Source organism: Gymnoscopelus microlampas, assembly GCF_963454915.1.
Source record: "Gymnoscopelus microlampas genome assembly, chromosome: 7".
Classification (NCBI taxonomy): Eukaryota; Metazoa; Chordata; class Actinopteri; order Myctophiformes; family Myctophidae; genus Gymnoscopelus; species Gymnoscopelus microlampas.
The window spans coordinates 14,940,100-15,008,970 of NC_139944.1; the positions used below are offsets into that span (position 1 = coordinate 14,940,100).

Consider the following 68,871-nt stretch of genomic DNA (forward strand, 5'->3'; position numbering starts at 1 on the left):
CTGCAAATCATGAACGCACCGTCCAATTGCGCTCAAACTTTGCACGCACATTCACACTATGTTGAGGAACAAATGCCACCCTTTTAACATTGGCCTGTTATAGCGCCACCAACAGGTCTAATTCAGCAAAACACATGTTTTTGACAAAATGCCTCAAATCATGAATGCAGTCAGTGTCCGATTGTCGTGCAAGGCCTAAGAAGAAATGGCACCCTTTTCACGTTGGCCTATTATAGCGCCACCAGGAGGCCACAGTAGCCTACCTGACCTGGCGGAGACCTGTGCTCCGAGGAGCACTTTTTCTAGTTCCGTTTCTTCTTCTGCCACTTTTGGCAGTTCTGGCTGAACCGTGCAGTCGCTTTTTATGAAACTCGGCCATATGATAGATGGTCATGAAAAACGATCAAGAAATAATTCTCACAATCTTTCGTCAAAAGGTGGCGCTATAGCACTCAATTGAAAAATGCCAACTTTGAACAGGTACAACTCATGCCCTGTTTCACCTACAGCCATGAAACTTCGATGCACACATGCGTCTCCTCATGCTGAACAACTTTCATACTCTGACTTTTGACCTCTGACCTTTAGATCTCCCACCATTTTGAATTATATGAAAAACAGTTAAAACCTATCTCCTCCTGGGATTTTTGAGTAATCTGCACGAAACTTTTTACACATGAACTTTGGACCTATGCCAAAAAAACGTTTGCAAAATATTTTCCATAAGTGAAAAAATGAAGCTTTAATGAGCCAATGAATATTGCAGTTTTATGACAATTATTCATCTGCCCCTAACACATACATGCAGACTTACCATTCTTTGAAACTTTGCAGAAATGTAAAGGGCCATTCCAAATATCACTGAAACCAATCTTACTCCAATTGGTCAAACGGGGGCGCTATAGCAATTTTTGGAAAATGCAAACTTTAAACAGGCAAAAGTCATGCCTCGTTTGGCCGACAGCCATTAGACCTGCTTACACATGTGCCTTGACTAATGAGGAACACATCTATCACGTTGACCAGTAAGCACCGCCCTTAGATTGTCCGCAATCTTGAGCAGTTTGAAAAACACTTAAAACCAGGATTTTTCAGCTATTTGCGTGAAACTGTATCATCTGTGTGATCTCCTTTCACAGGTTCTTGTCTGTTGGTGGCTTCTCGCTTAAATGTGTGCCCCACAACCTGAAGGTCACCAGTTCAAGCCTCACTTGGTGCAGACTTCATCTAAGTTGCATTTCACACAACATGACTATCAATGAATACATCTGCAATTGTTAAAGATAACATGAAATACTTAATTGAGTGTTTTTTACGTACAGCTGATCTACAATCTCACAACTTTTCAGATAGCAATGAGAGTATGTTTTTTCAATGTATAACATACTTCATTGTGAAAATAGCCGATGTACAATCTGACAACTTTTAATGGTTTGTGAGCTTGTAGATCGGCTACTTTCACTAGTTTTGCTTCTGAGGAGATGTACAATTTCTTCATTGGTAAATGGTTTGTGAACGAGTGATCATAGTGTTAGTGAAACAGGGGCTTGGGTCATGACAGAAGGCAAGCGTTTATGATCTTCAACAGACAAAATCAGCCTGGACAAAGCTGTAGCACTATAGGTAGTGCTAGGTAGTGCTCACCTCTGATCAAAGTTAGGAGCCCTTGCATGAACCTAGTTGTGACACTAAGGCTGCAACAACTAATCGATTAATCGATTATTAATCGATTATCAAATTAGTTGCCAACTATTTTGATAATCGATTAATCGATAATCGATTAATCGATAATGGAATATAATTAATATAATAATTAATTCAATGTAAAATTGGCTATTTTATCCAAAATGTAAAAATAAATAAATTAGAAAATGTAAAGTAAAGTATACATGATTAGAATATGCTTAAACATTCGACAATTAAGGTCTAATATTACAAAACTACAAATTGATAATAAACCTATATATCCTGTCGTTTTGGGGCATAAACAAAAAGTTGAAGGATAACATTAAATCTGATAATGATGTACCATGCATGTTCACATCAAGTATACTTTACATTACTTAAGACCGTTAAGTGCCCACCTATCCTGTATCCCCCTTTTTTTAAATGAAACATTTGCATTTGTATAGTACTGTACTGCTACCTGTACTGTTACCCTTTAGCCTAAAATATGTTGTTTTTTAATCAAATCAAGCAGTCAGAAGAAGAGAAAAGCTACCATAAGGTGGCTTTTATTTATTTTAATATGTATTTATATATATTTTATGGGTAGTAGCCTAATCAGCAGCTGAGCAAAATTGTATAACATGTACTTTTAAATTAATTATTCATCTGTATTGTCTTTATTGTTAGATAGAATATGCCTAAAACAACCTAAAATTATAAGGTAATTGCTTAATAAGTGCGATAATCCGATTAATCGATTAATCGTTTAAATAATCGCCCGATTCATCGATTATGGAATTAATCGTTAGTTGCAGCCTTATGTGACACTGCATTCTTTAAATCCTGTCATGCCCTTTATCCTTATCTAATCACTCATCATGTATGTACAGTATGATGGTTTTGACTCTGACCTTTCTTTTTCCATTGTTCCACATATCTTACATCACAACTATGCAAGGTCTAAGACTTCCTCATCATGATAGAAGATTTCTCATGAAGATATCACCATAGTGGAAAGAAACCACAACTATCGAAGCTACGATTGGTATGGTAGAACTGGTAGAACTTGATCTGCACCTGACCTCAAGTAACACTGTCCTTCGATAATAACCATATGACCCGCACCCAAATGGCCCTTTGCTCATGTAATGTGTGATGGAAGCACTAACTGTACTGATAAGAACCAATTATTGAAATCCCAAATACGGAATAGACCACATTTAATACCTGTCTTAGCCTCCTGGCAGTCTTAAGGTTTTCTTCAGAACAGGTAACCTCTTTAACCCTGGCATCCCCATTTTGGGCATGTGATCATAGGCTAAGTAGATAAATAATAAATAATTAGAAACATTTCTGAAATGAAAATACCAGATCTACAATCTCTCAACATGTCATGATGTATTGTGTTGTGAGCATGTAGATTGTCTTTTAAAACAATGGCTTATATTTCTTTATTATTCAGTGGTTAATGCAGATATACTATCATTGTAAAATGTCTAGCACATTGGCATAGACCATGGGTTTTCAGCTGGTGGTCTGTGGACCACTGGTGGTCCGTGAAGGTATTGCATGTGGTCCCTGACCATGCATTTAGCAATGTAGGAAAGTGAAGATTTGTATTATATTTTATTTTATCGACCACTAGTTGAGAAACAGTATGATGTATGATGACGCATAAATGTTGTCAGTTACTTGGAAGTCAGATTTCAAGAACTTCCACAGAAATGGGAGTTAGAATTTCAAGGGAAACTGTAGGCCTACCGGTTTACCTGGTTGAGTCAATCTCAGTTAAATAATGACTGTTAAGGGCTTTAATTTAATTCACCTCGAATTAACAAATTAAATGAAGGCCTTAACAGTCATTATTTAATTTCAAGCTTTTTCCCCCACACCACGCCCATATCCCCCTCCCAACACAACAGTGGTCCCCAGGTTGATTCTCAGTCAGGGTGGTGGTCCCTGGTTCATAATCAGTTGAAAACCCATGGCATAGACAATAGGGCACATTATGAGTTCATTATGTATTTCTGGTAAAAAAAAAAAAAAAAAAAAATATTGATCACTTATTTTGTATGTCTGTGGCAAAAATAGTATATCGATGAAAATGTCCATCACAAGCTTGCATGGTGATGACCCCTGACCCTAACATATTGCTGGCTTACTAACAACATACATGCATGCACACAGATCAACGTGTTTGTGCGCTGAACACGTGTGTGCTGCTATAATAATAAATACAATATCGAAACCAAATAATATTAGTTTTAATTAAGAACGTGTACCATTAAAGCCAGGATTTTGTTCTTAATCGGGGTTGATAGCAAGAGTAAAATTACAACTCGCGGACCGTGAGTCCGGGAGGAAAATGTGATCCTCTGTTCTATTCCCATAGCTTGGTCAGTGGCCACCAAGGCTACATAAATCACTGCAGTTCAGTCACTTATACTTTGAAGGGGAAAGAAATCTACTGCTGGTAGCGACAGAGTAACCAAAAAAGTGTGCTCCTCGGAGCGCAGATCCCCACCAGGCCGGGTTGCCTAGCCTTTCATCACATGACTCCGATCCAGAGATACTATGTACCAATTTGTGTGACTTTTCAATGCTTTCAATTGCTTCTTTCTTTCTTCTCTCTGCAATCGTTGGCCCCGTATTATCGCTGCTTGCAGCTATATTTATTATTATTATTATTATTATTTTGAGTTGATGTTTTGTGAGTGGAATAAAAGTACAGAATGAACCGTTTTTCTGTGTTTTACAGATATTTGTCTAAACTCGGGACACAAAAACTTGAAACTGTGGCAGTCCCAGTCAAACCAGGACGTCCGGTCACTCTAGATAGAAGCACGCAATAGTTTAACCACTTAAAACCCTATACTTAGTTGACCGGAACACCCCAGGCGAGGCTGGCCAGAACTCTAGGGTTCATGGGGTTAAAAGGATATTTTACTTTCAAAATAAATGTGGGTCATTTTATCGTCTACTCAGGCTTTTGGGAGCACCCCGGACAGTTTTTAAGTTGCTTGATTCAGTATTTACTGATATTTGATATTAATTTTATCAGACACGCCCCTTTCCTAGACAAACCCATTGTAACTTCAAACTCCATTTTAACCATGTTAGATTAATCGGAAACACCCGTCCTTGGTTCTGGTGACTGATATTGTCTTTCTAATACGTGAGGAGACAAGTGTTGTTTCGATTACTTTTTTCATATATCTTTTATAATTTTTTAATACAATTAAATACAATACATTTTTTTTTTAAATAAATGAAAAAAAGTAATACAACGTATTAGACGGGCAGGATGAGTAACCAGAACCAAGGACTGGTGTTTTTGATGAATCTAACATGTTACAAATGGAGTTTGAAGTCATACTGGGGGTGTATAGGAAGGGGGCGTGTCTGATCAAATGAATATCTTAATACTGAATCAAGCAACTTAAAAACTGTCTCGGGGGCTCAAAAAAGCCTGAGTAGATGATAAAATGACCCAAAATGTTTTTGAAAGTGAAATATCCCTTTAAGTCATGTCTTCACCACAGAACCTGTGTGCCTACATTGAAGGTGCTTTGAGTGACAGATTCATTTCCTCTGAGAAAAGAGAAAGCATGACCGGTTTAACACTGCAGCATAGATTTCTATCATGAATCACATTCTAATGACATGGGTTGGGCAGGTATTTATACTGCTGCATGACAGCAACACTACCAGACACAGACACAGGCACAGACACAGACAGCACACTTTTCAATAACTTCTACTGAAGAGGAAACTACAAGTAGGCTTTGTGATGGTTTCAGTAACTAGAAATAGTATTCTTTGCACACTTGTATGGCGTATTTTAACCACATTGAGTATTTGCTACAAATGTAAATCTAATCTAACCACAATAATCAGTCCCCAGCTGACAGTGAGTGAAGTGACAATGTAAGGACTTTTAAACCTTTTTAATACCAAATAAAATAAATGAAAAAGACCATAACTGCATCAAAAGTCATCAACAAACTATACTGTAAAACTGGTCAAACATTGGCCAAATTGTCAAATAATATAAAAAGGAGCCACATTTTTTGAAAATAGCCGATCTACAAGCTGATTATTATTATTATTATTATTATTATTATTATTATTATTATTATTATTATTATTATTATTATTATTATTATTATTATTACGGGGCCAGGCTTCCAGCATGGACCCGTATTGTTATTCTGATTATTGTCTCCGCCAGGCCGAAAGGCATGGCGAGAGAGTATGTTTTACCCCCTGTCCGTCCGTCCGTGTGTCCGTGTGTCCGTCCGTGTGTCCGTCCGTCATTCGATCTGTCTGTGTACAGCTAATCTCCGGCACCGTTGGCTTGCTCGCAGCCAAACTGTGCACACACAGTCCCTGGATACCAGAGCAGAACCTCTGCCCCAAATTTTTCACAGGGGCCTGTTATAGCGCCACCAGGAGGCCGATTTGTGCAAAACACATTTTTTGACAGTACTCCTACAGATTTTGTCCAAAAATCCCACAAATCGGTACACAGTATCTCTACAGTCATTAAACGAAACGGGTCTTTCAGATTTCTCATATTCCATCCTGATTGGCTAAAAATGTCTTCCAAAGTTTGCAGGAGTGCTCCGTTTTGAACCAAATGCCTCAAATCATGAACACAGCATGCACTTTCCGAGAAATTTTGCAAGCACATTCCCATTAGGCCGAGGAAGAACTACCATTTGAACATTTTTAAATCAGCCACATGGTGGCGCTATAACAGGCCGATTCGTGTTTTTACCTATAATTGCACCGATCTGTGTAAAACTTTGTATGCACACTCCCTATAGGTCAAGGAAAAACCTTTGCCCTGCATTTTTCACATCTGCCTTTTATAGCGCCACCAGGAGGCCGACTTGTGTAAAACACATTTTTTCATACTACTCCTTCCAATTGTATCCAAATTTCACGCAAATCGGTACACATGATCTCTATAGTCATGTGATCACGACGGATGTGTTTGATTTTTCATACTCCATACTGATTGGCTAAGATTGACATCTAAAGTTTGCATTATTGGCTTGTTTTGAACAAAATTCTGCAAATCATGAACGCACCGTCCAATTGCGCTCAAACTTTGCACGCACATTCACACTATGTTGAGGAACAAATGCCACCCTTTTAACATTGGCCTGTTATAGCGCCACCAACAGGTCTAATTCAGCAAAACACATGTTTTTGACAAAATGCCTCAAATCATGAATGCAGTCAGTGTCCGATTGTCGTGCAAGGCCTAAGAAGAAATGGCACCCTTTTCACGTTGGCCTATTATAGCGCCACCAGGAGGCCACAGTAGCCTACCTGACCTGGCGGAGACCTGTGCTCCGAGGAGCACTTTTTCTAGTTCCGTTTCTTCTTCTGCCACTTTTGGCAGTTCTGGCTGAACCGTGCAGTCGCTTTTTATGAAACTCGGCCATATGATAGATGGTCATGAAAAACGATCAAGAAATAATTCTCACAATCTTTCGTCAAAAGGTGGCGCTATAGCACTCAATTGAAAAATGCCAACTTTGAACAGGTACAACTCATGCCCTGTTTCACCTACAGCCATGAAACTTCGATGCACACATGCGTCTCCTCATGCTGAACAACTTTCATACTCTGACTTTTGACCTCTGACCTTTAGATCTCCCACCATTTTGAATTATATGAAAAACAGTTAAAACCTATCTCCTCCTGGGATTTTTGAGTAATCTGCACGAAACTTTTTACACATGAACTTTGGACCTATGCCAAAAAAACGTTTGCAAAATATTTTCCATAAGTGAAAAAATGAAGCTTTAATGAGCCAATGAATATTGCAGTTTTATGACAATTATTCATCTGCCCCTAACACATACATGCAGACTTACCATTCTTTGAAACTTTGCAGAAATGTAAAGGGCCATTCCAAATATCACTGAAACCAATCTTACTCCAATTGGTCAAACGGGGGCGCTATAGCAATTTTTGGAAAATGCAAACTTTAAACAGGCAAAAGTCATGCCTCGTTTGGCCGACAGCCATTAGACCTGCTTACACATGTGCCTTGACTAATGAGGAACACATCTATCACGTTGACCAGTAAGCACCGCCCTTAGATTGTCCGCAATCTTGAGCAGTTTGAAAAACACTTAAAACCAGGATTTTTCAGCTATTTGCGTGAAACTGTATCATCTGTGTGATCTCCTTTCACAGGTTCTTGTCTGTTGGTGGCTTCTCGCTTAAATGTGTGCCCCACAACCTGAAGGTCACCAGTTCAAGCCTCACTTGGTGCAGACTTCATCTAAGTTGCATTTCACACAACATGACTATCAATGAATACATCTGCAATTGTTAAAGATAACATGAAATACTTAATTGAGTGTTTTTTACGTACAGCTGATCTACAATCTCACAACTTTTCAGATAGCAATGAGAGTATGTTTTTTCAATGTATAACATACTTCATTGTGAAAATAGCCGATGTACAATCTGACAACTTTTAATGGTTTGTGAGCTTGTAGATCGGCTACTTTCACTAGTTTTGCTTCTGAGGAGATGTACAATTTCTTCATTGGTAAATGGTTTGTGAACGAGTGATCATAGTGTTAGTGAAACAGGGGCTTGGGTCATGACAGAAGGCAAGCGTTTATGATCTTCAACAGACAAAATCAGCCTGGACAAAGCTGTAGCACTATAGGTAGTGCTAGGTAGTGCTCACCTCTGATCAAAGTTAGGAGCCCTTGCATGAACCTAGTTGTGACACTAAGGCTGCAACAACTAATCGATTAATCGATTATTAATCGATTATCAAATTAGTTGCCAACTATTTTGATAATCGATTAATCGATAATCGATTAATCGATAATGGAATATAATTAATATAATAATTAATTCAATGTAAAATTGGCTATTTTATCCAAAATGTAAAAATAAATAAATTAGAAAATGTAAAGTAAAGTATACATGATTAGAATATGCTTAAACATTCGACAATTAAGGTCTAATTTTACAAAACTACAAATTGATAATAAACCTATATATCCTGTCGTTTTGGGGCATAAACAAAAAGTTGAAGGATAACATTAAATCTGATAATGATGTACCATGCATGTTCACATCAAGTATACTTTACATTACTTAAGACCGTTAAGTGCCCACCTATCCTGTATCCCCCTTTTTTTAAATGAAACATTTGCATTTGTATAGTACTGTACTGCTACCTGTACTGTTACCCTTTAGCCTAAAATATGTTGTTTTTTAATCAAATCAAGCAGTCAGAAGAAGAGAAAAGCTACCATAAGGTGGCTTTTATTTATTTTAATATGTATTTATATGTATTTTATGGGTAGTAGCCTAATCAGCAGCTGAGCAAAATTGTATAACATGTACTTTTAAATTAATTATTCATCTGTATTGTCTTTATTGTTAGATAGAATATGCCTAAAACAACCTAAAATTATAAGGTAATTGCTTAATAAGTGCGATAATCCGATTAATCGATTAATCGTTTAAATAATCGCCCGATTCATCGATTATGGAATTAATCGTTAGTTGCAGCCTTATGTGACACTGCATTCTTTAAATCCTGTCATGCCCTTTATCCTTATCTAATCACTCATCATGTATGTACAGTATGATGGTTTTGACTCTGACCTTTCTTTTTCCATTGTTCCACATATCTTACATCACAACTATGCAAGGTCTAAGACTTCCTCATCATGATAGAAGATTTCTCATGAAGATATCACCATAGTGGAAAGAAACCACAACTATCGAAGCTACGATTGGTATGGTAGAACTGGTAGAACTTGATCTGCACCTGACCTCAAGTAACACTGTCCTTCGATAATAACCATATGACCCGCACCCAAATGGCCCTTTGCTCATGTAATGTGTGATGGAAGCACTAACTGTACTGATAAGAACCAATTATTGAAATCCCAAATACGGAATAGACCACATTTAATACCTGTCTTAGCCTCCTGGCAGTCTTAAGGTTTTCTTCAGAACAGGTAACCTCTTTAACCCTGGCATCCCCATTTTGGGCATGTGATCATAGGCTAAGTAGATAAATAATAAATAATTAGAAACATTTCTGAAATGAAAATACCAGATCTACAATCTCTCAACATGTCATGATGTATTGTGTTGTGAGCATGTAGATTATCTTTTAAAACAATGGCTTATATTTCTTTATTATTCAGTGGTTAATGCAGATATACTATCATTGTAAAATGTCTAGCACATTGGCATAGACCATGGGTTTTCAGCTGGTGGTCTGTGGACCACTGGTGGTCCGTGAAGGTATTGCATGTGGTCCCTGACCATGCATTTAGCAATGTAGAAAAGTGAAGATTTGTATTATATTTTATTTTATCGACCACTAGTTGAGAAACAGTATGATGTATGATGACGCATAAATGTTGTCAGTTACTTGGAAGTCAGATTTCAAGAACTTCCACAGAAATGGGAGTTAGAATTTCAAGGGAAACTGTAGGCCTACCGGTTTACCTGGTTGAGTCAATCTCAGTTAAATAATGACTGTTAAGGGCTTTAATTTAATTCACCTCGAATTAACAAATTAAATGAAGGCCTTAACAGTCATTATTTAATTTCAAGCTTTTTCCCCCACACCACGCCCATATCCCCCTCCCAACACAACAGTGGTCCCCAGGTTGATTCTCAGTCAGGGTGGTGGTCCCTGGTTCATAATCAGTTGAAAACCCATGGCATAGACAATAGGGCACATTATGAGTTCATTATGTATTTCTGGTAAAAAAAAAAAAAAAAAAAAAATATTGATCACTTATTTTGTATGTCTGTGGCAAAAATAGTATATCGATGAAAATGTCCATCACAAGCTTGCATGGTGATGACCCCTGACCCTAACATATTGCTGGCTTACTAACAACATACATGCATGCACACAGATCAACGTGTTTGTGCGCTGAACACGTGTGTGCTGCTATAATAATAAATACAATATCGAAACCAAATAATATTAGTTTTAATTAAGAACGTGTACCATTAAAGCCAGGATTTTGTTCTTAATCGGGGTTGATAGCAAGAGTAAAATTACAACTCGCGGACCGTGAGTCCGGGAGGAAAATGTGATCCTCTGTTCTATTCCCATAGCTTGGTCAGTGGCCACCAAGGCTACATAAATCACTGCAGTTCAGTCACTTATACTTTGAAGGGGAAAGAAATCTACTGCTGGTAGCGACAGAGTAACCAAAAAAGTGTGCTCCTCGGAGCGCAGATCCCCACCAGGCCGGGTTGCCTAGCCTTTCATCACATGACTCCGATCCAGAGATACTATGTACCAATTTGTGTGACTTTTCAATGCTTTCAATTGCTTCTTTCTTTCTTCTCTCTGCAATCGTTGGCCCCGTATTATCGCTGCTTGCAGCTATATTTATTATTATTATTATTATTATTTTGAGTTGATGTTTTGTGAGTGGAATAAAAGTACAGAATGAACCGTTTTTCTGTGTTTTACAGATATTTGTCTAAACTCGGGACACAAAAACTTGAAACTGTGGCAGTCCCAGTCAAACCAGGACGTCCGGTCACTCTAGATAGAAGCACGCAATAGTTTAACCACTTAAAACCCTATACTTAGTTGACCGGAACACCCCAGGCGAGGCTGGCCAGAACTCTAGGGTTCATGGGGTTAAAAGGATATTTTACTTTCAAAATAAATGTGGGTCATTTTATCGTCTACTCAGGCTTTTGGGAGCACCCCGGACAGTTTTTAAGTTGCTTGATTCAGTATTTACTGATATTTGATATTCATTTTATCAGACACGCCCCTTTCCTAGACAAACCCATTGTAACTTCAAACTCCATTTTAACCATGTTAGATTAATCGGAAACACCCGTCCTTGGTTCTGGTGACTGATATTGTCTTTCTAATACGTGAGGAGACAAGTGTTGTTTCGATTACTTTTTTCATATATCTTTTATAATTTTTTAATACAATTAAATACAATACATTTTTTTTTTAAATAAATGAAAAAAAGTAATACAACGTATTAGACGGGCAGGATGAGTAACCAGAACCAAGGACTGGTGTTTTTGATGAATCTAACATGTTACAAATGGAGTTTGAAGTCATACTGGGGGTGTATAGGAAGGGGGCGTGTCTGATCAAATGAATATCTTAATACTGAATCAAGCAACTTAAAAACTGTCTCGGGGGCTCAAAAAAGCCTGAGTAGATGATAAAATGACCCAAAATGTTTTTGAAAGTGAAATATCCCTTTAAGTCATGTCTTCACCACAGAACCTGTGTGCCTACATTGAAGGTGCTTTGAGTGACAGATTCATTTCCTCTGAGAAAAGAGAAAGCATGACCGGTTTAACACTGCAGCATAGATTTCTATCATGAATCACATTCTAATGACATGGGTTGGGCAGGTATTTATACTGCTGCATGACAGCAACACTACCAGACACAGACACAGGCACAGACACAGACACACACTGCTGCTCCCTGTGACTACCTCTGTAAGACAACACAAACATGGCAAACGTTAATCTGAGTAAGTAAACAAAACTGTATTTTATTATTATTAATTGGTTATTTGATTTGATTAAAGCTGCAATCCAGAACTCATTTGAATTAATAAACCGTTATTTTATCTGTATGCTGTTATTTTGGTGCCATTTGTTTTTAAATCCTGTAGCGTAATGTGCATTATAAATAAAATGTATTATTATTATTATTATTATTATTATTATTATTATTATTATTATTATTACCCTTATTATTATTAGTATGTTAATACAGTATAACGTTGTTGTCGGGTGGAAACCTCATGTCCAAAACAGTTAATTTTCAGGATTCAGATTTCTTTTATTTTGCAGATCTAGATGCTCAAAACCCGCCACATCACGACGCATTTTGAGCTTATTGATCGGCTATTTTTTGCTACTTTTGACACTGTAGTGTAGTTAGTATGACGAAGTAGGGCATCGATTTACAGAAAAAAAAACATTTAAAAAGTTTCAATTTGGAGATGAGAGGTTTCTGGCCGACAACAACGATAAGATGTGCAGTGGTTGGAGGTGGTCTCCATTCTCTTCCATTGAGACCCTGTAGACCCTGGTGTAGGGTAGGACACTCTACTGGTTGACAAGTAGCCTTGTCTGAAGCACATGAACCCAGAGGTCTCCTCCTGCCAGGATGATAGATTTTTGGTCTCTCATCAGTGATGCTATGCTCATTTGAGAAGTGGTTGCACTCTCTATTTTAATGAAGTGACGCGCACGTCGCTTAACACCTACAGTACAGGTCACACAATGGACAATTGATATGCATATAGGCTAATTCCTATGTTAATGTACCTGGCGTGAGTCGGGAGCCTTTGTAAACTTTGATGAAGTGTGAATTTAAAGTAGTTTTAAATCTATGCGTGTGCCTGCACGTCCCCCTGGCCAAATAAGTGGTTGCACGGCGTGCAACCGCGTCCACTGAGCATTGCACCCCTGTCTCTCATGCAGGAGAGACCTGGGTTTGAATCCCAGGCGTTGCAGTTGCAATTCATTCTCTTTGTCAGGAGAGGACATTACGGATTGCAGCTTTAACTTGATTGATATTTACAGCATTTGTGGCGCTTTAGATGCTGGCCGATGAAGAGACAATGGGAGAGACGGACACAGTCGGTGAATAGATAGATAGATAGATAGATAGATAGATGGATAGATACCTGTAGATAGATAGGACGTCTTGTTTGTCCAAAGGGCAAGTCAAAATCCTTGCAGAATTGACTCTGTAACATGTTTTCTCATGCTTATCACTCTGTAAATGTTTATTTTTACGGCGTGGCTGCATAAGTCTAGCCCAGTGTTTTTTAAACTTCTTGTGCCCAAAGCACACCAGAGGGCAAGTCAAAACCTCAAGGCACACTGCATTCATATCTGTGTGTGTGTGTGTGTGTGTGTGTGTGTGTGTGTGTGTGTGTGTGTGTGTGTGTGTGTGTGTGTGTGTGTGTGTGTGCCTGTGTGTGCGTGTGTGTGCGTGTGTGTGTGCGTGTGTGCGTGTGTGTACAGTGTGTGTGTGCATGCGTGCGTGCGTGTGCGCGCGTGTGTGTGTGTTACCTTTAATGTCCCAATAAGTACAGCTAAATTAACATTGTGAGGACCATTTTCCTGGTCCTGTGTGAGTCCGGAGCTTATCAGTGTCAAACTTTTTATATGTCAAACTGCCAGTAGGCCAAGGAAGACGCTCATTAACACACTATTATAACTCTTGAACCGTAGGTCATACAATGTTCAAGAAGGTGGACTTCCACTGTGAGACCAATAACTCCTCCCACAACACCAGTGACATCACAGTTGACCAGCTGATCGTGAGGAGGGGCCAGTCATTCGTCTTGACCGTTGACCTGCTGCGACCTTATAACCCTGACACCGACCAGCTCTGCTTTACTGTTGACACAGGTACCATATGACCTGCCACGCCTTGTGAACTTGTAGATCTTCTCTGTTTGGCGAAGAGGTTTGGTGTAGAGGGGAAAAAGGAGGGGGCCTAGTATAGATCAACTGATTAAATACCTTGTGAGAATTAAATCAAACGTTTAGACTGGACTTTGTTTGATGTGGTTCTTCACAGTATAATATGGTATTAAAGAGCATATATCTGTGGTCATAGTGGAGACATAATTAACAATATATGCCAAAAAAAAAAATATTCCTGTCAAACAAAGACATAATGTGTGACTACATCAGCAGATCCGTATGAATAACCATCAGGTACTAACCACATTCCACCAATGAGATCATGAAGTTTTCCTGTGATCCTATAGTTTACTGAGGCACTACACTATCTCTCTGCATTTGATGTATGCTGTGTGTTGTTTACCTTGCCTATTGTAAGTCGCTCTGGATAAGAGTGTCTGCTAAAAGCCTCAATAAGCTCTATGCACAGCAGCCGTATTAGAAAAAAATTGGACCTCTTCCATACTTCCTTCACAGGTGTAACCAATGATACCAATGAAGGCTCTGTTCCATTTATTGTAGCACGGTGGTTCTCAAACATTTTAATTTGAAGGACCCCCATGACTGTACAAATGGAACCAAATGGACCTGTTACACATCTGTAAGGGCCATTTGGTACCCGCTCAAGGAACCATGTGGATCCCTCGACCCCAATTGGAGACCCACTGGTAGCTCGCATACAATATCACTGCGTTGATATGAGTCTGGTGCCTCTATGAGGACGTTTTTTTTCCAAGGGGGCGGGATTAAAACAATGGCTCTGGACGCAATTGGTTAGACCTACAACCAACTACCAATCACAGTCTCCCATATTTGAACACTGGGCCCTGATTGGTCACCCCAGACTCCTGGAGCAGGAAATGGATTCACAATGGAGCGGTGCCAGACCCAAACCGCCGAGGGCAAATCTTTTTTTGCACTGGCAGATTTGTCTGGTCTCAGGCTAACCCACTGGTGTAGCAGAGTGTTTCCATTGAGCCAACATGCACAATATCAGCACCCTGACTCTTTTTGACCAGAATGGAACAAAGCCTTCATTAGAATCATTGGTAACGCCTACAAAGGAAGTAAGGAAGAGGCCCGATTTCTTTCCGATATGCTGCTATGCAGAGCCTATTGTAAATTGTCAACTTGTATTGTGAATTGTAGGTCCCAGGGCCTCAGAGGAGCTCGGTACACGGGCTAAGTTCGGTATCCGAGGCCTTGAGGGATTCTCCGCCAGTAAGGCGATATGGAAGGCGGTGCTTAACAAGGGTTCCGCCCTTCAGCAAGGCCATGTGATCTTGGATGTGACCCCCCCTGCTGACGCTCCCATAGGGGGGTACGACCTGTCTGCAACCAGCGAGGGATTACTGTTTTTAGCCAAACCGGAAGTCATCCTGGGAAAGCTGGTGGTGCTCTTTAACCCCTGGTGTAAAGGTACGAATGGAGGGGGGAGGGAGACACAACTTCAACACCTTTGAACAAATCCATAATCATCTAATTAAAGATCATGAAGGGGCGCTCGGGTGGTGCGGTGGTAAAGTGCCTGCCCACCACTGCTGAGGTTGTGTTCAAATCCACTGTAGTGCAGTGACAACTGCTGTTGTCAGGAATCATTGGCACAACTACTAAAAATAATCAAGAAGGTTTTATATAACTTATACATTATTGTTTCTCTAAACTCCTTCCTCATTCCTAATCCTTCCTTCCTAATGAATACATTTCAATACATATAAATTCCTGAAAAGTGGTCGAAGATGGATGGCTGGATGGATGTGAAAAAGCCATGCTATTCATAATGTGTACAAGCCCCCTTCACTGGGTGATTTGTGTGTAGATTACTGGGTGTTCGTTGTGCGTTGTGTTATATGTAAGCTTTTTCATTGCAGCATTCCATTGCCATGAAACTTTGCAGCCCAAATGTTTCAAATCGGCCTCATGGTGGCACTATAACAGCCTGCTTCACGTTTTGGCCTATATACAGTAGTAACTCTTGAACTGTAGGTCATACAATCTAAATATTTTTTTCCCCTGGATTCTTTGATCAAGGCCCTGGCCATTTGTGCTTTTCCGCCATTTCACGTATTCTTCAAATTACACCTTTTGCTACCACTCCTACGAATTTTGTCCAAATGTCACACAAATCGGTACATTATCTCTGTCATGTGATCAGTCAAATGTTGCAGATTGCGTTCAAATTGGCGATGATCAAAATTTTGCGGTTCCTGGGTAGTCAACCTGGCCTAGTGGGGAAGTCGCACACTTTTCATGTTTTGTGTGTTTTGTGTTTAGATTGACTGGAAGTTTATTGTGTTGTGTGTAGATGATTCAGTGTATCTTCCTGAGGCGGCTGAGAGACAGGAATATGTGATGAACGAACAAGGAATCATCTACAGAGGAACAGACAGATACATTTCTGCTATGGCCTGGGATTATGGACAGGTAAACATTACATTAGATTACACCAGTGACAGGTATGCATTACAATGGACAGACAGACAGACAGACAGACAGACAGACAGACAGACAGACAGACAGACAGACAGACAGACAGATATATATTAAGTGTTGATAAAATGTCATATATCCTTGTTGTCTTTAATTGATAATTAATTCAATAAACAAACTATCGCCCAACATTAGGCGTTTAATTTCCCCTGGTCATAATCTAGATTTATTTCAGAATCTCATGTGACTAAAAAACATCTTTATTAAACTCAATATTTTGATGTGTCTCTCGCCGTCCAGTTTGAAGAAGACATGGTGGACATTTGTCTGAAGTTGTTGGACGTCAACCCTAAGTTCGAGAGAGACTCAGCCGATGACCCCGTCTATGTCAGCAGAGTGGTCAGTGCTATGGTAAGGCAAAGGCAAAGGCAAAGCTTATTTGTATAGTAGCCAATACTAGCCTGTAGAACAGTGGCTCTCAACATTTTCTGGTCCAGGGCCCACTTGAAAATCTCGAAAATGTTCGCGGCCCACCAATCTGACCACATGGAGTTAATTAATCGACTGATTAATTTTACTCCACTAAGGTAATTAAAATCAACCCCACCGTAACCAGCTGCAACATTAAAATGATAAACACATTAATGCTTTACTAATTCCAATAATATGATTCCGAAATAGGTCATTCTACAAAATTAGTACTTTCATTTTTGATAACGCAAGTATATTTTGAAGCCAATACCTTTGTACTCAAGTAAAATTTTTAATACAGTACTTTTACTCGTAACAGAGTATTTCTACTTGTGTTAGTTACTTTTACTTAAGTAAAACGTCCGAGTACGTCTTCTACCATTGTGTATTATTTGTGCAGATCAACTCTGTAGATGACAGAGGCGTGCTGGCCGGCTCTTGGGGTGATTATTCCGGCGGCGTCTCGCCCACTCATTGGAGCGGAAGTGTCGAAATCCTGCGAATATGGCACAAATATAACTGTCACGCGGTGAAGTACGGGCAGTGCTGGGTGTTCGCCGGGGTCATGTGTACAGGTAAGGAACCCAACTTAATGTGAGCTCCAGTGCTACTGTTCTGGCTGTCATTCAAATGTTCACTCCATTGGTAAAATACATTGTTTCTCAACATCTGGTCCGGGGACCACAAGGATCCAAATGGACGCATATACGGGTCTGTAACTCGCGTGTCTTCACATTTTTTAGTTCACAGTGAGAGAGAGCTTGTAGATCGGCTATTTTGGCACACAGCTAAGTATATATCACGCATTATGATGCCATCAAGGCCTGCCAAAATACATTTTAGTCGACTAAATCAACTGTAGATTTAGTCGAATAAACTATAAAATAATAAAATATTTCGTCAACTTAAAATGGACTAAAACTAAAATATTTCAGATGACTAAAATATGACTAAATGGGATTTTATTCAAAAGACTATGACTAAAACTAGTTGAGGTCAGCTTTTTTTCCACGAGACGCAGGGTGCAGGACTATGATTTGACACAGCTGAAGCAGATGTAGATCGCCTGCCGCTTGTCTCTGTATGTATGAGCAGCGCAGTGCGATCCTGCTGATCCAAGCGAGAATGCTGGCATTGTGTGTCGCTCTCTGTCTGTAAAGCGCTCCTTTTGTGTGCTGCAGAGCTGTATGACCTATTAACATTTTTTTAGGCTAAAGACTAGGGTTGGGATCCTTGTTTAGGATTTTAACGATTCCAGTTCCTTAAAGTCGTTCACCCAAAAAATTACTTATTTTCTATCAATTACACACCCCATGAAGCCTTGAATTCATGTAGATTTTTTTGTTTTTGTCGCATTCGTAAGTCAATAATTTGATGACTGGCAGTCAGAGTCTCCAGTAGGAGACTTGCGGAGTCTCCTACTGGAGACATTAGCATCTTTACGCCGGCCATCACATTATTGGCTTAGGAATGCGACACAAACAAAAATACCTCCATGAATTCAAGGCTTCATGGGGTGTGTGTGTATTGATAGAAAGTAAGTCATTTTTGGGTGAACTACTCCTTTAACGATTCCCTCTTAACGGTCCAATTCCTTAAAGGGACACTTCACCCCAAAAAAACTCATTCCTAAGACAATAATTTGATGACCGGCAGCGGTTCCGGTAGGAGACCGGTAGGAGACCGGTAGGAGACACAACGACTCGTTGTGTCTCCTACCGGAACCGCTGCCTACCGGTCCGCTGGTCATCAATTTTTTTGGGGTGAAGTGTCCCTTTAACGGTTCCCTTTAACAATTCCTATAGTTTTTAATCTATATCATTTATAAGTTTTGATAAACACAAATTCAATCATACATACAATACATACTTATTATTGTAGTAGTTCTCAAACGTGAGGTCCAGGGACCCTCTGGCTTACTTGAGAGGGTTCCAAATGGACCCTTACAAAAATAATTGATCTACGAAGCTCACAACGTGTCACGATGACATGACATGGGCCATGGCTCAGCGCTTGTTCAGTACTATATAAGTTATTCTTTAGGGCTGCGGCTATCGATTATTTTATTAGTCGATTACTTCTTCGATTAATCAAATAATCGTCAATTGAATAGTTTTTGTGACATGCACTGTCCATCGTCCACCCATAAGGCAATTTAATATGATTAAATTGTGGGTGTGTTTGTTTTCCAGTGATGAGGTGCTTGGGAATTCCATGTCGTGTTGTCAGCAACTTCCAGTCCGCTCACGACACGGACGGCAGCCTGACCATCGACGTGTTCCACTCAGACTACGGAGTCCGGCCCAGAGATTCCAAGGACAGTGTTTGGTGAGTGAAACTCAGTTAGTTCAAACTCTCCTCGCACGACGGTGGCGCTTGCCGTCAAGAACTGATCTACAACTAAAGACACACTGAAAGCAGCAGACACACTTGACCTACTTTTGTCGACCATGCAGACTTACCCTGGTCATTTGTTCTCATGTTTTGGTTACTGTTTTTAGCGGCGCTAGCCGCTCTATACCTAAAGGTATAGAGCGGATATTAGCCCTCTATACCTGGCTTTTGCGTCAACGTTCTGATTGGTCAGGCTCGCCAAGGTTCTGATTGGTCAGGTCCGTCAACGTTCTGATTGGTCAGGCCCGCCAAGGTTCTGATTGGTCAGGTCCGTCAACGTTCTGATTGGTCAGGCCCGTCGAGGTTCTGATTGGTCAGGTCCGTCAACGTTCTGATTGGTCAGGCCCGCCAAGGTTCTGATTGGTCAGGTCCGTCAACGTTCTGATTGGTCAGGCCCGTCGAGGTTCTGATTGGTCAGGTCCGTCAACGTTCTGATTGGTCAGGTCCGTCAACGTTCTGATTGGTCAGAACCTCGTAACATATCTTTCTGGTACCAGATGTATACACACGGACACAAAGTTTTTTTTTTAGGTACCCACTCTATCAGCTATGACAGATCAGTTTTTGCCACTTACCTTGGAATGCATTTGGTGATTCGCTTCCAATGGCACTATTTAGTGCCACTGGAAGCCTTGAAATAAATTTACAGAGATTTAATATTGTTTCTCTAGTATTTCTCTGTGTGTACGTATGTCCGTGTCTATGTCCAGGTGTATGTCCATCCTTATGTTCGTCCTCTGTATTCTTATTAACTGGGGTATAAACTAATATTGATATTATATATTAGATATTAATATTGAAACACATATCTATGACAAAATGTATCAAAGGCGCCGCTACCTTCACACAGGTGTGATTTTTTTGTTAAATGGTTAAAATGTAATTCAGATAGCATGTTATTTAGACAGATGCTAGGTTCATTGTTTACCTGGTATCCTATAGTTTCAATGTAGCCTACATATTATTTTGACAATATATTGTTTAGTCTGATGCTATGTTCCTGGCTTACCTGTGATCCTAGTTTACTGAGGCAACTACACTGTCACACTGCATTTGATGTATCTCTTTACTTTGCTTATGGTATATCGCTCTGGATAAGGGCGTCTGCTAAATGCCTGAATTGTATACGAGCATCATAAAATGCACCCATTGTTTACAACGGATGCAGACACTGAAGGCATCAAGAGAATGTGTCAAAACCCGTTGACGACACGTCTTTCAGAGCTCGGTTCTATTTTGGAGCATCGATGTATGACATAAACCAGAGAGAGAGAGAGGAGTGTGGACTATGCGTGCACGCAAACATGCTGCGAGTCTACACTGTGCTCTGTTGTTCCATTCACTCCTCTCTATGCTATACGTTGACGCTCCGAAATAGAACCAAGCTCTGAAAGACAACAGGTTTTGACACATCCTCTTGATGCGTACATGCAAGCAGCGTGCATGTACTGTATGTGCTTGCGTGTGCTTGGACGTACTTAATATAGTTACATAGACAAGAGAGTGCTACTGTTTATTCTGACAGCTGCCAGTGCTACAGGGAGGGCATGGAGCCTCAATGCAAAAGGCAAAGCAACACAGCCGATTATATTTATTTAGTGTGGCCGTTTACTCTTCCAATGGGAATATTTGACACATGTCAGGGACACTCTGGTCAATGAAGCTTTCAGTGTGTCAGAGACGTAACAGCGTGTCGCGACTTGAGACAGAAGAAAGGAAGGAGACTTATTGTACTGTAATGTCCTCTCATACACCCCGTCTCTTTTTCTCTCCACTGTCAAGTCCTGAGGTCCCATTACCTGAGGAGTAATCATTAATGAAAAGAAAAAGTTGGCAATAATTAGAAAAAAGGGGTTTCACCCATGCCAATTGTATAACAATTTCCCTGTGGTCAGATGGTCCAGGTATAAAGTATCCGTCCACCACCGTGAAGTCTAGACGTTTGAATCCACTGCAGTATCCGACACTTGGCTTGGCCAAGAGTCTATACGAACACACAACTGGCCATGTTCGCGGGATGGAAGTCAGGCGGGTAGAGCAACCTTTGTTGCTGTACTTATTCCTACGGGCTGAGGCGGTGCCCGTCAGCAAGGAATGTTGAATGGAAGGAGTAGGACGGAGGTGTTATGTCTTCTCGGTGGAGAGGACATAACACGTATCACTTTAAATCCAAGAAACCATCCCACCTGGGAATGAGCTAAACATCTCAACCACTAGCCTAAGAGGGAGTCCCAACTCCCACCTTGGCCAGGGGAGATATATCAGGCTTTCCTTTTTGGTCTTCAGGCAGATGTGAGCCACTCTGTCACACTCATCTTTGTGCAGCAGCCATCACTCAATGTACTTTTTCATCTTGAGGAGACATCCGTGTTTCTCTGCAGAGGTTCCAGGAGAACATGAGCATTTTTCTGTTCGCTCTCGGCGCTGTACAGGTTGTTCTCCTGGATGTAGCGAACCACAGTGTCCGGCAGCAGGTACCTGACGCTCTGTCCCCGCCGCAGCGCCCGCCGCACGTGAGTGGCTGAAATCTCGTTTGCCAGCCATTCACGGACCACGTGGATGTTCTTACGATGCCTCCATAGAGCGTCCGATTGGTGGATGACCTTCTCGGCGTCTGTCCCATAGCGGCTGATGCAGACCACGCCGTAGAGGCCTACGATTTCAGCCACGTCCTCCTCCTTCCATAGATTTGGAATCCCAAAGGAGTCCAGTACGTCGGCCCCACACAGCAGCATCAGCCGAGGGCTTTGTCTCATTGTGTGACGAGGTGGTGGATCCTTAGGAGAATGCTCCTTCTTTGCACTCTTTCTCCTTCTTTGCAGCTCTTTGTTCTGCCCGACTGCTACCGGTTCCCCGCAGTGATGACGTGCTACTTTAACCGTCTCCGTCCACTCAGGCTGTAAGCTCTCCCAGGGATCTACTGTGATCCAGTCAGAGCTATCTCTGGCCAGTTGGGCCATCTGCACACGGTGGTGGGCTTCGATCAGGCCCTTCTTCTTATAGCCGTCACCCACTGGAGAGATGATGCCTTTCACCACCTTGTACTGGCCGCTGTCTTCCAGGTAGTCTCTGGCAAGTTCAAACATCCTCAGGTGCATGTTGGTTACAGGGTTGAAAGAGCCACATGACAGCAGCACCACTTCGGTTAGACGCTGGGACTCCATTGTCCTTGGACCGGTTCTCTGCTCTAATAGTTCCTCTTGATATTTATTTACGTACTTGGTGCGTGCCTCTCGTAGGCAATTAAAATGCGTCTTGAGATATGTCTCTCGACAGTGTGAGGCAGACTAACTTAAAATCGTGCCACGCTTCTAACTTTGATCTTCCCCGACGCTCACGTCATCACTTTGACACCAGTCTTGTTTATGGAGTTGCCCAAATATGGACTTCCATGACATGAGACTGGCATCCAAGCACTGATCAGAACATCAACATGGGGTAACCATGGCAACCTCAACAAAAATGTAAAAGAAAAGGACAGACACATGCACGCACACACATGCACATCCGGTAACGGTGGCAACCTAATGTCAACAAACATTTAAGCGCCAATTGGATGGATTTACCACATATTAGTTTTACCTTTGCAAACACCTATTTTACCCTAGCAATGACCTGCTTTACCCATAGCAACCACCTATTATACCCTAGCAATCACCTGTTTCCCCTTAGAAACCACCTATTCCACATAGTAATTTGAACAAATATTTTAATCACTAGAGTGAGCACCTACGTCGCACCCTTTTGTGCCCATACATGGAGATTTCTGTATCTGTCTGTCTACCTGTGTCCCTCCTGCCCATATATGGAGACCCCTGATGTCATCATTATGTCCATATATTTGCATGCCCATATATGGGCATATCAGTCGGATCGGCGGTTCTGGACAACCGCTTATCCAATTCAACGGCGGGCACCACACTCCCTTGAGTCCTTGCCAATGTGTGCGCCAAGTTTGAAGTCGGTCAGTCCCATATATGCAGATGACCATATATGGGCATAGCGGTCTGATCTGTGGCTATGGACAACCGGATCTCCATACAGTATATGCCTATATGGGTGTATCAGGTTTGCTTATGGTTATGTCTGAGTAATAGTCACGTGCCTATACATATATGGGTGTATCAGGTGTGCTTATGGTTATGTCTGAGTCATAGTGACATGCCTACAGTATATATGGGTTTGTTTGTCATGGTTTTGTCTGAGTCATAGTGACGTGGCCGTGGCGTGGTCCTGCTTATATGGGCGTATTGGGTTTGTTTAGGGTTATACAGCAAGTCAATGTGCAGGAGTGATGTCATAGTACTGATGTCATAGATGGCTGATGTCATAGACTGGTCATATGGAAGCCATGTGTCGTTATTAGACCCTGTCTTGTTGTTTGGGTCACAAATAACCTTAAAAGTTTGCACAATCACAGAAGGACATTGGATGCAAATATATATATGTTTTAAGCACTTAAACCTCAGCATCCATATTGTGGGGATAGCTTTCTTGAAAATAGCTGATCGACAAGCTTATCAACCTGTTATTTTCAGAGAAAGCTTTCCCCAGAAAACAGAAAATCACTAGTATAGAGCCCTGAGGGACTCCGCTCAACCATATGGGGTTTAAGTGGCTAATTACAAAGTGAAAAACGTGACACAAGGAGCGGATGTTTCACAACACAAGTGTTGATGATGGTCTGAGGACTGAAACGTCCTTGTTCTGTCAGTGTGTGAGCCTTTTCTGTTATTTGTGGACTTTAATGCCGGCCTCTTGCACCTGGCTTTAACTTTGGTAAGTCTTGACCTTTCTACCTGTTGTTTGTGTCATGCAGGAATTTCCATGTGTGGGTGGAGGCCTGGATGAGACGGCCAGACCTGAAGGAGGATGGAAGCTATGATGGCTGGCAGGTTGTGGACCCAACCCCACAGGAGAGGAGCAAAGGTACTTGTCTCTGCAAGCAACCCGATCGCCAGAGGAAACGTTCTCATTGAACGTTTTTCAACGTTTCTCAAAATCCGTGCATAGACTACTGGAAAACCACAAATTCCGTGCATAGCCGCCTCGCATCTCCCCCATTGTGACTAGACCATTTCGGAGCCGCGCAGTCTCAAGGGAATTGTCGCCATGTGAAGGACCACCGAGCGAGCTAAAGCGAGCGCGTTGCCGTCCTGAACATTGCGACATTCCCTTGAGCCTACTCAGCGGCGTTTGAGTTACGTACCGATAGGCACAGAATCGTAAATTTTGTTGTGGGGACTGCTCTACTTCCTGGTTTTTCCGGGTTGCGACTGGTTACGCCCACCGTGGGACTCCCCGTACATATGCACGGAATTTGGGGGTTTCTAGGCGACTATGCACGGAATGACATGCACAAATCCGTGCAATGTATACTAATTCTCTGGCGATCAGGCTGCTGCAAGCAGTAGTTATCAACCTCATTACGAACGACCCCCAGTTTGACATGCATTGGGCCAGTGATTCTCAAACGTTTTAATGTCACAGATGTGAAAATATTTTGTCCCAGGGACCCCAATATAAGATTTGGGTTGTTAAAATGTCTCCAAATTTGTCCAAAACCAAAAAGAGCTTTTGAAATGAATAAATAGCTGATGTATATATTGTTAAAGTGGTTAGACTGATTTTGATGCTACTGTATGTTAACTAATTTAGCTGGGGACCCCCCCAAGAACCCCACTTTGAGAACCACTGTATCAGGCCACAGAGCCCACATTTGATACCATGTTTTTATCTCTGGGACCCCCAATATACATCTTCATTGTTGATTTAACTCAGAGAGTGCACAAATGGAACCGTAAGGACGCGTAAGGGTCCACTTTGTTTCATGTGTGCACTCTCAAAAGTTATGGGGGTCTGTGGACTAATGGCATACCAAACTGGAGGTCCTTGAAAAACAAAAAAAGAACCAGTGGAATGTACTAACATTTTGTTCTCCTCTCCTGCAGGTGTGTTCCGCTGTGGTCCGGCTCCAGTAGCAGCGATCCGTGCCGGACACACCGACCAGAAATACGATGTTCCGTTTGTCTTTGCTGAGGTCAACGCTGACTGCATTGACTGGCTGGTTAGTACCTGCTGGACACGAAAGGAACTGTGTTCAGGGAATTAGTTATATCAGTGGTTCTCAAAGTGGGGCCTTGAGGGGGTTCCAGGGGGTCCCCAGCTAAATTCGAAAATACAACATCAAAATCAGTTTAAAGGGATTGTTCACCCAAAAACATACATTTTTTCTATTGATTGGTCACCCCATGGAGACTTGAATTCATGAATATGAAAATTATATCCATGAATTCAAGTCTCCGTGGGGTGACTAATCGATAAAACAAAGTCATTTTGGGGGTGAACTATCCCTTTAACCACTTGGACCCTGTATACATCAGCTACTGTACTTGAGCCGAAAATAGCCGATCTACAAGCTGGGAGCTTATAGACCTGCTATTTTCAAAGCATCTGGAAAAAGTTTTAAACTTTTTAACAACATAGATTTTGTATGGGGATCCCTGGCACAAAATATTTTCAGATGGGGTCTGTGGCCAAATACATATTATTTTGGTCCTTGACATGGAAAAAAAATCACACCCAGTGTGAAGAGAGTGGTGACTTTGAAAGTGTAACTGGTTGCATCCTTGTGTTGCAATCAGTATGTTGTCACGCAATCAGTATGTTGTCATGTGACACGTGACAACATATTGTCACGTGTCACGTGAAGCTTGACCAATCAGCCGTGCTCAAACATACGGACGGACATGCGGACGGACGGACATACGGACGGACGGACATACGGACACACGGACAAAGTCAAATGTAGGAGTGGTTGGCACCACTCAAAAAGGAGGAACAAAACAGCATAAAACATTTTCTTAACCACTTCTTTGTATGACAAATATCAAAAGTAGCCAATCTACAAGTTCACAACATGACACGTTTTGAGCTTGACGTCCCCCAATCCAAATATGGACGTCTTCCATCTACATCTACAACACAGCGAGAACTGTATAAAAGGAACGAGACATAGCCCTCGTGGCCCACTAGATTAAGCTCCGAGTCAGATCGCTGTCTATGGAATCACATACACAGCAACAGTCTGATCCTGAATCCCTGGAACTCTGCACTCCTTTGGTTTCACCCAAGCATCGATAATACTCTTATATAAGTGATTTCTGCAACACCTATTGAACCAGCACCAATCACCGCAAGCCTGTATGACTGTATTTCCATGCACAGCGAAACAGGAGGGTATACTGATCCAAACAAACTTGAACCATTTACTGCTGACTCTCACTGACTTTAAAAAGGAACCAGGATTTGGGCACTTTAATCTCTCAGGCCCTTCAAGAAGGGCTTTATTAGCTGAATGGTTAAACGATTAGCAGGCTGGTAGCTATTATGGTGATGAAGTCGTCGGTTGAGGATGATGATGATGCTGGCTGGGGACTGGGCGTTGTCCCCGAGAAGATGAAGAATAACGCCAAGTGGGTTGACATCACCAGTGATTTCATGGGGGCGTGTAAGGAACTGAACCTTGGCGAGTTGCTTCATGACAAACTGTTTGGCCTGTTCGAGGCTATGTCGGCCGTCGAGATGATGAATCCGAAGATGGATGCCGGAATGATAGGTAACCAGGTCAACCGGAAGGTGATTCTGAGCTTTGAAGAGGCTATCAAGGCCGGTGCCGTTAGGGTGAGGGACCTGGGCCCGCCTCAATTGATCGGCATCATGGACACATGTTTCTGCTGCTTGATCACGTGGCTGGAGGGCCACTCTCTGGCCCAGACCGTATTCACCTGTATGTATGTGCACAAACCAGACTTAATAGAGGACCCGGCTCTCAAAGCTTTCACCCTGGGAATCCTCAAAGTTTGCGCCATCGTTCAAGGGAAAGTCATGAAGGCTGCCGTGTTTGAAGATGAAGACTTCCAGGCCGTGACCTATGGTTTCAAGATGGCTGATAATGTTACTGACCCACGGGTTACAGGCATGCTGAAAGACGTGGAGGATGACTTCCAGAGGCGGGTTAAGAGCAAACGCTGTCGACGGGGCGAGCAGCAGCAGCAGCGAGATGCCGAACTCGAGCTGGAGCACCAGCAGTGTTTGTCACTTTTCAACAGAATTAAGTTCACACGCCTGTTATTGACCGCACTTATCGCCTTTTCAAAGAAAGAGACCAGTAGCAGCTCGGTGGGCGAGGCCCAGTATCTGATGGCTCAAGCAGCTGATCTCCTGCCAGCGATCCACGCCAGTATCCAACATGGTACCCAATCACAGAATGATACTAAAGGAGATCAACCCATCATGATGGGCTTTGAGCCCCTGGTCAATCAGAGACTGCTGCCCCCCACCTCCCCCCGCTACGTCAAGATCATCAAGAGAGAGGAAATGGTGGCCTACTTCAGCAAGCTCATAGAGCGTATCAAGAGTGTCTGTGACGTCGTCAATGCCACCAACCTGCACGGCATACTGGACTTCTTCTGTGAGTTCAGTGAGCGGTCTCCCTGTGTGCTCTCCCGATCTCTGCTTCAGACAACGTTCCTGGCGGATAATAAGAAAGTGTTTGGGACTCACCTGATGCAGAATATGATCAAGGATGCTCTCAGACAATTTGTCAGCCCGCCTGTCCTCTCCTCCAAGTGCTGTCTCTTCAACAACCACCAGGCCAGGGGCTACATAGACTCATTCGTCACACACTGCTCCGTGCCGTTCTGTAGCCTCATACAGATCCACGGCCACAACCGAGCTAGGCAGAGAGACAAACTAGGACTCATCCTGGAAGAGTTTGCCGCGCTGCAGGACGAGGGGGAGAAGTTGGACACTGCGCTGCACGGCCTGCTGACCAAGCTGGAGCCTCAGAGACAACACCTGGCCTGCCTTGGCACCTGGATCCTCTACCACAACCTGAGGATCATGATCCAGTACCTGCTGAGCGGCTTTGAGCTGGAGCTTTACGGTGTGCACGAGTACCACTACATCTACTGGTATCTGTCAGAGATCCTCTACGGCTGGCTGATGTCCACCCTGAGCAGAGCCCACCGCTCTCAGACGGCAGAGGAGAAGATCGCGGAGGAGCAGCAGAAAGGACGCAGCAGCAACAAGAAAACCAAGAAGAAGAAGGAGGCGCGCCCGCTCAGTAAGGAGATCGCCATGTGTCAAGCCTACCAGAACATGTGCACTGGCATGTACAAGACCATGGTGGCGTTGGACATGGACGGGAAGGCGCGTAAGCCGCAGTTTGAGCTGGACAGCGAGGAGGTTTGCTATGAGCATCGCTTCGCCCCCTTCAACAGTGTGGTCACTCCCCTGCCCGTACGCTACGTCCAGTTCAAGGAGATGTCTGATCTGAAGAAGTGCGATCCTCCGCCAGGCTCGGCTGACCTGTACCTCGCAGCCAGCAAGCACTTTCAGCAGGCCAAGCTCGTCCTAGAGAACGTGGCCGGTCCAGACGCCGAGGTGAGCCGCATCCTGAAGGTGGCCAAGCCCAACGTCGTGGTGACGAAGCTGCTGGCCGGAGGACACAAGAAAGAGACCATGGTGCTCCCACAGTTTGACTTCTCTGCTCACAAATACTTCCCTGTGGTCACGATTACATGATTCAGACTACTGGCAAAAGAACATTCAGGATGAAACATATCAGTGGTGGACAGCCACAAATTACATTTAAATCTTTTTTTTTAACTTATATTTGTTTTTTGGAATCTTATGACTTTCACTCCATTACATCAAAGACAAATACTTTACCCAAATACGGTGTCTATGGTGTGAACCTACTAACAGCAATATGTAGTTCTGCTGTTTTTGCCGAATGTTTGCCCCAGAATAGGGGTTCATGTGCAGTGGTTCTCAAGTGGTTCTCAACCTGTGGGTCGGGACCCCCATTTGATTTTGGGGGGGCCCCAGATGACAGTGAAGTGACAATTTAAGGACTTTTAAGACCTTTTTAATAGAAAGAAAGAAAGAAAGAAAGAAAGAAAGAGCAATACTGCATCAAAAGTAACCAACAAACTATAAAAACTGGTCAAACATTGGCCAAATTGTGAAATTATATGAGAAAGAGGCAACAATATTTATCCGTGGAACCTAAATGTAATTAATGCCTCAACTACTAAGTGCTTGTCAGGGTGGGGGGTCCCCAGTTGAAGTATGATTATTTTGGGGGGTCACGGCCTGAAAAGGTTGAGAACCACCGCTAGGGTTCATGTGGTTAAGCGTTTTGTTTTTGTATTTATATTATTATTATTATTACACTTATTATCATTATATTATCATTATTATTTTTTATTATTATTACAATTATGTGTTTTTGTGTACTGCTAGGTTATGGCCGATGGTTCAAAGAAGAACATCTTTTCTGACACTAAGAGAGTTGGTCAAAACATCTCCACCAAGTCTGTGGGCTCCAACAAGAGGATGAATATCACAGACAGCTACAAACACAGAGAGGGTGAATATATGTGCACGCACTTTTACTTTTACTTTCACATTTCTAGGAAAGGACCCCCGGGACCCTGAACTTACTAAATTAATCAATTAAACCGTAACCACTTCTTTCAATTGTATAACTATATGTAGTTATATTGTATTAACATACTCCATACAGACTGGACAAAATTACTTTTAATTCATTAAAAAAAGTTACATAGTGCAGCTTTAACTATTATAAGCCTGCTTCCTCCTAAGCAGGGGAGTCATTTGGGGTCTCAGGGGATGGCAATTGCCACCCAACATACATGCCAACATACATTTAACCTAAAATGTATGTTATTTCATGCATATATTTTCCCCTACTCTGAACCTTTCTTGCACCTCAACCATGCTCGTACAGATATGCGCTTTCTTGTCTGCAACCATATATAACCACTTTCAACGTGGCATCCCTATTTTGGACATGTCATTATAGGCGAACATTTTCAAATATTTTCTCTTTCCCCCAAAAAGAATAGCGAAAATAGTGGATCTACAAACTCACAACGCGTTGAAATGTGACGCGTTGTTGTGAGCTTGTAGATCCACTATTTTCACAATTTTGAAAATAAGGCTTAAAGTGGTAACTCACAAAAATACAGACTACCACTCATTTTTAATTAAAGCATGCAACATGAAGATACAAAGATACATCTAACTTTTGTAGCTGCAACAAAAACTACAACAGCTAATCTACAAATATGCTGTGTGGCTTTGTAGCTTTCTTTTGTATCTGCCAGTGTGAACGCAGCCTTGCCATCCCCTATTTTCTTTTCTGAAATGACACTTCTGCTCCTAACAGGTACCAACAAGGAGAGAAGTGTCTTTAAACACGCCCTCACCAGAGATTACTCCATAGAAGGGCGGCCCAGAAAACCAACCGAGGAACCCGGAGATGAGGGAACATATGGAACAAATGATGTCCATGCTCCCCAGGTCATTTCAATGAACATCGAGGAGGTACTTACTTGTTCTTGAGGACAATGGATGTAAGATGGCTGTACACGCTCACAATGTGCCTTGTGTGAGCTTGTAGATCAGCTATATTTGGGGGGGGGGGGGGGGGGGGGAATGAAAAAGATTGTAAAAATGGGCCATACTTTTACTTTGGCACTCTATAAGTATATTTTGATGCCAATACTTCTGTTCTTTTACGCAAGTAACATTTTGAATACAGGCCTTTTACTTACGGTACTATTGGTACTTGGTTAGAAAACTTGGTTAGAAAAGAAAATCTGAATACTTCTTATGACATTGGTTTTGTATCATTCTAGGTGTCCAAGCCCATCAACGGTCAGGACATCAGTTTGAAGCTGCAGATGAGCATTACTGACCAGGCAGCCAGGCGTTTCTCTGTTAACATCAGTACCCAGGTCATGAGGTACACCGGCGTAGCTTCTGCTAACGTCTACACCCAGCGTAACGATGTCACTCTACTGCCTGGACAAGGTAAACTAGTCTGTCCCCACGGTCAGTTCACTAACAAACAGCTGAGTAGAGAGGTAACACAGGTCGGAGCCCAGTCCACACCCATGATTTGCAATCACTATCCTGCAACCATTCCTTGCGGCCCCTTGACTTTCTCCTCTCATCTGATTGGCTGAGGCTGCTGCTGCATGCAGTGTGGGTAGTTTGGGTTCGTAAAATGTAATTGGACAGGCTACACAAGCGGTCACAGCTCCAAATAAAAACCAATGGGCCTGTGTAATGTTCATAGGGGTGCAAAAGATTGTATTGATTTTATATAATTTTGTAAATCTTGCTACTTATCTGTGATACTGCAAAATATGGCTTAAGTGGTTAGTCATACTATTCAATTCAGTCTATTTCGATTATTTAAAAAAATATTTTCAGATTGTTTCAAGTTCATTTGTCAATATGATCAATTATTCGATGGAATCAAAAAAGTAATTGATAAGTAATCACTAAGACAATAATTTCTTGTTGCAGGCCTAAATGCTAATGTTGCCGGCAGGCTGAAACAGAAAGCAACATTTTTCATTTCAAGGATTCCCATTTTGAATGGTAGTGATACCATTTTGTATCTCTGGGATCCTAATCTGCACTGCAGTCCAAGGTGTGCACGCACATCCAAACATATATTTAGACGGGTGATGGATCACACGGGAGAGAGGAAAAAGATCTGCACATCGTCTTAATGCTCCCAAAATAATTTATTAATAAAGTGCCAAAACAAACAACGTTTCGGTCGCTCATTGTTAATCTAACTTGAGTACTTGAGTGCTCGGGTAGCTCAGTCGGTAGAGCACTCGCCTTTCAACCACAAGGTCATGGGTTCGATGGGCACTGCCAACTCAGCGTGTGAGTAGCACACCTTGGGTGTGGCAAGTCGTGCGGTAAGTACAGGGAGCTTTCTTTCTTTTTTCCCCCCTCTTTTATTTATTCAGGGAAGCCCATTGAGAGCAAGCTCTCTTTTTCAAGGACGCCCTGATAACAGCATATACTGTAAAACACATACATAATGAAAAACAATAACAAACATTTGAATCACATTACAATGTCAGATGCAAATAAATAGTGTTACATGAAACAGGTACAAAAAGGTGAAAAGGGGATAGACTCCGTGCTCTGGCTGATACCGTCACTTTTATACACTGTCAGAGTTATAGACTCGTATCTCTCCATTTGGACCCCTGGTGGTCTCCGGACCCAACGTTGACAAACAGTGAGCTATAAATAGTGTGCTATTGCTCAGTGTTTCAGCTGGGGTAAAAACGAAATTACAAGGACCTATGTAATTTGACAGTTGTTGTGACAGACAGATCATGTGTGGTCTTGAGTGAGAGCCCTGCAATTATCTGTTCTTAAGCACACCTGAAATAATTTCGTTTTTCTGACACGCTGTGCTGCTCCATTGAGCTAAACGGATTACTGGGGATTTAAATGGACATATCAGCTTTCCCAGATCTGAGCTGGTTCTTAAACTTGTATGTCCAGTTTCTGTCTCAATTGAGTGTTAACTGAAAGTTTTTCAAACTGCTGCAATATGGCCTGCACTATCTACTTTCTGTATTGTGAATTCTCTGTCTCTGTCTCTGCAGACATGTCTGTCCCCATCCTGGTTCCAGCCTCAGCGTACAGAGGACACATGCTGAACAGTGACAGTGTGAAGGTGTCAGTCATTGCCACAGACAAAGAACAGCCAGATGCCATCTACCTGACAGAGGCAGACATCACACTGGAAAGCCCTCCTATCTCTATTAATGTTAGTACTACATTAGTTACTACTACTAAAACTGCCACTAATCAGTGGTGGACAAAGTATATACTCAAGTAAAGTAAATACTCAAGTATTCACAAGTACAAATTATGAAGTACATTTTCAGAAATTGTGAAAGTAGCAGATCTGTGAGCTTGCTATTTTCACTCTTATTTGAGATAGGACTTAAGTGATAATTCATGTCACTACCTTTTTTTGTAAGTTTCTGTCCCAAATGTCCCTTCCTAGAACTGTAGTGAAGTCAAAAGTGCAATATTATTTTTGAGTTAAAGTCATCAGCTTGTAAAAAACAAAAACAAAAACATGTACAGTAAAAGTAGAGTAATCAAGTGAATGTAGGCTATTTAGTCCACCTCTGCCACTAATACCACTACTACTACTACTACTACTACTATTACTACTACTATACCACTACTAGGGCCGTCTGTGACCTCCCCTGCTGCTCCGGGTTGAGGTCCCTAATTCCTATATCAGTGTCTCTAAAAACAATTCATGTCAAGGACCCTCCAATTAATGTGTATTTGGTATTATTAACACATTTTGCTGGGTACCCACCGGAACCCCCTCAAGGACCCCACTTTGAGAACCACTGTCCTACATCATACAAGAGTGCCGCACAAAAGTAGTGAAAATAGCCGATCTACAATCGCTAAAACGCGCCATATTGCGTTGTATCGGCTATTTTCATTATTTTAAAATGTTTTTAAAATAATAATAAAGAAGGAAGGGTTTTGGACGTACAAGGTTTCCACCACAGCGACGAGATGTTGCACTACTAGACACTACTGTACCTACATTACCATCTCTTTGTTTTGTCTTTGCAGCAGTGGTGGGCGGGGCACAAGGCCTGTTTTTTTTTTTTAATATTCATAGATCCATGTTGATGTGCTTCCAGTTTTATTCTACTGTTTTTGTGGGAAAGAGAGTTGTTTGGCATGTTGCTGCATGTTTGTGGCTACGGGGTGGGTCTAGGGCAGTGTTTATCAACCTTTTTTGTGCCAAGGCACACCTGGCGTAGCCAAAAGATCCCAGGGCACTCCTAGATATACGGTATATATATATATATATATACACACACACACACACACACACACACACACACACACACACACACACACACACACACACAAATACAGATTATTGGGCAGGTATGAAGAAACCTTGTCCATTACAAATACATAAATCTTTGGCCTACAAATATATACACTTGGGTCACTTCAAGTTCTTCTTTGGTAAGTATATTTGGTACCCAATATACTTCTAATATCTGATAATAATATCTAATAATCTGATCCTGATAGCGTTATTGCGGACGCATGCGCTGTTGCCCACTACAGACGAAAACCAAAACTCTCGCCCCAAAACAGTCACCCCCGGGGAAATCCGGTGATATTCACCTGGTATTCCTAAACGTAACCTCATTAAACTATGCCAAAACCTAACCTTATTCCTAAACGTAACCTCAGTAAAACTAATAATATGGCTAACCGTAAACTTATTTCTAACCTTATCCTCAGTAAAACGAATACAGGAATACAAGAACCGCTGGTCCGCGAAAAGAAATGGGGGCGAGCGTGTTTGCACACCCTAGACTCTAGGGTGTGCAATCAGGACATATTGTAACACGCAGTGACTTGGAACTTACAAGCACCAAACACACACACGCACGCACGCACGCACGCACGCACGCACGCACGCACGCACGCACACACACACTACCACACACACACACACACACACACACACACACACACACACACACACACACACACACACACAGACACACACACAAACCATCAGGTGAGAAATCAAAGTTCACAAGGTTTAATCCAGTAAGGCAGGGGTCTTCAACAGGGGATCCGGGACCCCTAGGGGGTCCTCAGACTTACTACAGGGGAGCCGCCAAATCTTTGTGTGATAGGATATTTTTTTTAATTTACATTAACCACTTGTGTGTGTGTGTGTGTGTGTGTGTGTGTGTGTGTGTGTGTGTGTGTGTGTGTGTGTGTGTGTGTGTGTGTGTGTGTGTGTGTGTGTGTGTGTGTGTGTGTGTGTGTGTGTGTGTGTGGTAGGTTCCAGAGCAGGGCCAGCAGTACAGAGAGGTGCCAGTGGAGGTTGTGTTTAAAAATCCAATCGATGAGGTGTTGAGGAACTGCTCTCTGACTGTCACTGGCAGTGGACTGCTCAAATATGCCATTAAGGCCAGGTCAGTGTGTGTGTGTGTGTGTGTGTGTGTGTGTGTGTGTGTGTGTGTGTGTGTGTGTGTGTGTGTGTGTGTGTGTGTGTGTGTGTGTGTGTGTGTGTGTGTGTGTGCGCGTGTGTGTGCGCGTGTGCGTGTGTGTGCATATAGCACTTTTGACAATAACTATAAACTGAAAACCAACCATATGGGTTAACTGTCAGCGTTCTATCCACTGATATGTTGATTCAATTCGATTTAATTCAATTTAAAGACATGCATTTGTATGGTTAATAGGAGGCTTGCATAGTAATATGATAAGATAAACAATACAACACTGTACACCACAAAGCCATACATGCAATACACTATATTATGCAATATCATAATACACTACAATAAAACGCAATGTTTAACACTTGCTTCCAATGTGTGTGTGCGCGCACGTGTGGGCGCGCGTGCGTGCGTGCGTGTGGCTGCGTGCATATCCCCATACAGTATGTTTATGAAAATATATGTGTTGTTGTGTATGTGCAGATTAGCAGAGTTGGGTCCAGGTCGCCAGGTGCACTTCAAGTTCTTCATCCTTCCTTACAAGTCAGGAGTGAAGACGCTGCTAGTGGACATTGACTGTTCCAGCTTCAGAGACATCAAGGGCAGCTGCTCCGTCCTCATCCTACCAGCCACACACCCGTGGATGTGATCTGCACCGTCCACCTTCTACCACTCACACCCCTGAGGATGCACCGTCCATCTTCTTCCACTCACACCCCTGAGGATGTGATCTGCACCCTCCACCTTCAACCACTCACATCCCTGAGGATGCACCGTCCACATTCTACCACTCACACCCCTGAGGATGCACCGTCCACATTCTACCACTCACGTCACACTCCTGACAATGTAATCTATCCTGCTTCAATCTGGGACAGCGTGGGATCCACAATGTTTATCTCTGGGTCAGCAATCTAAGAACGTTCTTATTGTTATGCATGATTGGGTGTGGTATGGTCTAAATGACTAAAATAATGGAATCCTTTTTTTTATATTGCATAATTATCCAAAGGAATCACCTGATTCACTTCATTAACTTTATCACCAGTGAAAAAAGAAATAACCTTAAGACGTGTGATGTCAAATATAGCCTATATACTCACCCCCCTGAGAAGTCCTGGTTGGTTGTATGTCTGAACTGCAATGGTGTGTCATAGTATTACAAGCTTCTTATAACCCATAATTTTCTAGCTTTGTGTAAGTCCAGCATTTATTTGAGCCAAATACACAGATGCAAACCTGCTGTTACAAGTTTGAGATCAACTCACAGGTGGTGCTATACTGCCATCTTGTGAACCAACCCAGTGGTCTGTGATGCTAGTTCAGATGTTGCGTTTGGGTTTTATTAAAGATGAAAGATTGGATCAGATTCGTCCTTGTAGTGAAGGAGTGTAAAACCCTACTCTCCTTCAACTGCCCTAAAAGAGTACCTTCAGGTGGCTGCAATTCGAAATTGGCCCCTGTAAAAGTCACAACCTAATCCCACCCGCCCCCTTCGAAACTTTTTACTGTACATATTTTTTGTTTCCTTATTTTGTATTTCTAAACTGTTTATATGATGTTCTTCATAGTAGTGTATATCTGTCTGTCATTCAATGTCACTATGAATTGAGTACAAAAGGACCCTAATTGAAACAAGCCAATGGCTTTCTTTGGCTTTTTAATCCTAGTTGACCTTGTATTTTAGAACTAGAACTTAGAACTGTAGAACTGTGAACTGTACTTTCATGTGCTTTTTTCGACAAACTTCTAAATAAAGTATTCAATCAATCAATCAATCAATCAATCAATCAATCAATCAATCAAAACTCTCTTGTGTCAATCATATATCTAGACGCTTATAAAGGCGTCATGGCTGATTCATTTATAGCTTTTAACCTCTATGGGGGCCTCTCACGGGTCACAAAGGTCAGAGAGAGAGAAGGATGAGGCTGGCTGGGCACTGTGTCAGGCACCCCCGAACTGGTGGCGAGCAAACTACAAAAGACACAGCTATAGGAGGGGAAAGAGGCGCACCACCTACGTAGTCACACTGCAGACAGCGAAGTTAACAACACCGCAAAGCTCAAGACCCTGATGCTAGACTAGGGTGTGGAAGGCAGCGATTCAGGAGCTGAGTTTGTGTTGCCTATTCTGCACTCTTGCATGATCGCATCACACCATAGCATTTAACTGTAATTATAACGTGTAAAAAATAATTAAATAGGGGGAAACTACATCAAGAATCAATTGCCTTCTTTGCTCTCCTTTTTCAAAAATAGAAACCCAACTGCTCTGCTCAGTCATGAAGCAAAAGCGAAATAGAACACCCTGTATGCAGTCTGTCACTACTCAGCTGTCAGCTACACCCTGCTACACCTGAACACACTACAACGGGAAATGGATTAATTTGGCCTTCAAAATTAGAGTATATCTATAATAATAATAATAAATACAGGACCTGCAGATAAACCGATACATAACTTAAACGGTCTTACTGGTGTCATCACAAACATATTTTGCATCAATCCCAATTAAATGTCTATCTAATATGCTCACATGTCATTTGCATCTTGTTAAAGACCATTTCTGATAAAGGACGAGAACTCAAAATGGTCTTTTTCGAAGGGTTTCATTTACAGAATTACTTTGTTTGCAGAAGTGTTCCTAATATTCCAATGCATTAATCACTTTGGCCCAGAAAATAGCAGATCTACAAGCTCACAAAGTGCCACATTGCGAAGCAAGGTTGTAGATTGACTATTTTTTAACAAACAAAAAGAAAGTTCACCTATAATGACAAGCAAAGTAAAGCGACGCCACTTTGAAAGTGGTTGATGTGCTGAATTTCCTATAGGACGCATAACATGGGTCTTCAACAGCTAGGGTCCGGGACCCCTAGGGGGTCTTAACAGTTACTACAGGGGGACCGCCAAATATTTGTGTGATAATTTCTTTTTTTTACACAGCACTGCAAAGTGTTGTCAGTAGTATATTTATTTTCAACAAAGAGGTTTGGTGTAGAGGGAAAAAGAGGGAAAAGAACAAGTACAGTCAAAGGTCAAGATTACTAAGTATTGAGGGTTTAAGTGCTGAAATGTCTGAAAATACACATGAATCCATGATAATTTTAACAACCTGCTCAGGGACTACAGATGAAAACGAGCTCTTTTCTAACTCTGGCTCATTTACATTGATGTGAAAACTGAAATGTTGATTAATGTGCATTGTCCCAGGTAAATAAATTACGATAAAATAAAATCCATCATATCAATAGAAAACCTAAAACCTAAAACATTAATTTTAACAACACTGGTGATAGTGCTGCTGTATATATGACGCCATATATGAAATCTATGAAAAACAATATGTAGTGGGGGTCACTGCTTCATCTCTCTCTCAGCTAAGGGGTCCTTGGCTTGGCCTGAAAAACGTTTTTGACATTAACCATGATTTTATTTTCTTGATAGTCAGCATGCCATATCAACATTAAGGTTAATTATGACTTAAGTTTAAAGGGGACTTAATTTATTTTACAAAATATTTATTTGATATATAATATAAAATACCCAAAATTCTCTCTCTCACACAATGCCAGTGTGCCAGCAGTGCTGGCACCCGTGCCTATAAGGTTGCCTACGGCATTGGTTCTCAAAGTGGGGTCCGGGGACCCCCAGGTGTCCTTGGTGGGGTACCATAAAAATTAATTAATATAGCATCACAATAATTTAAACCAATTTAACCATATTTTGTACTTTGGCTATTCAACAATAGCAGATATACAAGCTCATAGTGCTATGAGCTTGTAGATCTGCTATTTAAAAAAATGTCCTTGTCACAAAATGTTTTTGAGATGGGGGTCCGCAGCCGCCAAATACATATGATTTTGGGGGTCCTTGACATTTTTTACAGTTTGAGAACCACTGGCCTACGGAGCTGGTTGAATTAAAATGTGCGCTTTATTTTGAAGCACACTACCGGAAGTGGCATTTCCGTCGGCGTTCAACTTGACACCCGCCACCACTCATCATCAGAGAAGAGAACTTACTAGAGCGAACTAGAACTAGTACCCTGCAGAGACAGAGCAGATCGTCCATGTGCTTTTCCAGTATGGTGACACATGAACAGAGGACACGGCAGCACTGATGACAGGACGACAACGACCCGTAGATTGGAATAACTTCGCAGCTCTCGCGCAAGGTTTGGGTTTAAACCTCGAAGAGGCGATACACGTCCCCACAGCCGGTAAGAGCCGCTGGCGCACAGTCACAATGTTGCACCAAACCCGGTGACCCGTGGGAATGTGCTACCCCCATCGGCGTCTTCTTCTCGCGCTGTGTTAGCCGTAGCCCTGACAGACTGTCATGGATGAACTTCAACCTGGTGTTTGCACTTTCTCCCTTTTTGATCCGTACATGCACATAAATGTTCAGATGTCAAATGTAAAGTGCTTACCCCATGGCCACGAATGTTACAATTATGTACGGCATCTCAGAAATACCCATGTCCTCCGTATTGTTCAATTAAAAGCATTTTAATCCGATTGTTGGCCATTTTCTCATAGGGTTATAATGCAACTGAGTGCAATACACCTCCCAACCGATATGGTCGCGTTGTTGAAATCATATGCAGAAAATTCTGAGAAAATGGCCACCGATCGGATTAAAATGCTTTTTATCAAACAACACGGAAGATACGGGGTTTTTGAGGGAAAGTACATAATTGTAACATCCGAGGCCATGGGGTAAGCACTTAATATTTGAAATCCGAACGTTTTTGTAGCCGTAAATGGAGAAAGTGCAAACACCAGGTTGAGTTTCATCCATGACGGTTGTGACAGACTACCATCATGTGATCCATGGCTAGCATATTATGTGCGTGACAGAGACTCAAAAATAAGATGATAAACTTGAAACGCCTACTCAAGGTGATCAGATCTGCCACCCTTGTGTTTCTTTGCGCAGTCATTTGCTCTAATCGTTTAACGGCAACAGCATTCATTAGGTCACCTCTTTCGGCATACCGTCAGTTTGCTAGCTTGGTTGCTAGCTGTATATAGCTCGTTCGGCTAACCCACCAACAAAGGCAGCAAACTTTCCGGTCATAAATATATAAGTAAAAATAAACCCAAACATAAACGGGTATTAACCACCTTAACCCTGGCGTCCCTATTTTGTGCATGTCAATATAGGCGAATATTTATGACGTTTCTTTGAAAATAGCAAATCTACAAGCTCATAAACGCGTGGTGATGCGACGCGGTCTGGGCTTGTAGATTTTGCTGCATTAGAGAAAGAAAATTGGAAAATGATTTAATAAATAAGTACATTCATTTAAAATAGGGCTTAAGTGGTTAAAACAATTATCTAGAGCTGGTGGTTCTAGAGTGGTTCTAGCCTTAAGTTAACTGGATGGGTTCACATCTGATTAGTGGAATATGGTTCATTTCATATGAAATGCTGGTCATCATGGTTGTTTTTTCTGGGCTGGTGTTAACTGTTAAGGTTATGTAAGTCCTGCCAGGACTGTCTGATGGATGGAAGGCCTTTATCCTGAAAACAAGTATGACTGTGGTGTCATCATGGATGGTGACTTTAGTACAGATACCAGTGGTGGAAAAAGTACTCACATTTTTTACTCAGTTTTCAAATAATTAAGGTGGAGTAAAGGTACAATATTTGCCTTTTAGATGTAGTGGCGTAAAAGTACTGAAAATTGGAAATACTCCAGTAAAGTAAAAATACCTCAAAATTGTATTAAGTACAGTACTTGAGTAAATGTACTTACAGTAGTTACTTAACACCACTGACAATACAGTACATACTTGACACAGTGATCCATGAATGTGTACTGTGTAGAGAGAGGACAGTGGAACAGATGTATCAAGCCATAAATATACATGCAGTAGTACTGTATTGTGTTCACAGGCATATACAGTTATAACTGATCTACTGAAGAAGACTTCAACATCAATTATCCCTTTAAAAAACATATTGATTTGTGGTGTTGTTAATTATGTTTTTAGAATGGAGGTTAGTTTTGCAAGGGCATAAAATATAATGGCAACAGAGAAAACTCACCTGCCAAAACATGTCCAAAATGCTTTGTTGGTTACAGAACATTAAAATGTTGAAAAGTTGAAGCTGAGCTGTTTCAAAAGAGTGGTGTGTTGTTGTAGTAATAAAAGGTCCTTAAATACAGATCATTTACAGTCTTAATGTGGTCATAACTGAACAAAATCCTCTGTCTCTCTGTTTTTCTTTGTTTTAAAACGGGCTCATCCATCTAAAATGCTCTTTGTGTGGTCTCTAAAGGTCCTCAGTGTAGTCCTCTCCTTACGGAATCAACAATCAACAAAGGTTTATTTGTCTCTCAGTCATTCAGGTACAGTATAAGCAGTGAAGTGTTGGTGTGGCATGCTCTGCAAGACTGCTAGCAATCTTAATATCTGTCCTGTACCTCTTGCCGTTTACGTTTCTGACTAATAGCAATCAACCAATCAATCAAATAACAAAACCTCCCGGCTTAGGGCGAGGACATAAAACGTACAGATTGCAGCTTTAACATCACTGTCAACGAAGGACTGCCCTTATGAGTGAAAAGCTATGCTAAATATTGATCACATAACCAGTGCAAAGAGATATAGTGAAGAAGAGGGGGGAAATGGAGGGACCTACCTGCAGTAGTACAGACCCCTGGGGGACCCCAGTTAACAACGGATAATATAGGGTTAAGTCGTTACCTTAAAGTGTTGATTAAATGCTATTTTCTGATTTTTCTCTGTGTATAAAAAAGGCTCTGGGTGTGCCATAAACAAATTATCGGCCGGCATTTGTTGTTTGCTCTTGTTTTTTCCAACCTTTGCTTGGCTGCATGGATGCATAGCTGCAATGAAGAATGCCCGCTTGTGCCGTATCTGATATTGTTGTGTGTTTGTTTCCAGCTGTTCAGTATCGTAGAGACATGCCACAGAAGCGCAAGTCTCAGGCGTGGAAGGAGCTGAAACAGGCTGGTAATGAACGTTTTAAGACGGGCCAGTATGGAGAGGCCACTGAGCTATACAGCCAGGCTATCAAAGAACTGGAGAAGACGGGTAAAGGTAAATGTCTCTGTTTGTTGTGCACATTATTACTAAAAGTCTGTTTCTTTATCTGACTGCGTTGTTTTGTCTTCCTCTTTGTCGTTTTAGCATTTGTTTTTTGTGATCAAAGCGAAAGTGAAATACAAACCGTGTTGTCTTGTTTGTAGTTCAGCTCTTACAGTGTTGATCACGAACTGGAAAGAACAAAACACTGAACATGAATACAGCTCTCCATGTCTTCTTGATTCCATTACTCCATTATTAAAAGGAAACGGAAGCAATTTTCTCTAATCTTATTTAGTTTTAGGTTGTTTTGTCTTATTTAGTTTTAGGTTTTGTAGTTCTCATTGCAGTTTCAGTTAACTTAACATACCCCTTGCTATCCATTTGTCTCTGAGAGGTGTCTCTCTCCTTTATGGATTATATGACAGCTGTCTACTCTATCTTGTGTATCACACATCTCTTTGTTACTGTCCCTGTCTCTCGACTATCTGATCTAAATCAAACAAAAACAGAAAAAACATATAGAAATGCATAAATGTAGATGCATTGATATGAGTTGCGTTTGTTTTCCAGGCAAGAGTCCAGAGGATCTGAGTGTTGTCTATTCTAACAGAGCAGCCAGCTACCTGAAGGATGGCAACTGTGCACAATGCATCCAGGACTGCAACACGTGAGACTATTGCTATGTGTTATCACTTGATTATTATGTATTTTACCTTTGCTTTATCTTACTTGTCATGGGCTACTGACATAACTATGGCTTTATAGTAGATGCTGAGATGATGATGTTTAACCCATTAAGACCTGAAGCCGATTCTACAAATGTCCTCTAAATCCCAACAGTATTCTGAAAAAAACATATGTTTCTATATCAGTGGTGCTCAAACATGTCAAGGACCCCCAAACTTATATGTATTTGGCTTACGACCCCCATCTCAAAATATTTTGTTCCAGGGACCCCCAGTAGCAAAGATTTGAGTTACAAATGTTCGCTTTAAAAATATATATATTCAAAGATTTGCACACATTTTTCAAGATTTAAAAAAAATAGCAGATCTACAAGCTCATAGCGCGGCAAATCAAAAAATGACACAGATGCGTTCCAGGTCTTAATGGGTTAAAGTCTTTACACTCCAGGAGCATTTATTTTGCAAGATCAATTAGCATTGATTTAAACTGCTGCTTGTGTCATGAGTACATCACAAAAAAACACAAAAAGTATGTGGCGATAAAGTGAGGTAATGTTTCAAAACGAGGGTTGATTTTTCACCAAAGAATAAAACATCAACCTGTGAATATGAGGCATCACCAAATGAATAGAGTGATGTGAAATATTGTGACGTTTATTCTTCACACTCCTGCCGTGTAAGGACCTTTTTTTACACAGAAGAATACACAAGTAAAGTCGAGACAAATAATAACAACAATTGGGTGCTCAGTGGGTAAAGTACCGGCTCACCGGCGCAGAGTCTGGGGGTTCGAATCCACCACGGTGCATCCGGGTTTGTTGAGCGTCTACTACACACACAATTGGCCCGTGTTTCGGAGGAGGGAAGCCAGGGCGGGGAGGGTGATATTTGTCACTGAATATACAAGTACAGGCTGCGGCGGCACCTGTCATCGGGGAGTGTTGGGGAGGGAGGAGTGGGACGAAGGCTCTACGTCCCCCCGGTGGGGGCTCCTCGCTGGCAGGTGAGCCAGTAGGACACAACCGCAGTGACGACACACAGAAATGTGTGTGGGGAGGAATCAATTGGCACAACGGCTAAATTGGGGAGAAAAAGCTAAAAATAAAATAGTAGTAATTACTATAAACTAAAGTGCTACCACTATTCTGTCATAATATTCTTTATCCTAGTGTCTGTCCATCTGCCTGACTGTCTCTTTATCCCATCTGTTAGTGGGCTAAATAAAATCTCTCTCTCTCTCTCTCTCTCAGGTCTCTGGACTTAGTTCCGTTCAGTGTAAAATCTCTCCTGCGCCGAGCAGCGGCCTACGAGGCTCTAGAGCGCTACCGTCTGGCCTACGTAGACTATAAAACCGCCCTGGCGGTGGACAACAACATACCGTCCGCACACGACGGCACCAGCAGGTAGGAACCACACCGTATAGAGACACACCATGCGCCTCACTGGAGAAGAGCCTGGGTTTCCTGCCTCACTCGAAGGCTGTGTGATTAACGTCTTAAGTCCTACGTATTTCATTGTATGACGAACTGCAAAATTAGGAGATCCATTGGTCTAGATATAGATCTGTTTTAGATCTGAACCTATGTTTTGCCAGTATATAGAAGGAGACAACCTCACAAGATGGAGCCCCCGTGCATTGAGGGCCACTGTTGCAACAACACGGTGTGACGGTCGCGTTCTCTTTCTTGATAGGGACACCAGGTTGAAAGTGGTTCAGAAGAGGAGGACAAATGATACCACTTTGAGCTGGAGAGAGATAGAAGCATAGAAGGTAGTAATAAAACTAGTCCTAGACTAGTATTACATGGGCATTGGTGCTCGTAGTGTTAGTTAGTACTTGTTTAAGTACAGTAGTAGTACTGTCTTTTCAATAGTAATACTGGCAGTAGAGCTCTAGTAGTGGCAGTGGTCATAGTAGTAGAACTGATGGTAGGAATAATAGTAGTTAGTTTTACTAGTGGTGGAAGTATTAACTTGTATTGCTAGTAGTATTACTAAGGAGGTTGTATTATAAGGTTTCTCTCAGTGCCAACTTGAAATACAGCCATATAAAGTGTATAATGTGACTGCTAGGGTTTGTCTGTCAGTGCCAACAGGAAGTGGGACATGGGTCAGAGGTGAAGTCTCCAGGCAGTTCCCTTGTGCTGTTGGAATGAGATACGGCCTTAACTCAGTCACTGCCAAGGACGTCCTTGACGTCTTTTTTGTCCAAACGCCCAGGCTGCCAAGGATGTCTTTGACGTCACAAATCACAGATTAGGACTTGGACCCTAGTGTCCCTTTTCTGGGCATGTCATAATAGGCGATACTTCTGCGAAAATGGAAGGTTCACAATGCTTCCCAACGCGATGCGTTGTGAGCTTGTAGCCGTCCTTTTGTGAATTTTCTGCCCTAACGACGTGCCCAAAAATTGGGACGCCAGGATTAAAGCTGCAATCCGTAATTTAATGTCCAACCCGAGATTCAAACAGGGGTCCCCCATGCGAATGCCAAAACACACATACAGGATAAATTGCCTTTTGACCTTCATGCAATACCACTTGTAGGTAGACCAACTACAACAGGTCCAAACTAAGGGTTAATGTCCTTAACAGGCCTGTTTGTGTCTGTGTTCACAGGATGACCAAGGTTCTGATGGAGATGGACGGCCTATCATGGAGGGAGAAGCTTCCGGCCATCCCCACTGTCTCGCTGACGCTGAGACAAGCGATGCTGAATGCTGCTAGCTCTCATGGTAAAGCTAACACTGCTAACACACAGAACGGAGGAACCAGGGAAACGCACAACACAGCAGCAGGTAGGTGAAGAGACGCGTGAATGACTTGCAAACCACACCTCCATTGTTTTCAGTGGCTACGCCAAGCCCTTTTCATTTCAAGGACCCCCAGTTTGATATGCATTAGTCCACCGACACCCATTTTGATATGTTCAACCCTGTGACCCCAATCTACACTGTAAAATCCTCAGTGATTATTTAACTGTGACAGTGTACACTCTTAGAGTTACAAACCTGCAAGAAAACAGTGGTCTACGCTGTTCTCCCTTTGGCTGTGTGGAAGTGATGTACTACTGCTTGTAGCCAGTCTGGTTCCCATTCTTCCTCTGACATGTCCCGTGTTCCTGTCATCCTGTTATGCCAGCTCCCAGTGAGCAAGACGTGAAGAAGGGTCAAACGCTGAAGGAGGAGGGCAACGCTCTGGTGAAGAAAGGAGAACATCAGAAAGCTATCGACAAATACACACAGAGTCTGAAACACAACCCCGCAGAGATTACCACATACACCAACAGGTAGCGCGCAGGCACACACACACACACACACACACACACACACACACACACACACACACACACACACACACACACAGACACACACACACACACACACACACACACACACACACACACACACACACACACACACACACACACACACACACACACACACCATCTGGCGAAATCGACTCTAAATTTATGGGCTTGAACGGTGGAGAAAATCAGCAGTAACAAGCCTATGCTTGCTTTGAGAACCCAATATGAAGTAATGCCCCAAAGTCTTGCAATGCTGATATATATTTTTTGCATCTGAATTGTGTCCACCGAGTTTTAGCCTCTACATTTAATTTAGATGTTGCCAGACGTATGGTCGGAATAGGAGTTTTTCTTAACCATTGGATGCATCATTTGAGTCAGTTTTTCTAATATTAACATTTATGCATTTTTTTGTTTCAAGTATACGGTAATGATGTAACAACACAAGTGTGTGTGTGTGTGTGTGTGTGTGTGCGTGTGCAGGGCACTGTGCTACCTGTCATTGAAACAGTCCAAGGAGGCGGTGCGGGACTGTGACCAGGCTCTGTTGTTTGACAGCTGTAACATCAAGGCTCTGTACAGGAGGGCTCAGGCTCACAGGCAGCTGAAGGTGAGAACATCACACAGAAGTATGACCAGGCATCTGAAGAACTTTGATCACATATGAACATCAGTTCCCCCTTTCTTTGTTGGACAGCTGCTCGCTTGCCATCGTGTCCAGTGGTCCCCCACGCAAGTGGCAAAAGTTGTAATGTTGAGCTATAACGGTCCGGAAAGCCTGTTCGGTCAGGCCAGTTATTTCCATTCGACTATCATGCAATACCTCTTGTCAACCAGTAGGTGTCCTACCTGACCACAGGATTATACATTTCTCAATAGAAGAGAGAGACCAACTGCAACCACTGCAATTGTGTTAGTTTCATTGTTAGTTTCATTGTATCAACATACCCGACAACAAAGATTGGTTCAAATAATGTTCTATTCAGTAAAAAATATATAGTTTCAATGTACATATTATTATCTTGATGGTATATTGTTTAGACTGATCACTGATGCTTGGTTGCTGGCTTACTTGTGATCTTAATTTACTACATTTAGACTGCCTACATTTTACATGGATCTTTGAGCCCTATTTTATACTTGGGATATTCAAAGATGTTGAAAAGTTTGAAAAATTTGGCCTAATGTGGCCGACATGCCTGAAATGTGGTCTCCAGGTTTAACGTGGTTAAAATGTGTTTTCAGGACAACAAGGCCTGCGAGGATGACCTCAACCGCCTCCTGAAGGTGGAGCCAAAGAACACAGCCGCCCTCAATCTGCTGCAGGAAGTACAGAAGAAGAAGTGACACGATCACACTGCCAGGAAGTGTGTGTGGGTATGGGATGGGGGGGGGGGGGGTGATGTCATGTCATAGGAGAGTTGAGACAAGACTGTCAGATCATCGGGAGCAGTGGTGACACGATTCAACCAATTACAAACAAGACTGAGGGTTGGTTCTCACAAAAACATCTTCGATCTATGTATCACTTATTGTCGGTTCTGCCTGGTTCAGTTCCTTTTCTCTACTGCAGTGGTTCTCCAACTTTTTAATTTCAAGGACCCCCGTAACTTTTGATAGAGTACAGATGGAACCAAATGGACCCTTTAGAGTTCCAGACCTGTAAGGGACCCTGAGGGTCTCTGCCTGGACCCTACTTTGAGAACCACTGCTCTAACTAGTTGGCTGGTATGTTTGCAAGGCATTATTTAAAGGCATGGTATGTAACGTTGCCCTGTGTTTTACATAACAAAACAATAAATACATTTTTAATGTGGGCCCTGATCCAGAAAAGGTTGAGAATCACTGCTATAGGATGTGTTCAGACTAGCAGCCCAAATCCAATTTATATGTCGTTGTGCGCTGAAAATAGTACATCTATCCTCCTGGCTATTTTCGGCACGTGACTGTCGCACGTTGGCGTATAAACCAGGCTTATGTCGTAAACCACAGCAACCGATGCAGATGGGTAGATCACTGTTTCTCAACCTCGGGTCCGGGCACCACCAGGGGTCCAAATGGACCTTTACGGGTCTGTAACTCTTGAGTGTACAAATGGAACCACGGGTCCATTTGGTTCCATTTGTACACACCCTGAGTTAAATGAACACAGAGGATTTTACAGGGTAGATTGGGATCCCAGAGATGGATAATTTAAAAAGAAAATGGTATCAAATGGGGGTCCGAGACCTAGTGCATATCAAACTGGGGGTCCTTGAAATGAAAGAAAGTTAAGAATCACTTGTCTAAATACACAAATCCGATTTAATCACTTATTATTTATGTTATTACATAACAGTGTGGATAGTCAGTCCTAAAGATATGAGAAACAAATCATGGGATTTGCCTGCAATTCTGAACAAAGCCATAATGCATCAGTGTCAATGCACCAGCAATTGGCATCTGTAGTTCGTCATTTCCTACTTCGAACCGTTTTTGAGAGAATTATGTTATTTTAGATGTGGCAATACACATTCTAGAAGTGTAGCTCCTGTGTCACGTTATGGATGTACGTTTACGGGCCGTGTCCACAGAAAGTGCGACAAAAATAAATAACTAAACTGAATATGAAACAATTTACCCAAACTGAATTAAATGCAACTGTATGCAGCTGCAAGGCGATAAAATGATGTCGTCTTTTTTCTTTTCATCGTTGTACTCTTTGTGCTGCCTCTCCTTGATTTTGGTTGTTTGGTCAAGCGACCCAGTGGTCAACCAATTTCAAAGTCATGAAGGTGAATAGTTAAAGTTAACCTTGCCCCCTAACAACTAACGTTACATTAAACGGGTTGATGACACCGTTGGCCTATGCTAGCCAACCAACAGCCGACAGTTTGACCTCAGGGTTTGTGTCTCGTCTGCTAGCATCATGGCATGATGCCGTCTATTCCTTATTTGGTTATGGCAAAAACCGTCCACCCAGTGTCCTCTGAATGTTCAACAATTATAAAGCAAAAACCAAGGGGCAGAGTCTGTGCTCGCATGGAGTGTTTATTGATGCCTGCAACGTTAGAACATATCAACTACTGCTGTGCTCAAACTTCCTGTCATCTGTGTTATTAGCACAAGTAGCATAGCAGAAATAACGGTAAACATGGACTTGTCATGGTTGTGATAAACAATTCAACGTCAGGTGGTAAATGACCGCATTGTCACACACAGTGAGGAGCGCTACAGCGCCAAATAAAAAAAGAGAGGCTGGCAGATCAAAAAAGTCTTTCTGTGAGAACGGCCCTGAAGAAAGCCTGCTTTAGAATTTTGCAGAGGGATAGGTTGCTTTTTCCCAGAATTTTGTTTAGATTTACACGAGTCAGTCGCCACCTTTCAGCCGAACGGTTTCAGTGAGAACCTGTGAACCCAAACACTCGTTTTCATTGTCTTTTGAGTTGTGTCCTTGAAGTCTTTCCTACAGTGCCTGTCACCAGCTTTACAGCTGCTCTTTTGAAGACACACAGCAGTGACTAACTTCTTAACCGCATTGACTCTGGCGGAACTATTTTGGGGGCAGAAATTCTCAAAGATCGCTTATGCGTAATATATACTAGCCGTACTTCGGTGTTGTGCAGCAATAATAGCAGATTTACAAATCACAACGCGTCACATCCGAGCTGGTAGATCGGATATTTTCATTGTGGCTAACAGACGGCAGAACTTAAGTGAAACCAGAGCTATTGAGAGAGAGATTTACGACCCCGCTATTAGACATCTCTTGTAAACGGAGAATAATCATGCAATATTAAATCATTCTTTGGCAAAAATAATGCACAGTTTGATTTGGAATTTGTTTCGGTGTGCTCAAAGATAAAAAGAGTTTCAAAGAGTGTCATTACTCAATAGCTCTGGGTGACACTACATACTGTTGGCTTCTGATTTAGTCACTGCTATGTGGCTGCAGAATGCATATCATTATTTCCTCATGCAGTTCCTGGTTCACGTTATGTTTATGTTTTTTGTGTCAGAGTTTCTTCTTTATTCATGTTTGGACTCAAGTTTGTGTGTGTCATTTATCCTTGTTGGCTAAACTCAGCTCAGCTGTTGTGTACTGTACCGACCGAGCCACCCACCCACCATTTGCGTGTGAAACTGAACTGAATGTAACTTTATCATTTTATTCTATTTTATTATGTCATTTGTTGGGGTTCCTAGTTTAACGTTCACATTCAAATGAAGGAACTGGGTGTCATAATCTGCTAAAACAGCCCTATGACATACGACGACCCAAAACGATGCTGTTCTGTGTGTTTCTGCTTGCCTAAAAATTGTCAACAAGACATCTAGGAGAAATTATTTAAAATGAAGCTGTTTAACCACGATGTCTGTGAAATAAAGATGTTATTCCATTATCTAATTTCTCTGAATATTCATTTGTTTTTGTTGTAGTATGTTTTATAATCAACTAAATCAGTCTAATTAACCACTATTTTATACTTGTCGTATAACAGTCGTTAACACATAGCAAAACTAGGTGATCTACAAGCTCACCACATGTTGCAATGTGATGCTTTGTGAGCTTGTAGATCTGCAGCAGATTTTATTCAAATCGAATATTGGTTTAACTGTTTGCACTGCTAATATAGCCGCAACATTTTTCTCATTTTATTTGAGTGGCATCAATGCATATCTGTAAAAGTTCACCTCTGGAAAAGAGACACGGCCTCCACCCGACATGACCCCATCAGTACAACCTGCCAGCTGACTTTGCTGAGGTCACAGTTGAGCTGACCTCACCCCTGCACCAACTTTACCTTCACACTCCGGACAGGTGCTATTGAAGTGTTCTTCTGCATGTTAACTTTCAAAATATGCTCTGTAGTTAATCTGACTGCAAAGGGTCCGTGCATGCGTGTTACTTTGCATCACTGAGCACAGGGAATGTAATCAGGGAAACGAACAAACATGAAAACATGGATGTCTCGTGAACATACTGTACACGCGATCGAGGCTTTCCATGTTCCCACAGTCAAGCTCATTTACAGACTTAAGTAAAAACTGTACATGGTGTGATTTACTGGGCTATATAGGCTTTGTACATTAGCTTTTGCAAAAAATGCTAATTTAAAATGTTCACCTTTAATGACATGCCCAAGAAAATGCATATCTATGTGTGTTACATGACACATGGACAGGGATGGATTGAGATGCACGCCCAGAATAGGGATAATAGGGTTCATGTAGTTAACTGATGTATCGACATGGGCCTCATAGGTACTCCACCAGAGAGAGTTCCTCTGACCTTGTCCCTCCCAAATTCAAGTCACTCAAGGGTAAAAATGCCTTCTACTATGCGGCTTCATTGAGCTTCACAACGTCTCTTGTGAGTGGCATCCCCTATACGTGTTCGCATCCTTGGTCCCCCATCTCCTTTTTAAGGTCCATCTATCCTCCCAGTGGACGAGACCTTTTTAAGTTATTATCATTAATTGTTTTAACTTCTTATTTTGATATTGTATTGTTGCTTGTCTTGAATTTGTACATGGACCACGATGGAAATAAGCCTTTGGCCTTTTTTGTGATTATCCATTTGGCCTTTTTTTTTTTTTTTTTTTTTTACATACTGCTGTTATTTTAAACTGTCAATACAATATTCAATCAATTCATTCAATCAAAGGCAGTGATTGACGGATTAAAGAATATTTCAGGACACCTACATTGGTATCTACTGTCCCTGTAATGCTATTCCTTCTCTGGTGATTTAGAGTCTAATTGAATAAAGCATAAAAATAAATCTACGATCTCTCCTTGGGTGTGTCTGTCAGACCAGCATCCATCGATGAGGCTCACTGATAGTACCAAATCAAACCTGTTAGTCAGGAAGTAGACAAAATGAGAATAGTTTCATCTTAGTGCATTAACATTAACAGTGTGATGGGTGTAAACAGGCGTCCTGTATCGACACTCACAATAGGTAAATGATCTCCTTATAAGCGAGTGAGTGAAAAGGTAAGTGATTTTCTTTTATTTTTTATTGTTAAAACAAAAAGATTTTGTTAAAATGTTAAATCTTTATATTGTGATATTAATCATTGTGATCGAGTCTTTGTTCAGTTACAGAGACCTCCCCATCTTTCCAGCTCTAAACTGTTCTCCTTTCTCCCTTCTCTCATGTTTTCCAGTCAGTCATGGAACCCATAACCGCCATCTTGAGCACATCCTCTGCACTCTACTGTCTCTGTAAGGAGGTCAAGGCCAACAAGGACCGGTGCCAGCGTTTGAGTAACCGTGTGAAACAGCTGGAGAAAGTGGTCAGGAGAATCAAACGAGAAGAAGTCTCTCCTGAGTTGGAGGAGGTCCTAAAGGAGATCCTGTCCACACTCAAGTCTGCTGTAGCGGTTGTTAAAAAATACACCTTTAAGGGCTTGGTCAAGCATAGGGACTCTAAGGTTCAAGCGGTTAGCGTAAAAAAGAAAGTTCCCTTCTCACAAAGATTTGGCGCCCCCCTGTAGTAACTCTGAGGACCTCCTAGGAGTCCCAGAACCCCTGTTGAAGACCCATGGTCTAATTCATTCATCAATACCATCCTCTCCCCCTTCTCCTCCCCTGCTGTGTGCTGTTCCTCTCCCTCAGCCTCTTCCAGCAGCTCCTCGTCCAGTGAGGTGAGTGAAGCCCCGATTTCAGATGGCTCAGCGGGGCTGCAACTGTCCCCAAGGCGTGGCCCCAGGGCTGCAACCTCAACCTCTGTCTCTGCAATGCCGCCTCTGCTTCCCAGAGTCGCCCCGACCCGCCCTGCACCACCGCTGCCACCCGGGTAAGAGCTAAGGCGTTTTAGGTTTTCTTTCTTTCTGCTACTGATTCTACCTGAGGCGTTTAATTAAACCCACAAAATCCTTGTGAGTGCTGCCGGTGCCTTTGCCAGCTGCTCAATTAAAAAATATTTTGAAACACTTTCATATGTATCTTACACATATGGCTGCAGTAAATGCTTTCTCCCTGCTTGACTCTCTGACTCCATTAAACAAGGGCTTTCTGCAAATGACTCCCATAATATCCCACTGCTGGCTGTTTCTTTCTTTTCTTTTTCTTTTTGCTGACTAATGGTCTTTGCCTCAGCAGGTGGGAGAAGAAGGTGATACCAGAATGGCCCTGTGTATTTTGTGCACCGCATTGAGAAAAGAACAACCCAGGACTAGCCTGCCCTGAAGCTCTGCCTGCAGCGTACCTTTCTGCTTCACACCTTACATGCCAAGAGTGTTGGCAGATCAGCAATAAGACATTTATTTTATGATTGCAGGCAGCAGCTGTTCCTAAAAAATGAAAGAATATGTAGGAGTGGCATGAAAATAACAATGTATCACCCGTAGTCGTGATCACAATATCCAGCAAAGCAATCATGCTGATCATATTAGTCATAATAATGCAGGCTTACTTTGACATAGTTGTATTCGGCCGGTCTGTGCAGAGGAAAGAAAGCGAGGAAGAAATTATTTAGCTGCTTATAGCTAACCTTTATATTTTACCATCACTTATAATACTTCTACAATACATTTTGATATTTGGAAGCTTGTAAGAGCCTGGATGTCTCCACTAGGCCTACTAGCTATTGTTTTGGTACAACCTTTCTTGTTATGGTTCAGTTTGTCCTTGAAACAGCTACAGTATACAGTAACTATGATATCTGCCCTGTGCTCTTGGCAGAACTACCGTACCACTGACACAAGTGTTATTGTACCTCTCCCCATGTTATCATGCACATAAAGCATAATCATCACCACCTAGAATATTGTCTCGACTCCTATGTGCCTCATCGATTGCTGATTGATCCAGAATTCCACAACAGAAGTCACAAAAGTCACAAAGTCGCTCTTCGTTGTTTATTTTATAAAACAAGTAGCTTTTTCAGAAGCGTAGCGAAGCCCATTCCCACCTAACCATAGCCAGCATAGCAGACCTGACCATGCCCACGTTCACCACTGAAATGGGAAAACGCTCATTTAGATTTGGAGGAGCAGTTACCTGGAACTCACTACCCCTGACTAAAAAGAGCATCAGCAACCATCTCCTTTTTAAGATAAGGGTCAAAGCATGGCTTTTATAAAATGTTGCAGAATAGTAGGGTCACTTATGTTAGCAATGTGATTATATGTATTTATGCTGTCGGTAGTGTAGCTATTGATTGTATTATTTATTACTGTACAGTCTACCTGTATGTATTTTGTTGCCATGTTGTTTGTCTCAGACCAAGGACCACAATGGAGTCACAAGACGCTTATGTGTTTGTATCCTTGATGTTTCTCCGATGAACATGATGTAACATTGTGTTTTTTCCTGTATAACGTAACGTCTAATAAAATCAAATCATTGGCCCATGATGACAGCATAAGATACAGCATAAGGAGCATAAATAACAGTTTATGGTCTGAAATGGTTATGAATTACCACCTTCCCTTTTCTCTGCCTCCTTAGCTGCAAGATCAGCTTGCAGCTGCAGCAAACAATGAATCTGACCGACTGGGGCCTCTACCACATGGCTGGGGTAAGCATAATTGACCTTTACGTGTTTTACCCTGTTTCACTAAAGACCCTGTTATTAGTTGGAAAACAAAGATGTGCTTGAGGAAATTGACTGTGTTGTTGTAAAGATATCCATAGCTGGTACTGTATTTCTGATGATGACCATGTGTGCTTGAGGCATAATTTCCCAGACTGTGAATAATCCATGAAAGATACGTAAATAGCCTTTTATCTTCACATTGCCATTTTTTCCCCAGAGAAGACAACAGACACAAATGGCAGAGTGTTTTTTGTTGATCACACAACTCGGATGACTCAGTGGGTGGATCCCAGGACATAAAGGTACATTAATATCACCTGTGTTATAATCCTTCGTAACATACAGACCGTGTTGCTATCCCTGTTGCAAACGTATAGTGACAACATTCTGTTATTGTTTTTTTATTTATTGATCTTATGTGTGTGTGTGTGTGTGTGTGTGTGTGTGTGTGTGTGTGTGTGTGTGTGTGTGTGTGTGTGTGTGTGTGTGTGTGTGTGTGTGTGTGTGTTTTATTTCATTTCAAGGGTGGTGGATATTTCAAGGGTGGTGTATGGGCTCAATTTAGTGCCAATATTATTTTGTACTTGTAAAAAGATGTTGTATTTGTAAACACATTTTGTATTTGTAAAAAAAACTATTTGTATTCGTAAAAATAATTTGTACTCGTAAAAAAATATATATTTGTATTCGTAAATAAAAGATTTGTATTTGTGATAAAAAGATTTGTATTTGTAAAAAAAAGTTTTGTATTTGTAAAAAAAAGTTTTGTATTTGTAAGAAAAATATTTTTATTCGTAAGAATGTCCATAAAAAAAAATTTTAAACTTTTTTGCTATATATATTTTTGGTGTGTTTGTAACATGTGTTAAACATGTTGTAATTGTAGAATTATATTTACAATGAACGATAGTTTATTTACAGATTGCAAAACTTTCTACAGATTGCAAAACTTTATTTTTGGCACTCTGCACTTCCGGGTCTGAGCCAATCACGTGAGGCCTTTCCCACTACCCAATCATAAAGCTCCATAGGTCTCCATGGCAACATGGCAAACAGGGTTGCCATGTTGCAACCCCAAGAGTTTTAGCTGCAACATAATTCCATTGCTCAGGAAATAAACAACGGATTACAATAATATAACATTCCCTATAATCAGTAACATGTAGGTGATACCTATGTCTATCAAATATGGTTTTATTGAAAGGCAATCAAAGTCTAGATCGAGTTTAGAAAGCAAACAGGTAATGTCCGGGGGCCTCAGTGCGGCTGCAGAGTTTGATTGAGTGTGAGACTAGGACACTCATTATCCCACATGCCATATGTCAAAATGACCGGCTTCACCGGGAATCGTGCGCGTGTATTTTGCTAAGAGATTGGTTACATAGTTTAACTGATATTAATGTATTAGTGCATTAAATTTCCCCATCCACTTTAATGGGAAAATGAAAAAACTCGATTTCAAGTATTTTTTTCTCAGAAACTGTAAGGGCTAGAGTTACAAGACTTGGTGGGGAGGTGCATAATTTAGTCTGAAATTATCAAAAAGAAAAGTACACCAGTCGGCTTCATGGTGGCGCTATAAAAGCCCCCTTTACGTTTTGGCCTATAACTCTTGAACCGTAGGTCGTAAAATATATTTTTTTCCCCCTCAATTCCTTGGGTCATGACGCAACTCCCCATATAGGCCACGCCCATTTGCGTCAGGATAGATTTTCCGCCTCTTAAGAAAAGACCTGCCCCACCTGCCACTGATTGGCCTACCAAACGCCCCTTCTGTGACGCACACGGAAGTTTCCAGCTTGCCCTGCTGAAGCGGAAGGAAGTGGAAGGCTAGCCCAAGCCTTATATGGGCTAGCCCTGCGGAACAAGGAAGCGCGCCCGAGATACGAACGCTTCAGAGCCGAAGGAGGCGTCTACCTTTATATGTCTATGTTATAAACCGCTGTTAAATATTGGAATACAGCCAGTCCACCAGATGGCGCTCGCGTGCTGTCTTTTGGTCCTTGTGTATGATGTCACATCCAGGTCAACAGTCAGTGGATCAGTGGATTTGTCTCCATAGTGTTTACATACAGCTCATCAGACACAAGCCAACAACCTATTATTTGTAAAGGTAAAGTTACTTCTACTAACTGTGTGCTGTGTTATTATTATCTTGTTCTCTTGATGATGTTATTGCTCTTTTATATTTTACCATTTGGAAATTGCCTTTAGATTGGTTTGAGAATGCTAGCAATGCTAACTATGCTACCTGCCTGTGTACACACACATAGGCTACAAGCTACAAGCTCACAATCGAGACGCGTTGTGAGCTTGTAGATCTGCTATTTTCAAACATTGTAGTACTTTTACTTTTGGTACTTTAAGTACATTTTGATACATTTTATAGATACATTTTACTTGTAACAGAGTTACATTGCAGTATTGAGTACTTTTTCCACTACTGCCTACGATAAAGGGAACATGAAGTGTAAAATGTGAATATCTATGTAGAATGTTCTCCTTCACTTTGTAGTGACTGTGCCATGGACACTTCTTATGGTGGATTGACTTGTTGTATATATGAGCATAACCTTGGTTTCCCTCAGCCAGGCCAGATAAATCACTACTAGTATATTTTAGTCACTAGTATATTTTATGAACATTTTTCATTTTCTTTGGGACATTTCATACAGTTTAGGGAGTTCTGCTCAAGTGAATTATTTATATTTTTCCACACCTGACAATATTACTAATAATGGGTGTGATATAGTATAGATTTTAATACGACATCATATGTGTTGCTATGACAACCCATGGTCAGTACAAAGTAAAGGATAACATTCTACATAGATATTCTGTCTATTGTAGGTACTAAAATGACTCCTAATTCCTTTACGTTATTTACTTTCTGTTTTTTTCTAACATAGAGAGGGATGATAATATTTTTAAACCTCTCAGAGCTGACATTGTGAATCTACATGAGTTTGGCTTTATGTATTTATTTTAGCGTTGTTTAGTTTGGGAGTGTATAACAATATACACCAATTTCACAGATTTTTCATTCATTATTTTTATACAAGAATCCATTTCATGTATGGGTAAGAGATGATGAAAAACAACCTTGTGTTTGGTTCTACTACCCCCGGTAAGGAGATCTTTAATGTGTCACTAGTCTAATAGGCAGTTTGCTTCCTTATGGTAAGTTTGATGTTATTGCATTATTTCATTTCAGTTGTTGGGGACTTGACAGATACATGCAGGGACATAATTGGCCATTTTATACAATAGACAATATAGCAGATATGTTGATTCTAACCCGGGCCGCATTAAGACCCCTCAGGGCCGTGGAACACCACAAAACCAAAGCCCCCCCCAGCGGCGTAATTTCACGCACATGCACGTGGGGTCTAATTCGGGTCTAATTCGGGTCTATTTGACCAATATAAATCAACATTTTTTCTTTAAATACACAAAAATTAAATATACAATTCTCACAGGGCCCTGCAGGCTGCGGGCCGTCGAACACAAGTTCCACTAGGTTCCACGGTTAATGCGGCCCTGATTCTAACCACCCTTCTTTATTTGATATTTTCTATTATGTCTAGCGTACATGATTGGGCGACTAATATCTACATCTATCTTAGTTTGGACCAATAGAGACGGACAGAAATCTAAGAAAAAAGCTTAAGAGGGCTGCAGTGTTCTTAAAGTCTGTGTAAGATACATGGTAGGAAGGTGCTCTTTGGTTAGAAAAGGGGGGAGCCGTCAAAGTTTAAAAAGCTTTCATATAAAGGCTAGCTCATCTTTGACCAATAAAAGCCAACATGTTTCGGCCTTTATGGCCTTCTTCAGGGCATGTTCTTGATGATTGGTCATAATGTGTTCATATTATGCTGCCAACTAGTGTAATATATAGATATACAGACAGAGTTAAGGCTTTGGACTGATAGAGATCTCAGAATCAGAATCAGATCTGTTGATGTGAATACATGTTCATGTGTGCTACAGCAGTGGTTGTAAAACGTTTTCAATTCAAGTTAATATTCATTCCTTTGCTCATTGTTTGTGAGTTATGTCGGTTCATGTCAAATGTAAAAGTGTCCTGTAAGTCCGTATGGGCGGGGCTTCCTTGGAAGGATGACACTTTAACAAAGAAAAATCAATCAATCATATAGTGTATATTTGGCCACCCATCTGAAAATGTTTTGAAAAACTTTCTAAAAGATCTACAGATCATGTCAATTGCTGATCTTGTAGATCTGCTATTTTCAAACGGTTGATGTATACAGGTTTGAAGTGGCTACACAGATTTTGATGCTATATTAACACAAAGTGAGAATCACAGTGTTATTGTATACTTTGATTACAGGTTGATCAGTAAACACTGAAGGAGAGCTGTGATGGTTCTTTTCTTCATGTTCTGTTGTTCTGTGATGTACAAACTGTATTCACATCAGTGTTGATTTTGACAGCAAATTTTGATTTAGTTTTAGTCACAGTCTTTTGAATAGAATTCCATATTTTAGTCATCTGAAATGTTTTTGTCTAGTTTTAGTAGACTAAATATAAGATTATAGTCGAATAAATCTACAGTTGATTTAGTCACCACCTTGATGGTGTCGTAATGGCTGATTTCACACCTGGTTGCATGCTGAAAATAGCAGATCTACAAGCTTACAACGCCTCGCAGCGCGAGGCGTTGTGAGCTTGTAGATCGGCTATTTTTGGCAAAGATGTAGAGGTGTAGAGGGTAAAAAGAGCAGACTAAGTAAACAAAAAAAGTTTAATCTGAAACACAATTTTATACAATTATAGAGGGGGTCCCTGCTTCATCTTTCTCTCAGCTAGGGGGTCCTTGGCCTGAAAACGTTGAAGACCCCTGACCTACACTATAGGTGTTTTTTCATGTTTGTAGCTGGCTGTAATCTTTCACTGAAGAGCATGCAGGGCAATGCTCAAATACACACAACAGTTCTATAGTGGTAAAAAAAAAAACAGTCAGACCTCTGTACCCTGCACGGTTTAACTGCTTCAGTGAATCTGAGACTCCTTGGACCATGTCATTCACTCATCTCTCCATCGCAGCTTCTTGCTCTCAGGAGAACCTGTTCCCCTGTCGTCAGCCTCCAGCACAGATGTACCCCCAGGCAAGGATAACTTTTATTACAGTTTGTAAAAGTGACAGTTTCATGCTCATTGTCTGATTTGACTTTAAGGTTGACATGTAAATCAATGTGAATGCTAATGTGCACTTCATTGTCATCATCAATGTATGGTTATTTGTCTAATTGTCTAAATGTCACCTTTTCTTCAATAAAGCCCTGCCAACTACACCATATGGCCTGTTCCTTGTAGTGGAGGAGCTTAACCCCATTTTTTTACATTATTGAAACGAAGCGGATAAAAGCACCAAATTTTTTATGAGGCTTCTTTAGGACCTACTGATGGATTCTAGCCTTGGGTACCAAACTTTATTTTGAAAAGTATCCATACAATTATCCATATCAATATCCATAAAAAAAAACAGGCCGATTCACTTTTTGGCCTATAACTCTTGAACCGTAGGTCATAGCATCAAAAGTCTTTTTCCCTGGACTCCTTGGATCAAGACGCAACTTCCCATATAGGTCCCGCCCATTTCCGATTTCAAGATTTTCCGCCATTTTGCGTTATCTTCAAAACACATGTTTTGCTATTACTCCTACAAATTTGGTCCAAAACTCACACAAATCGGCACACACTCTTTGTCTTTGGTCATGTGATCAAGATTTATCAGTCAGATTTTTCATATTCCCTTCGGATTGGCTACGATTGGCTTCTGCAATTTGTGGGAGGGTCCGTTTGGCAAAAATGGCACAAATCATGAACAAAGCATCTTATCTGTCCCAAATGTTGATCATTGAGGGGCCACTAATAAACGCAGAGCCAATGCGATTTCACTTCCACCCATAGGGGGCGCAACAAATTCTACAAATGTCACTGTTTTTGCACCAACTTAAGTACAAATGGTCTTGTGAGTCATGTGACAATGACCGGGAGGCATGCGTTAATCCGACAGACCTTTTCTCCGACTATGTGGCATCCGCGTGCGGTTAGGGTTAGGGTGCGGGTTTGGTTCGGGTTTACTGTTTAATGTCGGAGCACTGCGCTGTCGGAGGAATGCGCTGTCGGACTAACGTATTGCACCCCAATGACCGTGCAACAGGCTTTTGATATTCCATACTGTTTTTCCTTGGCTTCAAAGAAAAAGCATTTGATGAGTATGCAGATGACGTTTTCATCCCTTTTATCTGCTGAAGCAGCTGCAGGAAACCAAGCGGTTGGATGTTGTATGAGACACATATATCCCAGATAGTTTGAAGGAGTCCACCCACGAAAAGAGAGGACAAGGTGTTCGCAGGAAAGTGTCAGGTCAGACAAAGCTACCAGGCAATTGGATGGATTTTCTTCGAGACCCAACAAACAAGAAGGAGCTGTTTGCCTTTTTGACTTCCAGGATTGAAAAGTTCAACTGGCCACCATCCAAAGCTGTGTATGTCACATCAGGGCAAGCTGTGTCGTCTTTTGGTTCCAGTAGTACCATGACCTGTTGCAATCATGAAGAGGCAGACACCAGGATTCTAGTTCATGTACGGCATGCACTGGAGCAAGGAGCAAAAACGATCCTAGTGCGTACTGTGGACACTGATGTCATAGTGATCCTTGCAGGATTGTTCCATGATTTAGTTTCGATTGAATCTTTGGCTGACATCTGGGTGGCTTTTGGTATGGGCAAAAAATACAGATTTTACCACATCAACATCATGTGTAAATCTCTGGGGGAGCCAAAATCTCGTGCTCTGCCTATGTTCCATGCATTGTCAGGTTGTGACACAACATCTGCTTTCCACCGTAAGGGCAAAAAGTCAGCTTGGCATGCCTGGCAAGCCTATGATGATGTCACAGAGATTCTTGTCAGTCTGGCCAAACATCCCTTCCAGCTGCTGAATGTTGACAGTCAGCAGTTCCAGAAGCTTGAGAGACTGACAGTTATCCTGTATGACAAATCCAGTCCTTTGATCTCCATCAACCAGACTAGAAAAGATCTCTTCTGTCATGGGAATAGGTCGATGGAGAAACTGCCACCCACCCAAGATGCACTACTTCAGCATGTTAAGCGGGCAGTTTATCAAGCAGGTATCTGGGCGACCAGCCTACAAACAGAACAAGTTATTCCTTCCCCACATGAATATGGATGGACCAAGGAATCGGAGGCATGGGTGCCAGTTTGGATGACAATTCCAGAAGTCTCCAGAGCATGCAGAGAGCTGATCAAATGCTCTTGTAAAGGGGACTGTTCCACCTGCAAATGTGGCAAATCAAATTTGGACTGTTCACCACTTTGCAATTGCAAATGTTTGACTCACAAGACAATTTGTACTTAATTTGGTGCAAAAACAGTGATATCTGTAGAATGTGTTGCGCCCCCTATGGGTGGAAATGAAATAGCATTGGCTCTGTGTTTATTTGTGGCCCATCAATGATACGAATTTGGGCAGATAGGAGGCCGTGTTCATGATTTGTGCCATTTTTTTCCAAACGGACCCTCCCACAAATTTTAGAAGCCAATCGTAGCCAATCTGAGGGGAATATGAGAAATCGGACTGATACATCTACATCACATGACCAAAGACACAGTGTGTGCCGATTTGTGTGCATTTTGGATTTAATTTGTAAGAGTAATTATAAAATATGTGTTTTGAAGATAACGCCAAATGGCGTAAAAATTTGAAATCGGAAAAGGGGCGGGACCTATATGGGAAGTTGCGTTGTGATCCAAGGAGTCTAGGAAAAATATATTTTTGATGCTATGACCTACGGTTCAAGAGTTATAGGCCAAAAAGTGAATCGGCCTGTTTTTTTTTTATGAATATTGATATGGTTAATTGTATGGATACTTTTCAAAATAAAGTTGGGTACCCAAGGCTAGAATCCATCAGTAGGTCCTAAAGAAGCCTCATAAAAAAATTGGCGCTTTTATCCGCTTCGTTTCGATTATCTTGTTAAGCTCTTGTTGTAGCTGCCACAGGTTCAACAAATGTCCACGCATCATACAGATGTCTTTTCTGGTATTTTATTTACATACGGCTTTTCCAAACTCCTCCAAACAGTCACCATTAAGACACCGTGAAAACTATAAAGAAATAAAACATACATTTGTTCAATTATTGATTCCAAATCATTGTGAAGCAGAGTCTTCTTGATTATTAAGTCCACACAGGTGCATCCAATTATTGCCATGTTACACTGAAGTCTCTCAACAAAGTTTAACGTGTAAATTACAACACACACATCCAATAAACACAATGAAAGGCACAGAATGCAATAAACATTTACCGTGTGCGCCTCTTGAACCTTGTGCAGAACTGTAGCAATATTATATCTCTCTCTGGAGTTTCTCACAGACGTGACCTCTCTGTGTCAGCTCTGCTTGCATCTGACTTGATTGACAAGCTTCCCTCTGACCATGCGACTCTGCCCAATTTACCGTAACCCTCTAAACAATGGGCACATCATTTTTTACCTTAAATCTTGTACTATATAAACCCTTTTAATATAGTTATTGTAACTTTTAATACTATTTATTCATAATTAAATGAATCTTTTTAACCCAGTGTGTACATGAATTTTACATAAACAAACGTATTTATAATTATAACTGAAACCACTGTCTCTCCTTCTGGGGCAGTTACACTTGTTATTAATTCAGTTCCTACATTGACACAATAGTATATGAGAAAAGTCATACTAAACTCGTACTGTGTCATAAAAAATGAAGTCATACAATACTTTAGTATAAACAAAATGCCATACAGTCCTGTTGTTAAAAAAATACTTCTTGTCAGCCTAAATTGTTCACAGCACAGCTATCTATTTTTATATTTAATTCTTGTGACAACCCTGGGGGTTGTCAGGGTGACTGGTGTGGTTGTCATGGTTACTAACCATGTGTCATGTGTGTCAGAATGATTGGAGGGCGGAGTGTGTCATCAGTGGAGAGCTGGCCCACCTGGATTGTCCTCTATAAAAGAGGTGGCTGGACTTCATTCTTGTTCTCTCTCTCACCGTGAAGCTCACTGGGAGCACTCCAGCCTTTTGGATTTTGCTTGTTAAAGAACACGATCACTGTGGTAGAGGTTTGGGTTGTGTAGTTACCTTGTCATGATGTAACTCCAAAGGTGAACAAGAAATCTAAAATAATTGCTGTATAATAATTGAATAAAAATTGATCATTCAAAATATGCTCCTCATTGACATTGTACGGTGAAACGGTTCTCAAAGTCACTCTTTAGCACGTAAACGAACACAAACAAAGCTGATTCAGTCAATATAGAACATCACCAAACCCAGTACTGTTTTTTTTTTTTTTTATAAAAATGTCAACTTCCTGTTGATTTTACTATTTGAAGATCCAGATCCGCGGATCCAGTCCGAGTTCTTTTTAATAAAAATAGCAAAATTAACAGGATGTTAGCATTTTTATTTAAAAAACAAACGGTACTGGGTTTGGTGATGTTCTATATAGTCTGAATCAACTTTATTTGCGTTCGTTTGTGCTAAAAGAGTGACTTTGAGAGCTGTTTCAGCCTACAATGTAATTCAATGAGGAGCATATTTTTTTATTATCAATGGAGCAATTGTTTTAGATTTCTTGCCCACCTTTGGAGATGCATCATGGCAAGGTAACTACACAACCCAAACCTCTACCAAAGTGGTCTTGCCCTTAGCACTGTTAACCACCCTGTTAACTTACAATTCCAAACATGCAAACATGACCCGCTTTAATTACTTCAGTCTATGTTAGTAGCTTGATGACTAGTATTACAATTCTATTGTCTTTTCAGAGGCAACACCCGAGCGCAACTAAATATAAAATGACTTGCTTTTTACTGGATCAACACTGATTCACATGCAGGTAAGGACATGGTGTCAAAAAGCAAAAGGCGCTGGTAGTATGGTACTCCTGCTTTAGCGGGACGGGGTTCAACTCCCTGGGGTGCCCTGCTGACCTTTTTCACCTTTGTCCTGTTGTATGTTTACCTGAAATGTTGTGATAATTTAAGGACATTTAAAAACCAAACTAAACTATATATACAAACTGGTCAAATTGTCAAAAAGGTGAACATAGCCGATCTACAAGCTCACAACGCATGTGCATATGAATATGTTTGCTTTATGTTAGAAATATAATGAAAAATTATCAATAAAATATAGTAATTCATTATTGAAGCTGTTGATGTCTCAAAAGTATGAACATCCAATTTTGTCACTACCGAAACAATGATGTCACTACCGAAACTTGAGCATAATGTTTCGGTAGTGACTGTTTTGGTAGTGACAATTTTAGCTAGTTTTAAGCTTAACTCAACAATGCTAGGCAAGACATGGCTTGCAAACACAGCTTTGAGCAGTTGTACATGGATTAAAAAAACATCACATTTGAAGTAAAACCCCAAAGGAGTTTATAATTGCAGAAATTATGTGTTCGGTAGTGACAATCCTTAAAAATACACACTGATTTTCAGACTTTGGAAGACATTACTTCTGACTGAAGTAAACTAGCTACTCACCAGGTGGCCATGATGAACAGGAGGTCTATGTCATTTCTTGGTGAAAAGTGTGGGAGTGTGGCTAAAACCAGGCTCCACCTATGGACTAAAACTCGTTGTGTTTCGGTAGTGACATGAAAACATGGGACAGCTTTTTTTATTTAATGTTTTTTAATTTAAAGAAAATCCACAAAATCAATCTTAATATTTCAACTTCCCTTTAAGATAAATATAAAGGATGTATTTAAAAACAAAATGTAATAAATTGGCAAAAATCATTTAGATATTGTTTTCATGAATTGAAATTTAGGAGTTAGGGATTGTAGTGATTTTTTCGGATTTAACTTTCGTTTCGGTAAAATAAATTTGACCGAAACAAAAATTACCAATCAACTCTAAATTGCCTGAAACGTACTCCTAACAGGTTTTTGGGGGGACGATTTTGGCCTCCACACTTAGTGATTTTTTCGGATTTAACTTTCGTTTCGGTAAAATAAATTTTACCGAAACGAAAGTTAAATCCGAATTTAACTTTCGTTTCAGTAGTGACAAACTTTCGTTTCGGTAATGACACAATGGTGAAAAAATAAATTTACTAAGTCCAGAGCTCGATGAATGTTAGGGACCAAAAAAAGTCACTACAAAGTACTACCAATCAACTCTAAATTGCCTGAAACGTACTCCAAACAGGTTTTTGGGGGGACGATTTTGGCCTCCACACTCAGTGATTTTTTCGGATTTAACTTTCGTTTCGGTATAATAAATTTTACCGAAACGTAAATTACCAATCAACTCTAAATTGCCTGAAACGTACTCCTAACAGGATTTTGGGGGGAGGATTTTGGCCTCCACACTCAGTGATTTTTTCGAATTTAACTTTCGTTTCGGTAAAATACATTTTACCGAAACAAAAATTACCAATCAACTCTAAATTGCCTGAAACGTACTCCTAACAGGTTTTTGGGGGGACGATTTTGGCCTCCACACTTAGTGATTTTTTCGGATTTAACTTTCGTTTCGGTAGTGACAAACTTTCGTTTCGGTAGTGACACAATGGTGAAAAAATAAATGTATTTGTCTTGTTTGTTGTTCAAGTCAAAGCACCAGGAAGGCTGTATTTCTTGGCCAACAGTTAGCTCAATGGGTTGAGACGCAGTATTCATGATCCAGAGGCCATGAGTTCAAATCCCACTGGTGTCTTTACTGTGATGCTTCCCTTTGCTGACTAACTTCTAGAAAAACAAGTTAAAACCACCAGGAAACCTGTAACTCCCTGCCAACAGCATAGCTCAACTGGTAGAGCGTCTGTCCAATAACATGACTTGACCTGACTTGAGTGGGTTAGATTCCCACTCGAGTCAAGTGTCCCCGATAACTTGGGGCAACGGATAAATTGACTGATATCCTTAGTGATGCTTCCCTTTGCAGACTAACTTCTAGAAAAACAAGTTAAAAACACCAGGAAACCTGTAACTCTCAGCCAACAGCATAGCTCAACTGGTAGAGCGTCTGTCCAATAACATGACTTGACTTGAGTGGGTTCGATTCCCACTCGAGTCAAGTGTCCCCGGTAACTTGGGGCAACGGATAAATTGACTGATATCCGTAGAATAACTTGTAGGAGTGTGCTGGTTCAAATCCAGTTCAACCCAGGACCGAGCGGTCCTGGGTTCGATTCCCACTAACGTCAAGTCCCCCGGTAAATTGGGGCAGCGGATAAATTGACTGATATCCGTAGAATAACTTGTAGGAGTGTCCTGGTTCAAATCCAGTCACCACCTTAGTAACTGAAACCGAATCTGGCCAATTCGGTCTCAGTTACTGAGATAGATAGAGGGTGTGTAGAGTAGGCGGAGTAGAGTAGTGAGTAGAGTAAAGAGTGAATATAGTCGGGGAGTAGGGGGAGGAGTAGGTCCCAGAAGGGTTAGACACTTGACTCGAGTGGGAATCGAACCCACTCAAGTCAAGTCATGTTATTGGACAGACGCTCTACCAGTTGAGCTATGCTGTTGGCTGAGAGTTACAGGTTTCCTGGTGGTTTTAACTTGTTTTTCTAGAAGTTAGTCTGCAAAGAAAGCATCACTAAGGATATCAGTCAATTTATCCGTTGCCCCAAGTTAGCGGGGACACTTGACTCAAGTGGGAATCGAACCCACTCAAGTCAAGTCATGTTATTGGACAGACGCTCTACCAGTTGAGCTAAGCTGTTGACTGAGAGTTACAGGTTTCCTGGTGGTTTTAACTTGTTTTTCTAGAAGTTAGTCTGCAAAGGAAAGAATCATAGGAAAGACATCAATGGGATTTGAACTCATGGCCTCTGGATCATGTATACTGCGTCTCAACCCATTGAGCTAACAGTTGGATGACAAATATAGCCTTCCTGGTAGTTTTCAGTTGATCTTCTGGAAGCCAGTCTGCAAAGGAAAGAATCATAGGAAATACATCAATGGGATTTGAACTCATGGCCTCTGGATCATGAATACTGCGTCTCAACCCATTGAGCTAACAGATGGCTGACAAGTACAGCCTTCCTGGTAGTTTTCAGTTGATCTTCTGGAAGCCAGTCTGCAAAGGAAAGAATCATAGCAAAGACATCAATGGGATTTGAACTCATGGCCTCTGGATCATGTATACTGCGTCTCAACCCATTGAGCTAACAGTTGGATGACAAATATAGCCTTCCTGGTAGTTTTCAGTTGATCTTCTGGAAGCCAGTCTGCAAAGGAAAGAATCATAGGAAATACATCAATGGGATTTGAACTCATGGCCTCTGGATCATGAATACTGCGTCTCAACCCATTGAGCTAACAGATGGCTGACAAGTACAGCCTTCCTGGTAGTTTTCAGTTGATCTTCTGGAAGCCAGTCTGCAAAGGAAAGAATCATAGGAAAGACATCAATGGGATTTGAACTCATGGCCTCTGGATCATGTATACTGCGTCTCAACCCATTGAGCTAACAGTTGGATGACAAATATAGCCTTCCTGGTAGTTTTCAGTTGATCTTCTGGAAGCCAGTCTGCAAAGGAAAGAATCATAGGAAATACATCAATGGGATTTGAACTCATGGCCTCTGGATCATGAATACTACGTCTCAACCCATTGAGCTAACAGATGGCTGACAAGTACAGCCTTCCTGGTAGTTTTCAGTTGATCTTCTGGAAGCCAGTCTGCAAAGGAAAGAATCATAGGAAAGACATCAATGGGATTTGAACTCATGGCCTCTGGATCATGAATACTGCGTCTCAACCCATTGAGCTAACAGTTGGATGACAAATATAGCCTTCCTGGTAGTTTTCAGTTGATCTTCTGGA

At 41.4% G+C, this 68,871-nt stretch overlaps 4 protein-coding genes across 5 annotated transcripts; 3 read left to right on the forward strand and 1 right to left on the reverse strand.

Moving 5' to 3' along the window:
• Positions 1–12,101: 12,101 nt before the first annotated feature.
• Positions 12,102–37,519, forward strand: LOC311048976 (protein-glutamine gamma-glutamyltransferase 6-like). Its single transcript, XM_084062383.1, has 15 exons — positions 12,102–12,215; positions 13,936–14,115; positions 15,322–15,591; positions 16,478–16,596; positions 16,903–17,013; positions 17,474–17,648; positions 19,266–19,401; positions 24,287–24,396; positions 25,419–25,534; positions 29,779–29,905; positions 30,728–30,885; positions 31,200–31,374; positions 32,988–33,151; positions 35,239–35,372; positions 35,883–37,519. Exons 1-15 carry the CDS (start codon positions 12,197–12,199, stop codon positions 36,046–36,048), a joined length of 2,160 nt encoding a protein of 719 aa, XP_083918509.1. The 5' UTR covers positions 12,102–12,196; the 3' UTR covers positions 36,049–37,519.
• On the reverse strand, positions 21,816–22,631 carry LOC311049414 (nicotinamide/nicotinic acid mononucleotide adenylyltransferase 1-like; the record flags this gene model as incomplete). The annotated part of the gene is made up of 1 exon (XM_084062986.1): positions 21,816–22,631. The coding sequence occupies one exon, from the start codon at positions 22,629–22,631 to the stop codon at positions 21,816–21,818; it is 816 nt and encodes a 271-aa protein (XP_083919112.1).
• Positions 26,857–29,055, forward strand: LOC311049415 (N-alpha-acetyltransferase 35, NatC auxiliary subunit-like; the record flags this gene model as incomplete). The annotated part of the gene is made up of 1 exon (XM_084062987.1): positions 26,857–29,055. The coding sequence occupies one exon, from the start codon at positions 26,857–26,859 to the stop codon at positions 29,053–29,055; it is 2,199 nt and encodes a 732-aa protein (XP_083919113.1).
• A 1,869-nt stretch (positions 37,520–39,388) lies between the features above and the next one.
• tomm34 (translocase of outer mitochondrial membrane 34) lies at positions 39,389–50,861 on the forward strand. 2 transcript variants are annotated; one of them, XM_084062923.1, is made up of 9 exons: positions 39,486–39,623; positions 41,693–41,762; positions 42,322–42,477; positions 43,036–43,132; positions 44,402–44,554; positions 45,770–45,948; positions 46,292–46,439; positions 46,944–47,070; positions 47,706–50,861. In XM_084062923.1, exons 3-9 carry the CDS (start codon positions 42,342–42,344, stop codon positions 47,805–47,807), a joined length of 942 nt encoding a protein of 313 aa, XP_083919049.1. In that variant the 5' UTR covers positions 39,486–39,623; positions 41,693–41,762; positions 42,322–42,341; the 3' UTR covers positions 47,808–50,861. The 2 variants fall into 2 exon arrangements, with proteins under 2 accessions (XP_083919048.1, XP_083919049.1); XM_084062922.1 differs by lacking the exon at positions 41,693–41,762 and having other exon boundaries at positions 39,389–39,623.
• The last annotated feature ends 18,010 nt before the right edge of the window (positions 50,862–68,871 follow it).

Bases quoted from the DNA above. Each gene is read 5' to 3' on its own strand.
- LOC311048976 (XM_084062383.1), top strand. The intron at 29,906-30,727 runs GTGAATATATGT...TGCTCCTAACAG, and splicing joins CAGCTACAAACACAGAGAGG to GTACCAACAAGGAGAGAAGT. The intron at 31,375-32,987 runs GTAAACTAGTCT...CTGTCTCTGCAG, and splicing joins CACTCTACTGCCTGGACAAG to ACATGTCTGTCCCCATCCTG.
- tomm34 (XM_084062922.1), top strand. From the start codon at position 39,524: ATGACAGGACGACAACGACCCGTAGATTGGAATAACTTCGCAGCTCTC. The intron at 45,949-46,291 runs GTAGGTGAAGAG...CTGTTATGCCAG, and splicing joins AACGCACAACACAGCAGCAG to CTCCCAGTGAGCAAGACGTG. The intron at 46,440-46,943 runs GTAGCGCGCAGG...GTGCGTGTGCAG, and splicing joins ATTACCACATACACCAACAG to GGCACTGTGCTACCTGTCAT.